Here is a 72,089-nt window from a genome sequence, read left to right as displayed (position 1 = left end):
ACAGTTTTTTTTAAAAACATCATTGTACATTGAAATTTCTGCTTGCGTATGCTTTGGAAGCAAGAATTAAGAGGACTACATTCATTATTTCAGCTGAAAAATGCTTAGTTTATGATTTATAGTCAACATTAATGTAATGTTCCAAACAAGCGTTTTCAGCCCGAGTGGAGCACATTTTGACTGTTTTTTTAAAAACATCATTGTACATTGAAATTTCTGCTTGCGTATGCTTTAGAAGCAAGAATTAAGAGGACTACATTCATTATTTCAGCTGAAAAATGCTTAGTTTATGATTTATAGTCAACATTAATGAAATGTCCCCAACAGCGTTTTCAGCCCGAGTGGAGCACATTTTGACTGTTTTTTTAAAAACATCATTGTACATTGAAATTTCTGCTTGCGTATGCTTTAGAAGCAAGAATTAAGAGGACTACATTCATTATTTCAGCTGAAAAATGCTTAGTTTATGATTTATAGTCAACATTAATGAAATGTCCCCAACAGCGTTTTCAGCCCGAGTGGAGCACATTTTGACTGTTTTTTTAAAAACATCATTGTACATTGAAATTTCTGCTTGCGTATGCTTTAGAAGCAAGAATTAAGAGGACTACATTCATTATTTCAGCTGAAAAATGCTTAGTTTTTGATTTATAGTCAACATTAATGAAATGTCCCCAACAGCGTTTTCAGCCCGAGTGGAGCACATTTTGACTGTTTTTTTTAAAAACATCATTGTACATTGAAATTTCTGCTTGCGTATGCTTTATAAGCAAGAATTAAGAGGACTACATTCATTATTTCAGCTGAAAAATGCTTAGTTTATGAATTATAGTCAACATTAATGAAATGTTCCAAACAAGCGTTTTCAGCCCGAGTGGAGCACATTTTGACCGTTTTTTTAAAAACATCATTGTACATTGAAATTTCTGTTTGCGTATGCTTTAGAAGCAAGAATTAAGAGGACTACATTCATTATTTCAGCTGAAAAATGCTTAGTTTATGATTTATAGTCAACATTAATGTAATGTCCCAAACAAGCGTTTTCAGCCCGAGTGGAGCACATTTTGACTGTTTTTTTAAAAACATCATTGTACATTGAAATTTCTGCTTGCGTATGCTTTAGAAGCAAGAATTAAGAGGACTACATTCATTATTTCAGCTGAAAAATGCTTAGTTTATGATTTATAGTCAACATTAATGAAATGTCCCCAACAGCGTTTTCAGCCCGAGTGGAGCACATTTTGACAGTTTTTTTTAAAAACATCATTGTACATTGAAATTTCTGCTTGCGTATGCTTTAGAAGCAAGAATTAAGAGGACTACATTCATTATTTCAGCTGAAAAATGCTTAGTTTATGATTTATAGTCAACATTAATGAAATGTTCCAAACAAGCGTTTTCAGCCCGAGTGGAGCACATTTTGACCGTTTTTTTAAAAACATCATTGTACATTGAAATTTCTGTTTGCGTATGCTTTAGAAGCAAGAATTAAGAGGACTACATTCATTATTTCAGCTGAAAAATGCTTAGTTTATGATTTATAGTCAACATAATGTAATGTCCCAAACAAGCGTTTTCAGCCCGAGTGGAGCACATTTTGACTGTTTTTTTAAAAACATCATTGTACATTGAAATTTCTGCTTGCGTATGCTTTAGAAGCAAGAATTAAGAGGACTACATTCATTATTTCAGCTGAAAAGTGCTTAGTTTTTGATTTATAGTCAACATTAATGAAATGTCCCCAACAGCGTTTTCAGCCCGAGTGGAGCACATTTTGACTGTTTTTTTAAAAACATCATTGTACATTGAAATTTCTGCTTGCGTATGCTTTAGAAGCAAGAATTAAGAGGACTACATTCATTATTTCAGCTGAAAAATGCTTAGTTTATGATTTATAGTCAACATTAATGAAATGTCCCCAACAGCGTTTTCAGCCCGAGTGGAGCACATTTTGACTGTTTTTTTAAAAACATCATTGTACATTGAAATTTCTGCTTGCGTATGCTTTAGAAGCAAGAATTAAGAGGACTACATTCATTATTTCAGCTGAAAAATGCTTAGTTTTTGATTTATAGTCAACATTAATGAAATGTCCCCAACAGCGTTTTTAGCCCGAGTGGAGCACATTTTGACAGTTTTTTTTAAAAACATCATTGTACATTGAAATTTCTGCTTGCGTATGCTTTAGAAGCAAGAATTAAGAGGACTACATTCATTATTTCAGCTGAAAAATGCTTAGTTTATGAATTATAGTCAACATTAATGAAATGTTCCAAACAAGCGTTTTCAGCCCGAGTGGAGCACATTTTGACCGTTTTTTTAAAAACATCATTGTACATTGAAATTTCTGTTTGCGTATGCTTTAGAAGCAAGAATTAAGAGGACTACATTCATTATTTCAGCTGAAAAATGCTTAGTTTATGATTTATAGTCAACATTAATGTAATGTCCCAAACAAGCGTTTTCAGCCCGAGTGGAGCACATTTTGACTGTTTTTTTAAAAACATCATTGTACATTGAAATTTCTGCTTGCGTATGCTTTAGAAGCAAGAATTAAGAGGACTACATTCATTATTTCAGCTGAAAAATGCTTAGTTTATGATTTATAGTCAACATTAATGAAATGTCCCCAACAGCGTTTTCAGCCCGAGTGGAGCACATTTTGACTGTTTTTTTTAAAAACATCATTGTACATTGAAATTTCTGTTTGCGTATGCTTTAGAAGCAAGAATTAAGAGGACTACATTCATTATTTTTGCTGAAAAATGCTTAGTTTATGATTTATAGTCAACATTAATGTAATGTCCCAAACAAGCGTTTTCAGCCCGAGTGGAGCACATTTTGACTGTTTTTTTAAAAACATCATTGTACATTGAAATTTCTGCTTGCGTATGCTTTAGAAGCAAGAATTAAGAGGACTACATTCATTATTTCAGCTGAAAAATGCTTAGTTTATGAATTATAGTCAACATTAATGAAATGTTCCAAACAAGCGTTTTCAGCCCGAGTGGAGCACATTTTGACCGTTTTTTTAAAAACATCATTGTACATTGAAATTTCTGTTTGCGTATGCTTTAGAAGCAAGAATTAAGAGGACTACATTCATTATTTCAGCTGAAAAATGCTTAGTTTTTTATTTATAGTCAACATTAATGAAATGTCCCCAACAGCGTTTTCAGCCCGAGTGGAGCACATTTTGACTGTTTTTTTAAAAACATCATTGTACATTGAAATTTCTGCTTGCGTATGCTTTAGAAGCAAGAATTAAGAGGACTACATTCATTATTTCAGCTGAAAAATGCTTAGTTTATGATTTATAGTCAACATTAATGAAATGTTCCAAACAAGCGTTTTCAGCCCGAGTGGAGCACATTTTGACTGTTTTTTTAAAAACATCATTGTACATTGAAATTTCTGCTTGCGTATGCTTTAGAAGCAAGAATTAAGAGGACTACATTCATTATTTCAGCTGAAAAATGCTTAGTTTTTTATTTATAGTCAACATTAATGAAATGTCCCCAACAGCGTTTTCAGCCCGAGTGGAGCACATTTTGACTGTTTTTTTAAAAACATCATTGTACATTGAAATTTCTGCTTGCGTATGCTTTAGAAGCAAGAATTAAGAGGACTACATTCATTATTTCAGCTGAAAAATGCTTAGTTTATGATTTATAGTCAACATTAATGAAATGTTCCAAACAAGCGTTTTCAGCCCGAGTGGAGCACATTTTGACCGTTTTTTTAAAAACATCATTGTACATTGAAATTTCTGTTTGCGTATGCTTTAGAAGCAAGAATTAAGAGGACTACATTCATTATTTCAGCTGAAAAATGCTTAGTTTATGATTTATAGTCAACATTAATGTAATGTCCCAAACAAGCGTTTTCAGCCCGAGTGGAGCACATTTTGACTGTTTTTTTAAAAACATCATTGTACATTGAAATTTCTGCTTGCGTATGCTTTAGAAGCAAGAATTAAGAGGACTACATTCATTATTTCAGCTGAAAAATGCTTAGTTTATGATTTATAGTCAACATTAATGAAATGTCCCCAACAGCGTTTTCAGCCCGAGTGGAGCACATTTTGACTGTTTTTTTAAAAACATCATTGTACATTGAAATTTCTGCTTGCGTATGCTTTAGAAGCAAGAATTAAGAGGACTACATTCATTATTTCAGCTGAAAAATGCTTAGTTTTTGATTTATAGTCAACATTAATGAAATGTCCCCAACAGCGTTTTTAGCCCGAGTGGAGCACATTTTGACAGTTTTTTTTAAAAACATCATTGTACATTGAAATTTCTGCTTGCGTATGCTTTAGAAGCAAGAATTAAGAGGACTACATTCATTATTTCAGCTGAAAAATGCTTAGTTTATGAATTATAGTCAACATTAATGAAATGTTCCAAACAAGCGTTTTCAGCCCGAGTGGAGCACATTTTGACCGTTTTTTTAAAAACATCATTGTACATTGAAATTTCTGTTTGCGTATGCTTTAGAAGCAAGAATTAAGAGGACTACATTCATTATTTCAGCTGAAAAATGCTTAGTTTATGATTTATAGTCAACATTAATGTAATGTCCCAAACAAGCGTTTTCAGCCCGAGTGGAGCACATTTTGACTGTTTTTTTAAAAACATCATTGTACATTGAAATTTCTGCTTGCGTATGCTTTAGAAGCAAGAATTAAGAGGACTACATTCATTATTTCAGCTGAAAAATGCTTAGTTTTTGATTTATAGTCAACATTAATGAAATGTCCCCAACAGCGTTTTCAGCCCGAGTGGAGCACATTTTGACTGTTTTTTTAAAAACATCATTGTACATTGAAATTTCTGCTTGCGTATGCTTTAGAAGCAAGAATTAAGAGGACTACATTCATTATTTCAGCTGAAAAATGCTTAGTTTTTGATTTATAGTCAACATTAATGAAATGTCCCCAACAGCGTTTTCAGCCCGAGTGGAGCACATTTTGACAGTTTTTTTTAAAAACATCATTGTACATTGAAATTTCTGCTTGCGTATGCTTTAGAAGCAAGAATTAAGAGGACTACATTCATTATTTCAGCTGAAAAATGCTTAGTTTATGAATTATAGTCAACATTAATGTAATGTCCCAAACAAGCGTTTTCAGCCCGAGTGGAGCACATTTTGACCGTTTTTTTAAAAACATCATTGTACATTGAAATTTCTGCTTGCGTATGCTTTAGAAGCAAGAATTAAGAGGACTACATTCATTATTTCAGCTGAAAAGTGCTTAGTTTTTGATTTATAGTCAACATTAATGAAATGTCCCCAACAGCGTTTTCAGCCCGAGTGGAGCACATTTTGACTGTTTTTTTAAAAACATCATTGTACATTGAAATTTCTGCTTGCGTATGCTTTAGAAGCAAGAATTAAGAGGACTACATTCATTATTTCAGCTGAAAAATGCTTAGTTTATGATTTATAGTCAACATTAATGAAATGTTCCAAACAAGCGTTTTCAGCCCGAGTGGAGCACATTTTGACCGTTTTTTTAAAAACATCATTGTACATTGAAATTTCTGTTTGCGTATGCTTTAGAAGCAAGAATTAAGAGGACTACATTCATTATTTCAGCTGAAAAATGTTTAGTTTATGATTTATAGTCAACATTAATGTAATGTCCCAAACAAGCGTTTTCAGCCCGAGTGGAGCACATTTTGACTGTTTTTTTAAAAACATCATTGTACATTGAAATTTCTGCTTGCGTATGCTTTAGAAGCAAGAATTAAGAGGACTACATTCATTATTTCAGCTGTAAAATGCTTAGTTTATGATTTATAGTCAACATTAATGAAATGTCCCCAACAGCGTTTTCAGCCCGAGTGGAGCACATTTTGACTGTTTTTTTAAAAACATCATTGTACATTGAAATTTCTGCTTGCGTATGCTTTAGAAGCAAGAATTAAGAGGACTACATTCATTATTTCAGCTGAAAAATGCTTAGTTTATGATTTATAGTCAACATTAATGAAATGTTCCAAACAAGCGTTTTCAGCCCGAGTGGAGCACATTTTGACAGTTTTTTTAAAAACATCATTGTACATTGAAATTTCTGTTTGCGTATGCTTTAGAAGCAAGAATTAAGAGGACTACATTCATTATTTCAGCTGAAAAATGCTTAGTTTATGATGTATAGTCAACATTAATGTAATGTTCCAAACAAGCGTTTTCAGCCCAAGTGGAGCACATTTTGACTGTTTTTTTAAAAACATCATTGTACATTGAAATTTCTGCTTGCGTATGCTTTAGAAGCAAGAATTAAGAGGACTACATTCATTATTTCAGCTGAAAAATGCTTAGTTTTTGATTTATAGTCAACATTAATGAAATGTCCCAAACAAGCGTTTTCAGCCCGAGTGGAGCACATTTTGACTGTTTTTTTAAAAACATCATTGTACATTGAAATTTCTGCTTGCGTATGCTTTAGAAGCAAGAATTAAGAGGACTACATTCATTATTTCAGCTGAAAAATGCTTAGTTTATGATTTATAGTCAACATTAATGTAATGTCCCAAACAAGCGTTTTCAGCCCGAGTGGAGCACATTTTGACTGTTTTTTTAAAAACATCATTGTACATTGAAATTTCTGCTTGCGTATGCTTTAGAAGCAAGAATTAAGAGGACTACATTCATTATTTCAGCTGAAAAATGCTTAGTTTATGATTTATAGTCAACATTAATGTAATGTCCCAAACAAGCGTTTTCAGCCCGAGTGGAGCACATTTTGACTGTTTTTTTAAAAACATCATTGTACATTGAAATTTCTGCTTGCGTATGCTTTAGAAGCAAGAATTAAGAGGACTACATTCATTATTTCAGCTGAAAAGTGCTTAGTTTTTGATTTATAGTCAACATTAATGAAATGTCCCCAACAAGCGTTTTCAGCCCGAGTGGAGCACATTTTGACCGTTTTTTTAAAAACATCATTGTACATTGAAATTTCTGTTTGCGTATGCTTTAGAAGCAAGAATTAAGAGGACTACATTCATTATTTCAGCTGAAAAATGCTTAGTTTATGATTTATAGTCAACATTAATGTAATGTCCCAAACAAGCGTTTTCAGCCCGAGTGGAGCACATTTTGACTGTTTTTTTAAAAACATCATTGTACATTGAAATTTCTGCTTGCGTATGCTTTAGAAGCAAGAATTAAGAGGACTACATTCATTATTTCAGCTGAAAAATGCTTAGTTTTTTATTTATAGTCAACATTAATGAAATGTCCCCAACAGCGTTTTCAGCCCGAGTGGAGCACATTTTGACTGTTTTTTTAAAAACATCATTGTACATTGAAATTTCTGCTTGCGTATGCTTTAGAAGCAAGAATTAAGAGGACTACATTCATTATTTCAGCTGAAAAATGCTTAGTTTATGATTTATAGTCAACATTAATGAAATGTTCCAAACAAGCGTTTTCAGCCCGAGTGGAGCACATTTTGACCGTTTTTTTAAAAACATCATTGTACATTGAAATTTCTGTTTGCGTATGCTTTAGAAGCAAGAATTAAGAGGACTACATTCATTATTTCAGCTGAAAAATGCTTAGTTTATGATTTATAGTCAACATTAATGTAATGTCCCAAACAAGCGTTTTCAGCCCGAGTGGAGCACATTTTGACTGTTTTTTTAAAAACATCATTGTACATTGAAATTTCTGCTTGCGTATGCTTTAGAAGCAAGAATTAAGAGGACTACATTCATTATTTCAGCTGAAAAATGCTTAGTTTATGATTTATAGTCAACATTAATGAAATGTCCCCAACAGCGTTTTCAGCCCGAGTGGAGCACATTTTGACTGTTTTTTTAAAAACATCATTGTACATTGAAATTTCTGCTTGCGTATGCTTTAGAAGCAAGAATTAAGAGGACTACATTCATTATTTCAGCTGAAAAATGCTTAGTTTTTGATTTATAGTCAACATTAATGAAATGTCCCCAACAGCGTTTTTAGCCCGAGTGGAGCACATTTTGACAGTTTTTTTTAAAAACATCATTGTACATTGAAATTTCTGCTTGCGTATGCTTTAGAAGCAAGAATTAAGAGGACTACATTCATTATTTCAGCTGAAAAATGCTTAGTTTATGAATTATAGTCAACATTAATGAAATGTTCCAAACAAGCGTTTTCAGCCCGAGTGGAGCACATTTTGACCGTTTTTTTAAAAACATCATTGTACATTGAAATTTCTGTTTGCGTATGCTTTAGAAGCAAGAATTAAGAGGACTACATTCATTATTTCAGCTGAAAAATGCTTAGTTTATGATTTATAGTCAACATTAATGTAATGTCCCAAACAAGCGTTTTCAGCCCGAGTGGAGCACATTTTGACTGTTTTTTTAAAAACATCATTGTACATTGAAATTTCTGCTTGCGTATGCTTTAGAAGCAAGAATTAAGAGGACTACATTCATTATTTCAGCTGAAAAATGCTTAGTTTTTGATTTATAGTCAACATTAATGAAATGTCCCCAACAGCGTTTTCAGCCCGAGTGGAGCACATTTTGACTGTTTTTTTAAAAACATCATTGTACATTGAAATTTCTGCTTGCGTATGCTTTAGAAGCAAGAATTAAGAGGACTACATTCATTATTTCAGCTGAAAAATGCTTAGTTTTTGATTTATAGTCAACATTAATGAAATGTCCCCAACAGCGTTTTCAGCCCGAGTGGAGCACATTTTGACAGTTTTTTTTAAAAACATCATTGTACATTGAAATTTCTGCTTGCGTATGCTTTAGAAGCAAGAATTAAGAGGACTACATTCATTATTTCAGCTGAAAAATGCTTAGTTTATGAATTATAGTCAACATTAATGTAATGTCCCAAACAAGCGTTTTCAGCCCGAGTGGAGCACATTTTGACCGTTTTTTTAAAAACATCATTGTACATTGAAATTTCTGCTTGCGTATGCTTTAGAAGCAAGAATTAAGAGGACTACATTCATTATTTCAGCTGAAAAGTGCTTAGTTTTTGATTTATAGTCAACATTAATGAAATGTCCCCAACAGCGTTTTCAGCCCGAGTGGAGCACATTTTGACTGTTTTTTTAAAAACATCATTGTACATTGAAATTTCTGCTTGCGTATGCTTTAGAAGCAAGAATTAAGAGGACTACATTCATTATTTCAGCTGAAAAATGCTTAGTTTATGATTTATAGTCAACATTAATGAAATGTTCCAAACAAGCGTTTTCAGCCCGAGTGGAGCACATTTTGACCGTTTTTTTAAAAACATCATTGTACATTGAAATTTCTGTTTGCGTATGCTTTAGAAGCAAGAATTAAGAGGACTACATTCATTATTTCAGCTGAAAAATGTTTAGTTTATGATTTATAGTCAACATTAATGTAATGTCCCAAACAAGCGTTTTCAGCCCGAGTGGAGCACATTTTGACTGTTTTTTTAAAAACATCATTGTACATTGAAATTTCTGCTTGCGTATGCTTTAGAAGCAAGAATTAAGAGGACTACATTCATTATTTCAGCTGAAAAGTGCTTAGTTTTTGATTTATAGTCAACATTAATGAAATGTCCCCAACAGCGTTTTCAGCCCGAGTGGAGCACATTTTGACTGTTTTTTTAAAAACATCATTGTACATTGAAATTTCTGCTTGCGTATGCTTTAGAAGCAAGAATTAAGAGGACTACATTCATTATTTCAGCTGAAAAATGCTTAGTTTATGATTTATAGTCAACATTAATGAAATGTTCCAAACAAGCGTTTTCAGCCCGAGTGGAGCACATTTTGACAGTTTTTTTAAAAACATCATTGTACATTGAAATTTCTGTTTGCGTATGCTTTAGAAGCAAGAATTAAGAGGACTACATTCATTATTTCAGCTGAAAAATGCTTAGTTTATGATGTATAGTCAACATTAATGTAATGTTCCAAACAAGCGTTTTCAGCCCAAGTGGAGCACATTTTGACTGTTTTTTTAAAAACATCATTGTACATTGAAATTTCTGCTTGCGTATGCTTTAGAAGCAAGAATTAAGAGGACTACATTCATTATTTCAGCTGAAAAATGCTTAGTTTTTGATTTATAGTCAACATTAATGAAATGTCCCAAACAAGCGTTTTCAGCCCGAGTGGAGCACATTTTGACTGTTTTTTTAAAAACATCATTGTACATTGAAATTTCTGCTTGCGTATGCTTTAGAAGCAAGAATTAAGAGGACTACATTCATTATTTCAGCTGAAAAATGCTTAGTTTATGATTTATAGTCAACATTAATGTAATGTCCCAAACAAGCGTTTTCAGCCCGAGTGGAGCACATTTTGACTGTTTTTTTAAAAACATCATTGTACATTGAAATTTCTGCTTGCGTATGCTTTAGAAGCAAGAATTAAGAGGACTACATTCATTATTTCAGCTGAAAAATGCTTAGTTTATGATTTATAGTCAACATTAATGTAATGTCCCAAACAAGCGTTTTCAGCCCGAGTGGAGCACATTTTGACTGTTTTTTTAAAAACATCATTGTACATTGAAATTTCTGCTTGCGTATGCTTTAGAAGCAAGAATTAAGAGGACTACATTCATTATTTCAGCTGAAAAGTGCTTAGTTTTTGATTTATAGTCAACATTAATGAAATGTCCCCAACAAGCGTTTTCAGCCCGAGTGGAGCACATTTTGACCGTTTTTTTAAAAACATCATTGTACATTGAAATTTCTGTTTGCGTATGCTTTAGAAGCAAGAATTAAGAGGACTACATTCATTATTTCAGCTGAAAAATGCTTAGTTTATGATTTATAGTCAACATTAATGTAATGTCCCAAACAAGCGTTTTCAGCCCGAGTGGAGCACATTTTGACTGTTTTTTTAAAAACATCATTGTACATTGAAATTTCTGCTTGCGTATGCTTTAGAAGCAAGAATTAAGAGGACTACATTCATTATTTCAGCTGAAAAATGCTTAGTTTATGATTTATAGTCAACATTAATGAAATGTTCCAAACAAGCGTTTTCAGCCCGAGTGGAGCACATTTTGACAGTTTTTTTAAAAACATCATTGTACATTGAAATTTCTGTTTGCGTATGCTTTAGAAGCAAGAATTAAGAGGACTACATTCATTATTTCAGCTGAAAAATGCTTAGTTTATGATTTATAGTCAACATTAATGTAATGTTCCAAACAAGCGTTTTCAGCCCGAGTGGAGCACATTTTGACTGTTTTTTTAAAAACATCATTGTACATTGAAATTTCTGCTTGCGTATGCTTTAGAAGCAAGAATTAAGAGGACTACATTCATTATTTCAGCTGAAAAATGCTTAGTTTATGATTTATAGTCAACATTAATGAAATGTCCCCAACAGCGTTTTCAGCCCGAGTGGAGCACATTTTGACTGTTTTTTAAAAAACATCATTGTACATTGAAATTTCTGCTTGCGTATGCTTTAGAAGCAAGAATTAAGAGGACTACATTCATTATTTCAGCTGAAAAATGCTTAGTTTTTGATTTATAGTCAACATTAATGAAATGTCCCCAACAGCGTTTTCAGCCCGAGTGGAGCACATTTTGACTGTTTTTTTTAAAAACATCATTGTACATTGAAATTTCTGCTTGCGTATGCTTTAGAAGCAAGAATTAAGAGGACTACATTCATTATTTCAGCTGAAAAATGCTTAGTTTATGATTTATAGTCAACATTAATGAAATGTCCCCAACAGCGTTTTCAGCCCGAGTGGAGCACATTTTGACAGTTTTTTTTAAAAACATCATTGTACATTGAAATTTCTGCTTGCGTATGCTTTAGAAGCAAGAATTAAGAGGACTACATTCATTATTTCAGCTGAAAAATGCTTAGTTTATGATTTATAGTCAACATTAATGAAATGTTCCAAACAAGCGTTTTCAGCCCGAGTGGAGCACATTTTGACCGTTTTTTTAAAAACATCATTGTACATTGAAATTTCTGTTTGCGTATGCTTTAGAAGCAAGAATTAAGAGGACTACATTCATTATTTCAGCTGAAAAATGCTTAGTTTTTGATTTATAGTCAACATTAATGAAATGTCCCCAACAGCGTTTTCAGCCCGAGTGGAGCACATTTTGACTGTTTTTTTTAAAAACATCATTGTACATTGAAATTTCTGCTTGCGTATGCTTTAGAAGCAAGAATTAAGAGGACTACATTCATTATTTCAGCTGAAAAATGCTTAGTTTATGATTTATAGTCAACATTAATGAAATGTCCCCAACAGCGTTTTCAGCCCGAGTGGAGCACATTTTGACAGTTTTTTTTAAAAACATCATTGTACATTGAAATTTCTGCTTGCGTATGCTTTAGAAGCAAGAATTAAGAGGACTACATTCATTATTTCAGCTGAAAAATGCTTAGTTTATGATTTATAGTCAACATTAATGAAATGTTCCAAACAAGCGTTTTCAGCCCGAGTGGAGCACATTTTGACCGTTTTTTTAAAAACATCATTGTACATTGAAATTTCTGTTTGCGTATGCTTTAGAAGCAAGAATTAAGAGGACTACATTCATTATTTCAGCTGAAAAATGCTTAGTTTATGATTTATAGTCAACATAATGTAATGTCCCAAACAAGCGTTTTCAGCCCGAGTGGAGCACATTTTGACTGTTTTTTTAAAAACATCATTGTACATTGAAATTTCTGCTTGCGTATGCTTTAGAAGCAAGAATTAAGAGGACTACATTCATTATTTCAGCTGAAAAGTGCTTAGTTTTTGATTTATAGTCAACATTAATGAAATGTCCCCAACAGCGTTTTCAGCCCGAGTGGAGCACATTTTGACTGTTTTTTTAAAAACATCATTGTACATTGAAATTTCTGCTTGCGTATGCTTTAGAAGCAAGAATTAAGAGGACTACATTCATTATTTCAGCTGAAAAATGCTTAGTTTCTGATTTATAGTCAACATTAATGAAATGTTCCAAACAAGCGTTTTCAGCCCGAGTGGAGCACATTTTGACCGTTTTTTTAAAAACATCATTGTACATTGAAATTTCTGTTTGCGTATGCTTTAGAAGCAAGAATTAAGAGGACTACATTCATTATTTCAGCTGAAAAATGCTTAGTTTATGATTTATAGTCAACATTAATGTAATGTCCCAAACAAGCGTTTTCAGCCCGAGTGGAGCACATTTTGACTGTTTTTTTAAAAACATCATTGTACATTGAAATTTCTGCTTGCGTATGCTTTAGAAGCAAGAATTAAGAGGACTACATTCATTATTTCAGCTGAAAAATGCTTAGTTTATGATTTATAGTCAACATTAATGAAATGTCCCCAACAGCGTTTTCAGCCCGAGTGGAGCACATTTTGACTGTTTTTTTAAAAACATCATTGTACATTGAAATTTCTGCTTGCGTATGCTTTAGAAGCAAGAATTAAGAGGACTACATTCATTATTTCAGCTGAAAAATGCTTAGTTTTTGATTTATAGTCAACATTAATGAAATGTCCCCAACAGCGTTTTTAGCCCGAGTGGAGCACATTTTGACAGTTTTTTTTAAAAACATCATTGTACATTGAAATTTCTGCTTGCGTATGCTTTAGAAGCAAGAATTAAGAGGACTACATTCATTATTTCAGCTGAAAAATGCTTAGTTTATGAATTATAGTCAACATTAATGAAATGTTCCAAACAAGCGTTTTCAGCCCGAGTGGAGCACATTTTGACCGTTTTTTTAAAAACATCATTGTACATTGAAATTTCTGTTTGCGTATGCTTTAGAAGCAAGAATTAAGAGGACTACATTCATTATTTCAGCTGAAAAATGCTTAGTTTATGATTTATAGTCAACATTAATGTAATGTCCCAAACAAGCGTTTTCAGCCCGAGTGGAGCACATTTTGACTGTTTTTTTAAAAACATCATTGTACATTGAAATTTCTGCTTGCGTATGCTTTAGAAGCAAGAATTAAGAGGACTACATTCATTATTTCAGCTGAAAAATGCTTAGTTTTTGATTTATAGTCAACATTAATGAAATGTCCCCAACAGCGTTTTCAGCCCGAGTGGAGCACATTTTGACTGTTTTTTTAAAAACATCATTGTACATTGAAATTTCTGCTTGCGTATGCTTTAGAAGCAAGAATTAAGAGGACTACATTCATTATTTCAGCTGAAAAATGCTTAGTTTATGATTTATAGTCAACATTAATGTAATGTCCCAAACAAGCGTTTTCAGCCCGAGTGGAGCACATTTTGACCGTTTTTTTAAAAACATCATTGTACATTGAAATTTCTGTTTGCGTATGCTTTAGAAGCAAGAATTAGGAGGACTACATTCATTATTTCAGCTGAAAAATGCTTAGTTTATGATTTATAGTCAACATTAATGAAATGTTCCCAACAGCGTTTTCAGCCCGAAGTGGAGCACATTTTGACTGTCTTTTTAAAAACATCATTGTACATTGAAATTTTTGCTTGCGTATGCTTTAGAAGCAAGAATTAAGAGGACTGCATTCATTATTTCAGCTGAAAAATGCTTAGTTTATGATTTATAGTCAACATTAATGAAATGTCCCAAACAAGCGTTTTCAGCCCGAGTGGAGCACATTTTGACCGTTTTTTTAAAAACATCATTGTACATTGAAATTTCTGCTTGCGTATTCTTTAGAAGCAAGAATTAAGAGGACTACATTCATTATTTCAGCTGAAAAATGCTTAGTTTATGATTTATAGTCAACATTAATGAAATGTCCCAAACAGCGTTTTCAGCCCGAGTGGACCACATTTTGACCGTTTTTTTAAAAACATCATTGTACATTGAAATTTCTGCTTGCGTATGCTTTAGAAGCAAGAATTAAGAGGACTGCATTCATTATTTCAGCTGAAAAATGCTTAATTTACGATTTATAGTCAACATTAATGAAATGTCCCAAACAGCGTTTTCAGCCCGAGTGGAGCACATTTTGACTGTTTTTTTAAAAACATCATTGTACATTGAAATTTCTGCTTGTGTATGCTTTAGAAGCAAGAATTGAGAGGACTGCATTCATTATTTCTGCTTAAAAATGCTTAATTTATGATTTATAGTCAACATTAATGAAATGTCCCAAACAGCGTTTTCAGCCCGAGTGGAGCACATTTTGACCGTTTTTTTAAAAACATCATTGTACATTGAAATTTCTGTTTGCGTATGCTTTAGAAGCAAGAATTAAGAGGACTACATTCATTATTTCAGCTGAAAAATGCTTAGTTTATGATTTATAGTCAACATTAATGAAATGTCCCAAACAGCAATTTCAGCCCGAGTGGAGCACATTTTGACCGTTTTTTTAAAAACATCATTGTACATTGAAATTTCTGCTTGCATATGCTTTAGAAGCAAGAATTAAGAGGACTGCATTCATTATTTCAGCTGAAAAATGCTTAATTTATGATTTATAATGAAATGTCCCAAACAGCAATTTCAGCCCGAGTGGAGCACATTTTGACCGTTTTTTTAAAAACATCATTGAACATTGAAATGTCTGCTTGCGTATGCTTTAGAAGCAAGAATTAAGAGGACTGCATTCATTATTTCAGCTGAAAAATGCTTAATTTATGATTTATAGTCAACATTTAAATGTCCCAAACAGCTTTTTCATTCTGGAGCACATTTTGACTGTTTTTTTAAAAACATCATTGTACATTGAAATTTCTGCTTGCGTATGCTTTAGAAGCAAGAATTAAGAGGATGCATTCATTATTTCTGCTTAAAAATGCTTAATTTATGATTTATAGTCAACATTAATGAAATGTCCCAAACAGCGTTTTCAGCCCGAGTGGAGCACATTTTGACCGTTTTTTTAAAAACATCATTGTACATTGAAATTTCTGCTTGCGTATGCTTTAGAAGCAAGAATTAAGAGGACTACATTCATTATTTCAGCTGAAAAATGCTTAGTTTTTGATTTATAGTCAACATTAATGAAATGTCCCCAACAGCGTTTTCAGCCCGAGTGGAGCACATTTTGACTGTTTTTTTAAAAACATCATTGTACATTGAAATTTCTGCTTGCGTATGCTTTAGAAGCAAGAATTAAGAGGACTACATTCATTATTTCAGCTGAAAAATGCTTAGTTTTTGATTTATAGTCAACATTAATGAAATGTCCCCAACAGCGTTTTCAGCCCGAGTGGAGCACATTTTGACAGTTTTTTTTAAAAACATCATTGTACATTGAAATTTCTGCTTGCGTATGCTTTAGAAGCAAGAATTAAGAGGACTACATTCATTATTTCAGCTGAAAAATGCTTAGTTTATGAATTATAGTCAACATTAATGAAATGTTCCAAACAAGCGTTTTCAGCCCGAGTGGAGCACATTTTGACCGTTTTTTTAAAAACATCATTGTACATTGAAATTTCTGTTTGCGTATGCTTTAGAAGCAAGAATTAAGAGGACTACATTCATTATTTCAGCTGAAAAATGCTTAGTTTATGATTTATAGTCAACATTAATGTAATGTCCCAAACAAGCGTTTTCAGCCCGAGTGGAGCACATTTTGACCGTTTTTTTAAAAACATCATTGTACATTGAAATTTCTGTTTGCGTATGCTTTAGAAGCAAGAATTAAGAGGACTGCATTCATTATTTCAGCTGAAAAATGCTTAATTTATGATTTATAATGAAATGTCCCAAACAGCAATTTCAGCCCGAGTGGAGCACATTTTGACCGTTTTTTTAAAAACATCATTGAACATTGAAATGTCTGCTTGCGTATGCTTTAGAAGCAAGAATTAAGAGGACTGCATTCATTATTTCAGCTGAAAAATGCTTAATTTATGATTTATAGTCAACATTTAAATGTCCCAAACAGCTTTTTCATTCCGAGTGGAGCACATTTTGACTGTTTTTTTAAAAACATCATTGTACATTGAAATTTCTGCTTGCGTATGCTTTAGAAGCAAGAATTAAGAGGACTACATTCATAATTTCAGCTGAAAAATGCTTAGTTTATGATTTATAGTCAACATTAATGTAATGTCCCAAACAAGCGTTTTCAGCCCGAGTGGAGCACATTTTGACTGTTTTTTTAAAAACATCATTGTACATTGAAATTTCTGCTTGCGTATGCTTTAGAAGCAAGAATTAGGAGGACTACATTCATTATTTCAGCTGAAAAATGCTTAGTTTATGATTTATAGTCAACATTAATGTAATGTCCCAAACAAGCGTTTTCAGCCCGAGTGGAGCACATTTTGACCGTTTTTTTAAAAACATCATTGTACATTGAAATTTCTGCTTGCGTATGCTTTAGAAGCAAGAATTAGGAGGACTAAATTCATTATTTCAGCTGAAAAATGCTTAATTCATGATTTATAGTCAACATTAATGAAATGTTCCAAACAGCGTTTTCAGCCCGAAGTGGAGCACATTTTGACTGTTTTTTTAAAAACATCATTGTACATTGAAATTTCTGCTTGCGTATGCTTTAGAAGCAAGAATTAAGAGGACTGCATTCATTATTTCAGCTGAAAAATGCTTAGTTTATGATTTATAGTCAACATTATTGAAATGTCCCAAACAAGCGTTTTCAGCCCGAGTGGAGCACATTTTGACCGTTTTTTTAAAAACATCATTGTACATTGAAATTTCTGTTTGGGTATGCTTTAGAAGCAAGAATTAGGAGGACTACATTCATTATTTCAGCTGAAAAATGCTTAGTTTATGATTTATAGTCAACATTAATGAAATGTCCCAAACAAGCGTTTTCAGCCCGAGTGGAGCACATTTTGACCGTTTTTTTAAAAACATCATTGTACATTGAAATTTCTGCTTGTGTATTCTTTAGAAGCAAGAATTAAGAGGACTACATTCATTATTTCAGCTGAAAAATGCTTAGTTTATGATTTATAGTCAACATTAATGTAATGTCCCAAACAAGCGTTTTCAGCCCGAGTGGAGCACATTTTGACCGTTTTTTTAAAAACATCATTGTACATTGAAATTTCTGTTTGCGTATGCTTTAGAAGCAAGAATTAGGAGGACTACATTCATTATTTCAGCTGAAAAATGCTTAGTTTATGATTTATAGTCAACATTAATGAAATGTTCCCAACAGCGTTTTCAGCCCGAAGTGGAGCACATTTTGACTGTCTTTTTAAAAACATCATTGTACATTGAAATTTCTGCTTGCGTATGCTTTAGAAGCAAGAATTAAGAGGACTGCATTCATTATTTCAGCTGAAAAATGCTTAGTTTATGATTTATAGTCAACATTAATGAAATGTCCCAAACAAGCGTTTTCAGCCCGAGTGGAGCACATTTTGACCGTTTTTTTAAAAACATCATTGTACATTGAAATTTCTGCTTGCGTATTCTTTAGAAGCAAGAATTAAGAGGACTACATTCATTATTTCAGCTGAAAAATGCTTAGTTTATGATTTATAGTCAACATTAATGAAATGTCCCAAACAGCGTTTTCAGCCCGAGTGGACCACATTTTGACCGTTTTTTTAAAAACATCATTGTACATTGAAATTTCTGCTTGCGTATGCTTTAGAAGCAAGAATTAAGAGGACTGCATTCATTATTTCAGCTGAAAAATGCTTAATTTACGATTTATAGTCAACATTAATGAAATGTCCCAAACAGCGTTTTCAGCCCGAGTGGAGCACATTTTGACTGTTTTTTTAAAAACATCATTGTACATTGAAATTTCTGCTTGTGTATGCTTTAGAAGCAAGAATTGAGAGGACTGCATTCATTATTTCTGCTTAAAAATGCTTAATTTATGATTTATAGTCAACATTAATGAAATGTCCCAAACAGCGTTTTCAGCCCGAGTGGAGCACATTTTGACCGTTTTTTTAAAAACATCATTGTACATTGAAATTTCTGTTTGCGTATGCTTTAGAAGCAAGAATTAAGAGGACTACATTCATTATTTCAGCTGAAAAATGCTTAGTTTATGATTTATAGTCAACATTAATGAAATGTCCCAAACAGCAATTTCAGCCCGAGTGGAGCACATTTTGACCGTTTTTTTAAAAACATCATTGTACATTGAAATTTCTGCTTGCATATGCTTTAGAAGCAAGAATTAAGAGGACTGCATTCATTATTTCAGCTGAAAAATGCTTAATTTATGATTTATAATGAAATGTCCCAAACAGCAATTTCAGCCCGAGTGGAGCACATTTTGACCGTTTTTTTAAAAACATCATTGAACATTGAAATGTCTGCTTGCGTATGCTTTAGAAGCAAGAATTAAGAGGACTGCATTCATTATTTCAGCTGAAAAATGCTTCATTTATGATTTATAGTCAACATTTAAATGTCCCAAACAGCTTTTTCATTCTGGAGCACATTTTGACTGTTTTTTTAAAAACATCATTGTACATTGAAATTTCTGCTTGCGTATGCTTTAGAAGCAAGAATTAAGAGGATGCATTCATTATTTCTGCTTAAAAATGCTTAATTTATGATTTATAGTCAACATTAATGAAATGTCCCAAACAGCGTTTTCAGCCCGAGTGGAGCACATTTTGACCGTTTTTTTAAAAACATCATTGTACATTGAAATTTCTGTTTGCGTATGCTTTAGAAGCAAGAATTAAGAGGACTACATTCATTATTTCAGCTGAAAAATGCTTAGTTTATGATTTATAGTCAACATTAATGAAATGTCCCAAACAGCGTTTTCAGCCCGAGTGGAGCACATTTTGGCCGTTTTTTTAAAAACATCATTGTACATTGAAATTTCTGCTTGCGTATGCTTTAGAAGCAAGAATTAAGAGGACTGCATTCATTATTTTTGCTGAAAAATGCTTAATTTATGATTTTTAGTCAACATTAATGAAATGGCCAAAACAGCGTTTTCAGCCTGATTGGAGCACATTTTGACCCTTTTTAAAAACCATCATTGTACGATAAAATTTCTGCTTGAGTATGCTTTAGAAGCAAGATTTAAGAGGACCACATTCATCGTTTTTGTTGAAAAATGCTTAATTTAAGATTTATAGTCAACATTAATGAAATGGCCAAAACAGCGTTTTCAGCCCGAGTGGAGCACATTTTGACCCTTTTTAAAAACCATCATTGTACAATAAAATTTCTGCTTGCGTATGCTTTAGAAGCAAGAATTAGGAGGACTACATTCATCGTTTTTGTTGAAAAATGCTTAATTTAAGATTTATAGTCAACATTAAGAAATGGCCAAAACAGCGTTTTCAGCCCGAGTGGAGCACATTTTGACCCTTTTTAAAAACCATCATTGGACAATAAAATTTCTGCTTGCATATGCTTTAGAAGCAAGAATTAGGAGGACTAGTCATCATTTTTGCTGAAAAAACCTTAATTTAAGATTTATAGTCAACATTAATGAAATGGCCAAAACATCGTTTTCAGCCCGAGTGGAGCACATTTTGACCCTTTTTAAAAAACATCATTGTACAATGAAATTTCTGCTTGCGTATGCTTTAGCAGCAAGAATTAAGAGGACTACATTCATCATTTCTGCTGAAAAATGCTTAATTTAGGATTTTTAGTCAACATTAATGAAATGGCCAAAACAGCGTTTTCAGCCCGAGTGGAGCACATTTTGACCCTTTTTAAAAACCATCATTGTACAATAAAATTTATGCTTGGGTATGCTTTAGAAGCAAGAATTAAGAGGACTACATTCATCATTTCTGCAAGGTGATTTTAGGCGCAGACATTAAATTACTATAGCTGTGGATCCGAAGGAAGAATTGAGCAGACAGCCGGTAAGCCCCGTTTGTTCCTCCGCGTTGCGCATGCGATGGTTGTGCGGTGGCGGAAATAGGCACGGGGGGGGGGGGGGGGGGGGGGGGGCTACATCATTCGGTGTGTGCATTGTATTCAGTGGCTTGCTGAAGTTTATTCTTTGTTGTATTCGCGCGTTAATTAATTTAAAAGTAGGTAGTCTAATTTTAAGGCACTGCTAGTTTATGTCAAACGCGTACTGTGTATTTTGATTATGTAATATTGTGTATCTGGTTTTATAAGGAATGTGAAAAGAGTTAATGTTTTTTGTTTGTTTTTTACCTGTGACCAACATAACAAGGATTGAAGAAAATCAAAATAAAAAAGGAGAAAAAAAAAAAGGAAAAACAAGAATCTGGTCATTGAGTGGAACCCAGTTAGAAGCTCAGCTCTTGTACTACCCCTTCAAGTGTGAGAGAAGCACAGCAAAAAAAAAAACACTTGACAGTAAAAAACTGAGCAGTTGCTGGTTGAAGAAGCATACCAAACCAGCATTGCGTCCAGGCCAGCCCGCTCCTGCTGCTGAGCCCACATCTTGCCCGCTCCTGCCAAGCTCAGTAAGCTAACGTTGTTACCAAAGCCCAGGATGGCCGAGTCGAAGTCTCTGCAACAGTTGAAGAGAGAGAGATTGACCGCCAAACAGCGGTTTACCCGACAAGCAAAGTCACTGCTAAAGTCTTGCAAGAAAATGTCGGCAGAAGAACTAATGGGAGCCTTCAGCAAGGTGACATTCGAGGCTGAGAAGATATTGGAGGCAAATGAGGAAGTGGAAGCTTTCATTGAGGAAGCGGAGCTTGAATCTACTGCTTAAGAGGACATCACTACTGCTAAAGAGGACATCAATGTGGATCTGAGGAAGACGACAGAAGACTGCGAACAGAAGCTTGAGGAAGTGGAAACTATTGTACAGGAGGTGCTGTGGCGAAGTTTTGGCTGCTCCGAACTCTCATTTGCTGTGGAGGCAGCCGAAAAAGACTGTAGGCGCCTGGCAAGGAAATCCGGCCTTAAGCTGGAGGTGTATGAACTAATGCTCAGCAACCTTGAAGGGTTGGTGAAAAAGGCAAAGGAATCCATGCACCAGTGGACTCGATGGGTCCCAGAAGAGGAACGGCCTGACATCAGGATGTGGAGGGCTCGCTACTGGAGTTAACCTCAGAAAAAGCTACCCTACTGCTAGTAAAGCTGGAAAGTAGTTCCTCAGAGGAAGTGCCACACCAGTCACCTGCCATTACACTCAAACCAAAGGCACTACCACAGTTCTACGGCAACAAACGAGACTTCTACCCCTGGAGGAAAGAGTGGGAGGCACTCCAAAGGCAAGGGGAACCGACCGGGTCCAGGGAGGTCAAAAAGATCCAACTGCTGGGTAGCCTGGAGGACAAAGTCGTGAGGGACCTTCGCCTGTCAACATACGGGACGGCGGATGAGATCTTTCGGGTCCTCGAAAACATGTTCGGAAACAAAATGGCAATTGTGCTGGAAATCATGGAGGAGCTACAGGCACTGCCACCAGTTAAAAGTCACCATCCCAGGAAGATTGTGGACTTAATACAAATTGTGGAATAGGCCCTATTCCACCTCAGTATGACCTCAGTGGACTAGGGAACACCGGTGCCCTGAAAAATCCACTCGTCACAAAGTCCCTGGAAAGTAAGCTGCCGAAGGATTTAAAGAAAGAGTGGCTAGTCCATGTGTCAGAAGAGGAAGATCCCTCCCCTGAGGACAGGTTCGACATGCTCATTAAGTTCCTTAAAAATCAAAAGAAGATATATGGGCAAGTAGACTGTGCCGAAGAGGAGTCTGCTGGCAGAGAAAGGCCTTGAAGAGTTCCCTGTCATTATGATGATCCTGGAAGTCACCGCAAATGCTGGCCAGAAGATTGGGACTCTGATAGACTTGGCCTCTGACACAAACTACATAACTCATGAGTAAGCTGAACTTGAGGAGTGAGGATGTGACTCTTGTAGTCCATGGAGTCGGCGGGATGCAAGTGACTGTGGAGACCAAGCGGTACCTGCTAAAGATCCGGGTTTCAACTCCAAGAGGAACCCTGAGATCCCACCAGCTTGTTTGCTACGGGCTGGACAGCATTACCGAGGTGGTTTAGGGGTTGGCCTAAATCATTCGGCGTGTGTATTGTAGTTAATGGCTTGCTGAAATTTATTCTTTGTTGTATTCGCGTAATTTAAAAGTAGGTAGTCTAATTTTAAGGCACTGCTAGTTTAATGTCAAACACGTACTGTGTATTTTGATTATGTAATATTGTGTATCGGGTTTTATAAGGAATGTGAAAAGAGTTAATGTTTTTTGTTTAGGGTTTTTTACCTGTGACCAACATAACAAGGATTGAAGAAAATCAAAATAAAAAAGGAAATAAAAAAGGAAAAACAAGAGTCTGGTCATTGAGTGGAACCCAGTTAGAAGCTCAGTTTTGGTACTAACCCTTCAAGTGTGGGAGAAGCACAGCAAAAAAGTTAAAACACTTGACATTATTCGAAAATGAAATTTCTGCTTGGTTATGCTTTTTAGAAGCAAGAATATTCAGGATAACATTCATCATTTTTGCTGAACTACGTTTAGTTTATGTTTTACAGTCAACGTTAATGAAATGACCAAAACAGCGTTTTCAGCCCGAGTGGAGGACATTTTGACCCTATTTGGCAGACATCATTCTACAATGAAATTTCTGCTTGGTTATGCTTTAGAAGCAAGAATATTTAGGATAACATTAATCTTTTCTGTTGAAATATATTTAGTTTTTATTTTACAGACAACATTAATGAAATGGCCAAAACAGCGTTTTCAGCCCGAGTGAAGCACATTTTGACCTTTCTTGGCAAACATCATTCTACAACTAGATTATGTACAATTCCTCAAAAAATTGCGTGTGAAGGGCAAACAGTTGAAGGGAGAGGTGTTGCATGCTGGAGTTATGTTGAATGTTGAAGTGCTTGAACCTGTGACATCATGTGAAATATACAAAGTTGGCATTGTTTTAAATAGGCCTATCTTTGTAGAAGATAAAAGAAAAAAACAAAACATTAGGAATTGTGGGAACATTTTGAATTGTGGGAAGAGGAAAATGGAATTCATGGAACAGCGGGCTTCGGGGAAATCGATTAAAGTTGGAACATTTTGAATGAGTCAAATAATGTAGAAGATACAAGGAAATACTGAAAATGATGAATAGTTCTTTAACCCTATTTTCTTCATAATATTTTTAGTAAACTCTCAATTTTCTGGTTCGTAGTTACCATTCTCCTAGTAAAATAAAAATTCTGGATGGAGCCCTGTTGTGTGTGCGCATGAGTGTGTGTATTCGTTCGTCACTTACATGGATGAATTGTCCATCCACGGTCACCGTCTCCTCATGCAGTTTTTGTTTCATGACGGATAGCATTGACGGCACAGATGAGGCATAGAGGAGCTCTCTCTGGCTGGGGCCTCCTTTTCCTCTGGTAATTGCAGTTGGGGCCCGACAGCAATTTTGTGGCCCTTCTACTTATTGACAAACACGAAACTGCTGCCCTCTTTTAGACTTTGGATGCAGTTTTTACTTAGAGTCATGTGTTCTGCAACCACCTTAGCGATGAACAATGTTGTATCCATTCTGAAAGAGAAAAGCAAAAACTATTGACGTTGTTTTTTTTTTGTATTCGATATATGTCAAAACTCATTTTGGCTCTGGGGCCGGATCTACACCTTCTGTTCTCAGGTGGATCAGTAAAAAAATGTCAACTCTAGCTTTGTTTCCCAGAACTATGTTTTATCATTAGCCTACATTTGTAGCCTATCCTACATACCTATCGTAATCACGGATGACAAGAGATCTGTTCTAAGCAAAACACATATATTCACAAACGATTGCATTAGAAAAAAATATGTTTTTGTGTTTGGTGGTGAATGTGTTAACAACGGCTTTATTTTAACAGTTGACTGAATGCAATTTTACTCCTGAACCAACTCACCACACTAACAAACCGAAGTGGAAGCTATGATTATTTAGTTTTTTGGCCTTGATTGTCATACTACTTTGAAACAAAAAATAAAACGTTATAGCAGCGCATGGCCAGTAAGATTAAGTTATATCATATTAATATTAATCGTCTTTTGCATGAAACCAGATTAATTTTATTTTTAATACACTGGACGTGAGGGATTTTTTCATATTTACTGCTCTCTAGCGGCGGAAGGGAGCATTTGTTTTGATTTCTTTTAAAAATCAAAACTTTTGATAGAGATGAACTACAGACTCGCTTTTTTCGACGGACTGAAATTTTTGCCGGGTCGAATGAAATCTAGTGTTGTAGAAATCAAAGCTTTTTGATCCACTGAATCCGTCTGAAGCAACTGTGTTGAAATGGGTCAGTATCGCGACGCACTCACATGAATCCATGTTGAGCATCACGACTGCTTCCTGAAACACTGCATCAATGGGACAGTTGTGTCAAAATGGGTCAGAGTTTCAAAGCATTTGACACAATTCAGTATGGTGACATATTTTTGATAAAACCACATTGCATTTCCATTTGACATTTGGGCAATGTATAATAAAAATACAAGAAACTATTGTAACATTCTTAGAAAACAAAAAAAAAAGAAATACTTGTGCAACAAGAAACTGTGATGGTACCTTGTTGCAGTTGGTTGGCAACCAGTTCAGGGCGTGCTTCATCTACTGCCTGAAGTAAGGTGGGATAGGTACCAGCAAGCCTGCGATCCTTGTCCTCACAAGGATCGCTGGCTTGCTGGAAGACAGAAAATGGATGGATCAATGGATGGATAGGTATATAATATATATAGATAGAAAATGGATGGATGAATAGGTATATAAAATGCTTCAAACACTGGAATCGGTATTTATGTGTTTTACATATTTTTTTTTTTCAAAAATAAAATAATTTCTGTCACATTGGTTCCTATTTTTTGGAGTTGCAGGCATATGAAAATATATTTTAGGTACCTATTTTAGGTATGTATGTATGTATGTATGTATGTATGTATAGTATGTACTGTACAGTATGTACATTGTGTATGCATGTATGTACACTGTACGCATGAGTGTGTACAGTACAGTAGGTATGTATAATATGTGGTGCGCATGTATGTGTATTTGTATGTATGTTTGTACAGTATGTATGTAATTTGTGAAAAATATAAATATTGCAGATGAACCAGTGCAAAAAATACATAAATATTTAGAAAAATCTCAAAATAATGAATATTTATTTTCATATATTTGCATATTACTTTGAATAACCTCTTAAATTTCTGATTAGCAGATACCATGCTCCTAGTAAAATAAATATTCTGGATGGAGCCCTGTTGTGAGTGTGTGTGTATACGTTTGTGACTCAACAAACTTACATGGATGAATTGTCCATCCACAGTCACCGTACCCTCAGGCAGCTTTTGTTTTACGTGGGCTGGTGTTGATGGCACAGATGAGGCACAGAGCAGCTCTCTGGTTTGGGCCTCCTTTTCCTCTGGTAATTGTAGTTGGGGCTCGACATGAATTTTTGTGGCCCTTCTGCTCATTGACAAACACAAAATCGATGCTCTTGTGTCTTTGGACGCAAGGTGAGGACACAGGTTTTGCCTTGACACTTATGTGTTCTGCAACCACCTTAACAATGGAGCAATGCTGTTGCCATTCTGAAAGAGAAAGCCAAAAACACGGTTTTTGATTTGATATATTCTAATTGTTTCAAGAGAGTCACTGAAACTGCATAAAGTACAACAGAAGCTCGTATCTACACAACCTCAATGTGAAATTTAGCCATCAGGTGAAGCACAGCCGCAAAGCACCCATTTAAGCAGCAAGGAAGGCTTCCATTTCAAATGTCACTTTTGCACTAAAATAAATAGTATAATAAATAGTTTTGTATTATTATTACATTACATTTCATATTTCATATTTGGACTGCATTTAAGGCATCACATATATTTTAAAATTAGGTAAATAAGAGATACTTATATAGTATAAAAAGAATTTATGTAAATTATTAAATAATCATTTTAAATTAAGAACTACAGTACTATAAATTTATTATAACGTATTCAAAATAACGAATGAGCTCATTGTAAATGAACAAATATTATCGTGCCTAACAAGCATTGCAATATGCAACGAGATAGTTTTAGAACATACAAGAATACTTTTTTGCGAGCAATGCAATGGCATTCGGCGGAAAACGACATGGCTTTCAGTTTACATTAGCATCTTAGCTTCGTCGTTCCTTTAGTCAGTGCAGAATAGAAAAATACTTCGATCGCCCTAGAAGAGATTAACATTGGCCGAGGGTCCCCACCAGGGCTCTCACCAGACATCGCCTTTATTCTGTGACGTATTATGAACGGTCAGTCTCGTAATTCTTTTTAAACATAATTAATTTACATCTGGACAGGTAACGTTGCCACATCAAATCCGCTCTTGCATCTGCAAAATGAAATAAATAAAAAATACAGTATTTACTAGACCGATTTAGTGCTAAATTTCTTCTCCACAACTCCAACGCAAAACTGAAAGTAAAAGTAGGAAGCTATAGTGTGTTGTTGCCACTCACTCATTACAAAATAAAAAACGAGTATAAAAAATGAAACTTATGCCAACAGGCTGGATTATTAAGATTAGAAAGAAAAAAAGAAACGATGTAAAAAAACTATTCTGTATGGAGTCTCATGACTTCCCCCTCTGTGCTGAACAAAAGTGGGAGGCGCAGGCCACCGGCAGGTATAAGTGGGCGTTCATCAAATGTGGCTTCCCACATGGCCAGGGGGATAGTGACTGGGTTCCCCGAGTCCTCCACCACCTCCACTATGTCCACCAAGTAATCAACACGATGGTGATGTTTTTGCTTGACTCGCAGATCTGTTGAGTGGAATGATAAAATGAAGTGTCATAATGGATGAAATTCAAAACAAAATTACTGGTTGTTTACATACACACATTCCAGGCACACGCACGCGCGAGATGGTCATCATTATACTTAACTTTCAGTTTTTAACACAAAACCTTATCATTTTGCGTTTAATGAAAGAGGACTACAGAACTCTTATTGTAATTACCATTAAAAGTCGGAATTCACAGGATTTGTGCAATTTTAAGTTCAACCATAGCTGAGTGTCTAATTTATTCCATTTATTCCAATTAGAATAGATATGAATGACTCATGAACAAAAGTGTGAGGCACAGGCCACCGGCAGGTATAAGTGGGCGCTCATCAAATGTGGCTTCCCACACAGCCAGAGGGATGGTGACTGGGTTGACTCATGTGTTTAATTAATACCATTTATTCCAATTAGAATAGATATGAATGACTCATAGTTATGAAAATGCTTCATATTAACACCTCAATTGGAATTAAGAGGCCAAACCTAAGTTGACTTTCATTTGGATTCACAGGTGTGTTGTATTCATTTTATTAATCCAAACACACGTGTCACGTGTATGGTTCAATCAGAATAGCCAAGCTACGTCAATGGTTCTGTCTTGACTGAAATGTGTTGTGAGATTGTAGTTCACATGCTATAAATGGCAGCAAGAGCGTGACTGAGACAGAAGTACTTTGAGTACTGCATTGTTTTTGTCTTGATGTTGCTTGATAAGTATTAAAATACCTTGAACACAGGCAATTTTTGAGTACCACTGACATAGAAGCAATTAATTACTCACATCTACTTTGGTGTACTGCGTTGTGTGCATGGTGACACCGTAGTCATTGCCTCGTACACTCAAATGGGTGAAGCGATAGTTGATCCCCACAGAAACATTATTGAGGGTGGCCTCCCTCCAGAGGGTGATCTTTACAGATGCTTCATCCTGTAGTAGTTTAAAAATGCTCTGTATGTGTTGTTTGAAGTTCGACAACTGAAAATCACTAACTGTGTACTTACTTTTTGAATTGTGATTATGCACATGGGCGCATCCGTGCCCCTCTGCCTCACCATCCGCATTGACTGCATCTAAAGTGGACCAAGGTAAACATAAAAGTCAAAGGCATAATTATGTGTGCTCGTGCCTAGAATGTGTGTGTATAAACAACCATGAAACTGAAAGGGAAGAAAAAAAGTCATTCGGGTGTCCTTGTAATAATCAGTTCATTGCAATAATTGTGTTAACCTGCACGTAACTGTATTTCAAATGCATTCATGTCCTTCTGGGGCAACCTCTCGACAAACCAAAGTAATGGTGAGTTTTAGTCAATCACATTTTGAACGTAAAACAAGTTGACACTTAATGAAAAACGAAAGGTATTCCAAATACAGTATTGCAAGAGAAAGCAAGTAATCGTGTTAGAACACAAAAAATGGGCGTAATACACATGATGGAAATAGAATAATAGAAAAATAATTAATGAATAAAAGATTTTTTTTTCACACGTTATCTTTGATGAGTGTATGTACAAGAATGTGTGTGACAGTGCTTATAGGTGCATATGTGACCTAATAAACTTACATGAGTTACTTGCCCTTCAAGGGAAACCATGCCCTCAGGCGCCTGATTTTTGATTGCCTGAGGGGTGATGGTGGCGATGGGGGGCACAGAAGGAGCTTGGCTTGGGCCTCCAGGTCAGGGGAGATGGTGAGTTGGGGACCAGAATAAATCTTCATCCCCCTCCTGCTTAGCAGGACATTTGGGGTCCGGCTATCCACACAATTACAAAAGACAAAGTTGTTGCCCTCTGTGACTTTGGCAGCCAAATCTGGAAATAGAACAAGTTTGTACACGCTTTGCCCGTCACAGAGGGCAACAACTTTGTTTTCATGAAATCCGTCCAACTCTAGCGGTCGTTAGGGCAAAAAATCCAGTTTTTGGCCGTGATGCATGTTTCTACTTTTACTACTTTCGCGATGAGCATCTGTGTTGCCACACTATTAGGACCGTGATATTTCATCAAATAAATTCTAAATAGTTGCCAAAACGGTACAGTTGTACCGAACCTAGTATATGCACAACATCATTTAAAGTTTAGTGGTATAATGACGCGCAATTTCCACAAGAGTGAATTGTTGAGGGGATAACCACAAAGCATCAATTTAATTTCAATTAAATAATTTCATGTCAATTAAATAGGAACGTCTGCCTTTTCTAACGTCAGCGTAATATCATGAAAAAGAAATAAATTTTCACACCAGCATTATATTACATTTATTGACTGCATTTAAAGATAGTATTATGTACAACAAAACCAAATAATGCAACAATTCCTGTATTTGTAACGAAATAAAATGTCATGAGTCAGTGGATGAAGTTGAGAGCAATGATTTTAAAGATCCATCAGGTGTCAGTGTTGAGCAACAAAAGCAACAGGTCAAGCTAGCTTAAAGCCGCACGTGGCGAGTCTGTGTGCTAGCAGAAGCGTCCACATATACATTGTGATGGAAAACAAACTACGAAATTTCAGTTGACACTTTCTTTGCACATTAACAAAATAAAAATCCCTAACATATTCCAGCACTCTGGAGGGATTTATTGTGACGAGCGGCGACAAAGCAGTGTATATAATTAAATCGAGTTTTACCCCCCACCCCACCCCACTATTGCGTTGGAGAAAAAAAAAGGGGAAACGTTGACGATGAAATAATGAAATGTACTGTCTATAATAGAAGAGCATAAAATAAAGACATTTCCAATGGTTCATCGACTGTTTGTAGTTTTACACAAAACGTGTTACACAATGCAAGGTAATTTTTCCTCCACCTGCTAGCCAAGAGGTTTTTTTTTTAATATATGTGGCAGAAGGCCGAATTTTTTTTCACACTGGTTTGCACCGATTTCTAACGGCATTTACAGAACATAAAACAACGTTACGGAAAATAAACCTAACATTATACATTTTGAAGTGTATAACCATGCCTTATATATTAAATATTTTCGAGTTTTTTTGTCACTTTCTTACATTTTGAGTCGGGTCAGTCGGCAAAATGTAATTTGCAGTATTTATATATTCCAAATATATATATAAAAAAAAAAAAAACATGTCACAGAAGTACATTCACTCGAAAAAACTGAAACACGCAGAACAATAATTTTGGGAAGGTGTTACATTCGGTTTGAATTTAAGAGGAAATAATAGCCTACCTCTCTCTGTCGTCGTCAATGTGTAGTGGACTTTTTATTCCAAATAGCATAGACCCATCCCACTATCGCGTTGGAGAAATAATGGCCTACCTCTCTCTGTCGTCGTCAATGTCAAGTGAATTTTTATTCCAAGTAGCCCCACCCCTAAGTGGCAGAAAGCGGAAAAAACATTCGATTTTGGTAATGTACGTCATCTTGAAAAAAAAAGAGGGGTGATTTATTAAAGTTGTAGCGGGCTTCAAATCGGCTGTGCATACCGACTATGTGCCTATTTATTACTACTTAATAAGCATAACATCTAGAGGTACACAGGGGCTTGAGAATGCACACCATTCATAACATCACCCTTAATAATTTAATGAAGCAACCCTCAATTTCCAGAGCATTCAAAACCAATAGTTTCTTTTCTTTTACTTTTTATTTTTGCAGCCATTGATTATTAACTAATAAACGTGACTACATAAGAAATAAAGTATTTGCACTCACCAATACGGGCCCGCACAGTACCTCCATTTATAAATGAACTGGTTAAGACCGAAAGACTTTGACCGAGCAAGAACAGTTTTTGAGCACATAAAAATATATTGATTTTCTGTGTTTGCGACCTCTGCGTTTTCGCTGAGCACGTAAGGACACAACTCAAGCGTGAGCGAAGGATTTGGAGCGAGCAAAATGTTTTTCTGTGCTGGACTGACTGCTTCGGCCAAAATTCTTGTGGTAGACAAGTGTGAGCAGTCTGGGTGTTGTCCAGGTTGTCTCATGAGGTTTGAAGAGGGTAATGTGGACAAAGTGTGATTCCTTTTGATACAGCATTTTGTTGGAATAAAGTTACTGAGAAATACAAGCAGCTTGTCTAAAATGCATCAAGTAAAAGCACAAAAGAAAAACCTCTCTGAAATTGAATATCATTATATTATAATGTTTAATTATAAACATTTAATTCTCTGGATATTATAATGATTATAATATGCAGAGAATTAAATGTATTTTGTGGCATTTAACAATCTGGCCAATTTGCATCAAAGGGGTTTCCACTGTATGACACAATTTTACTGTTAAGCACTCAAGTATGCTGGCAGCATAATCGATGCAACACTGAATGGTGTTAAACTGAATGCGAGAAACAAACGCGAAAAGTAATTCCTAAGAAGTTAAGAACAAAATTAGTTGGTAGAGTATGCCTGAACAGTGGAGAGTGTTTTTTTTAATGTCTTATTAAATAAATCAAGATAAGATAGTTGAATAGCTGCACAATAAGAAATGTAAAAAAAAAAAAAAAGGGAATAGAAACAAATCTGTTCCAGCAGCAAAGAATTTCCAATTGACTTTTTTTTCTTATTCAAACTTTAGGGCAGGGATCACCAAACTTTTTGAAACCGAGAGCAATTCTTTGGTACTGAGTAATACGAAGGACTACCAGTGGTGGCGGTTGGCAAAGAAATACCGTGCATTCGCCGGAAGAGGGCAATGTTGTATTGAAACGTAACCTAATTTTGTTCTGTTCGATTTTTATATTTTGTATTTCGGTTGAAATGGCTCCATATTATTTCTAAGTCCACTGGAGCAATAGTGTTAATTTATGGATGATTTTCAATCCGTCAGCTAGCAGAGTTTATTAAGGGTCGCGAAAGGGGCTTCCGGGAAAATCATTCACGCTGCTGTCATCAAGTCAGACGCGACGGCACGCGTATATCCGAAGACGTAAAGTGTTCCAGCTTTGTCTATGTTTAGCGGCCCAAAGTGGTATGTATGAGTTTGGTTTATGTTTAAATGCATATTATGTTGTCCGTAGCTGACATCTCTTTTGTATGTGTCAGTTCTACGGTGTGAACTGTTGCAAACAAGTGCAGTCAGTAAAGCATTAGTACGAAGAACCTTGGTGTCTCTCCCTTTTTTTGGACAAAGCCGGCATAACCAGTTTATGTGAAGACATTGATCATGTGATTGATTTCTCACAAGAATTAAGGATCAGCTGTAGTAAATCAAGTGTAATATGTCATGTATATGTGATTTGCATAATCGTTAGTAAAATTCCTGGAAAATTACAATGGTCTATCACTTGAACTATTATAACTATTATAGCAGACCAGGTCTGCTGGTTATTCATGTGATTTTTGGGGGCGACCCAGTGCCTGCGGCCACTACGTGGATGACCCCTGCTTTAGGTAATTCAATTATGCTGGTAGCATAAACTCTCAAGCAATGTATTATTCAATGACACGGAATTCAAAGTTCAAAGGAAGTTGCATGGTAGAATCGGCTAAAAGACGGTGGAAGAGGTTGAGCAATGTCTTGTTTTCCTGTAGTTTGAACATGTTTCCCATTGGGTGAATAAACATTTAAATATGAACAAATGTTGTTTTAGTCGAGGGGGTATCATACAGTGGAAAGTCCTCATTGTAACTACAATAGTATTTCTTAATGGAGAATTAATGATAAAATAGGAGATGAATAGATGCACAGAGTAGTACAAAAAAAAAAAAAATAATGGGAACAAATCTGGTCCAAATCTGGTCCAATCGCATCAAAGGTGTTTCCACTTTAAGGCACTTTAAGGTAACTATACATTTAAATATGAAGAAGTACAGTGTTTTAGTAAAGGCAGTATCAAACAGTGGAAAGTCCTCATTCTAACTGCTGTAAAATTTCTTAATGAAGAATTAATGATAAAACAGATGAATTGATGCACAAAAAAAATAGCATCAAAGGTGTTTCCACTGTCTGACTCATTCATTTTATTACTGTAACGGACTCAAGTATGCTGGCAGCATTAACCGGTAACTGATGAAACACTGAATGATGCTGAACTGAATGTTGGTTACAACAGCTGAAAAGTAGTTACTAAGACAATTCGGAGGAAATTGGTTGATACAATAGGCTTAAAAACAGCAGAGGGTGTGTGCGTGTGTGTGTATGTACACACACACACACACACACACACACATTATATATATATATATATATATATATATATATATATATATATATATATATATATATATATATATATATATATATATATATATATTTTTTTTTTTTTTTTTTATAACAGGCTTCTCATTTCATGACTGTACATTCGAATGTCACCTTACACCAAAAACAGAAGTGCTGCATCAGTTCATCACACTGTTTTAGCTGAGGGGTTTTCATACAGTGGAAAGACAGAATTTAATCTCATAATAACTGCTTTAAGATTTCTTAATGAAGACGTAATGATAAAATAGTGGATGAAAAGATGCACAAAGACTTATGTAAAAAAAATGGATTAAAGGAATAGAAACAAATCTCTAAGATCAAACAAGCTTGTCAAAAATTTTAAGTGCAAACCATTGAAAAAGGAGACCAACAAATACAAATACAATGGTTTACGAACTCCCTCTTTTACAAACTTTTCATTTTACGAACGTGGACCGCGGCGTTTTTTGTCCCCCTCTTACGCACAAACCTTTCGTTTTACGAACAATCCAACATGCCCCAACATGCCGGTCAATGTGTCCGTACTATTTTTTTCGCTTTGCTGCATCAACAAAATCAACTGTTCTCACATGTCACGGTAACGCTGATATGCTATTGCTCTTACAATGTTACAGTCACTGTGTCAGTCACGGTGTCAGTCACGGAGATGCTGATATGCTATTGGTCGATTAAGGTCACAGTCCTGGTCTCAGTCACGGAGATGCGGATATGCTATTGGCCAGCGTCACGTCAATCAGAGAAATGCCAATGTGCTATTGGCCGAACGCCTTCATCTAGCTTGATGGCACAGCCGGTCGGTGTGTTGTGAAGACTTTGCAAACTTTATCTGTTAGACATGGCTTCTAAAATTGCGAGTGGTGGTAAAGGAAGAAATAAGAGGATGATGACAATAGAAACGAAGCAGGAGATAATAAAAAAATACGGAGGCGCACGCATAGTTAACCTTGCTCGTGAGTATGGCCGAAACCGCTCGGCATTCTTCTAAGGGCAAGACTTTCCTTGCCAGGGGACGGACCTCGGTCAACAACAAAATGGAGAGGCTTCTTCTATTATGGATTAAAGTGAAGGAAATCGCCTGTGATATGTTCTCGTTTGAGAAAAGTTTTCATTTAAGAAAATAAATAAATTCTGCGGGTTGGTCTCTGCTCCCCTCCGCCTCCACCCAGCTCAAGTCACGTCGCCCCAAAGGTAAATGTCATTTTTTCTTTGTATATTTGTTTAATTTAACTGTACAGTAGATTGTTACTATTTTTTAATATGTGTATAAAGTCATGATGTTTTTACCTAAGGTTTTTGCACGCGTTGCACGCATTCACTAATTAACATAGGTTTGGATTTCCCGTCATACGAGCAATTCGAGTTACGAGCATAGCTGCTGAACGGATTAAGTTCGTAACACGGGGGTCCACTGTAGTTGTGTGATGTGAAGCAGTACATTATAGCTTCATGTGTCAAGAGTGAGAGATTGTATTTATGTTATGGAATATTAAGATGTTACATGAAACATTGTCTGTATCAACGGCAGTGGTTAGATTTTGGAGCTGATTTGTTCTCATTCCATAATTTGCTAGGGCTGCGATTGGCTGGCAACCAGTTGAGAGTGTCCCTCACCCACTGCCGAAGACAGCTGGCATAGACACCAGCAAGTGAGCGGTCCGCGTGAGGCTATGCGCCGACAAATAGATGGATGGATATAATTTGCGAGGGTAAAAGTTAACACAGGCAATAACAAATTGAGGTAGATGTGCCTCCCAGAATGCTTGTTTGATCTCAGAGATTTAACGGAATCATGAGTATGGTACATACAAATGTATTTAAACAAATGCATGAGTGAAAAGGTATTTCATAGAGCAACCTTTGCAGAGCACACAGATGATGGCAAAAATGTATCTATGGATACAGATCATGTAGGTTGGATTGGGGGACTAGGACTGTTCTTTTCAATGCAGGGACAACAGCGTAAGAACAGGAAAAGAGATTGCATTCTAAGGATAGGATGGCGTCATGGTCTTTGTAAACTCCTCAGCAAGGTCGCATGATGAAAAGATGAAGGAGGTGGTGAAGACTAAAGCTGTAAAAAGATAACGCTGCATTTAAAACACCACTTAATAGCAATTTGGCTACTCCTATTGGCGATTTACAAATGAATCGGCAGAAGTGGTGCTTGGTTGTCCGTGGTCTTCATGTTGTTGGCACTTGTTTTCTTTTTCTTCTTCATTTTTACTTTTTTTTTTGTCTCTTGGGGAAAAAGGAGAACACACGACAAAACTTCCATGATGCTGACATCATCTTTCATTTTCTACAATACAGTAAATTAGTATATCACACTCATGCCCAATCAAGTATCCAGTGACATGAATACACTCACATATTTGTTACTGTGATTCTGCTATAAACTGCTTGTGCACCCGAACAAAGAGCCTGTTAAAAAAGAAAGGAAATATTTTTACAACATTTAATGGCTTTAGGAAAAAAGATAGGCTTAATGATTAGCAGTTTACCTTGAAGAGAGGAGATGTTCCAGATGACAACAGGTCCTTGAGCAAGCAGTACAATGGCTCATCAAAATCTTCTACTTGGTGGCAAACGTCCAGCTGTTGTTTGGATGAATGAAATGTGGAGCCACAGGAAACAAGTGGACAGCATCAGTCTACAATAACGAAACAAATCCGTTAAGGGGGTGAAAACAAAAGCTGAGAAAGATACCCACATTTTTTTAGCTGTAATTGACATAAATTACGGCAACTCTCTCCTTTCTCCTGAACAAAGGACCTGTTAGAAATACTGTAGATGGGACAAAAATTACTTATGATGAGCTACTTACCTTTTCCTACCAATAGAAAGAAAATGGTCTGTAGAAAGCACAAAACAGACGTGTTTTAATCCAGAGGGGAACTGCCACTGGACAAGCCTGATGATGTGTCATCAAAGCCTTTGACGCGGTGGTGATCTTCCACTCGTTCTTTGGATGAATGCAACATGTGGAGCCACAGGCAACAAGTGGAAAACATCGGTCTCCAAAAAAGAAACAAAATACACTAAGGAGGTGACAACAAAAGCTGATAGATATATGCACATTTTTAGTTTTAACTGAAATAAATCACAGCAATTTACACCAGAATGAGGACAACTCCTGCTTGATTGCTGGCTCTTTCTCCTGAACAAAGAACCCGTTAGAAGTAGATGGGACAAAAGTTACTGTCGTTACAAAAGAAGATGATGAGCTACTTAGCTTTTCCAACCAATTAAAGAAGGAAAAAACAGACTTGTTTTAATCCAGAGGGAAACTGCCAATGGACAAGCCTGATGATGTGTCATCAAACTCTTGCACACGGTGGTGATCTTTTCTTTGGATGAATGCAATGTGTGGAGCCACAGGCAACATGGGGAACACATAGGCCTGCAAACAAGAAACACATTCAGGGGGTGAGGACAAACTGCAAAAGAGAGGCGAACCTATAGTTTGTTTTAACTCTTTTAGTGCCAAGCGTTATCGGAAAAGGAAACCTCGAGAGAGCCAGTGTATTTTGCATTTTCAATCATCTTTCACGGCCAACAGAATATTGGATACTATGTCTATGTAAATATGTAAATGTAAAAAAAAAATGAAAATATGAATATATCACATGAAAGATTGACTACCATTCCTTTGAATGCATGTTCAGTTGACAATAGTTATGTTTTATATGTAAAAACACTGTTATCTAGTGGTCACATTTTATCACAACAGAGCTTACAGAACTTATTTTAGATAAGCATTAGTAGTCAAGAGTGTATTCTCATTATGAGTGTATTCTCCATAAGAACATACTTATAACTTTATTATTTAGTTATTATTGTGATTACTATTATTAAAGGGTAGAATTCTTGTCCATGGCACTGAAAGCATTAACTGACACAGTTCACGGCAACTTACACTGGAATGAAGAGAAGTCCTTGCTTGTCTGCCACCCTGGTTTTCAAGTCAGTGCTCCACGATGTATATTTATGGGCACCGATCATTTTAATCTGGGGGAAAAAAAAAGGAATTCAGAACCATTGAGTACAAATATATAACATATATAAATAATAAATAAATATATATACAAAAGTAAAAGAGACTTGGCTTTGTCTTACAATATATGTGTAAGATAAACTGACTGATTTAATAGTGCAACAGCTTTGCTTTATGTATTCTAATTGCTATTTTTCTGGCTGATTCATTAGTACAACAGCTTTGCTTCATGTATTCTAACTTACTTTTTCAGACACCACAGCGCCTCTTTGTCTCATATGTGTGTGTGTGTGTTAAAAACAATGTCAAGGTCAAGGCCTGAATCGCAAGTTATCTGCAAGTTCTGCCACGGTGCACAATGCTCATGTTGTGTGACGGTTGAATTGTGAGACCCCCACACCTCAGTAACAGTTTTTTAATAAAAAGACTGCAGTCCGAAAGCTCGGAGAGAGAGAGGGAAGAGAGACTTTGCAACGAGGCTGACATGGTCACGCTCTTTTTCGAGCTCTCCCCACTGCAGTGGTAGAACTTAATCTCTGACTCCTGTGTTGTTATTTACACCTCTCCTCGGGTCATTTGTGGGGTATCAAGCCCACTTCAAACCCAACAATATGTAAATATCCTTTCCATTTATATCTCTACAATGGCATGCCGTTTAAATTCATATGTCATGCGTAATGTCCAGTCATATGCACGTGCAATCAGAAAGTGACATGAAAAACGCACACAAGTGGCTTCTGTTCTAGTATTGACGTCTATTTCCTCTGAACAAATATCCTGATAAAATACACGGGCCAAAAATTATTTTACTGGCTTTACAAAGGAAGACAGGTTGAATGATGAGCGACTTACCTTTTCCTACGAATAAAAGAAGACAGTCTGAAGAGAGCAGAAAACAGACTTGGTTTAATCCAGATCTACAAAATATAATCAAAATAGATGGTAGTGAGGACGACTGCTCCAAAAGATAGGCAGACCTACAATTGGTTTTAACTGACATACAGTAGTTCACAGTAACTTACACTGGAATTGTCACGTTTCTTGTCTTTTTAGTTTGTGTTGATTTGCAGACTGTCTCCTTCCTCCGCATTGGGCGGGGCCATCGGACACTCACACCTGTTGCGCATCTCGTCAGAGGGCTTTATAAGCTGGCCGGCACTTACAAACAAGCCTTTGCCGGGTTATCCCCTCGTCAAGCTCGCTTGCCGTCCCGTGAATCCCAGCGCTCTTGACCTCACGTCCCACCTTCTCGAGTCTTCTTGGTTTGTACTTTGTGCGTGTTATGTTTTACAGCTTGTGAACGATTTCTGTTGCTACTCATCCCCCGTGGACTCACGTCCTCCTTGCTGCCCTTCTTCCCCGTGGACTTTAGATCCAGACGTTCTCGTCTCGCTTTGTGTTGGTACTTTGTGACTTTGGTTTGCTACTTTGCCTTCGGACTGTTTTTGTGTTTTTCTCACGCCTTGCGTGCTCCTTTTGTTAATAAACTCAGTAACTTCACCTCTCGTGCCTAGTTGGGGTCCATTCCCATTTGGGATCCGCGGGTTATTCGTGACAGGAATGAAGAGAAGTCCTGCTTGGCTGCCACCTTGGTTTACAAGTCAGTGCTCCTTGATGTATGTATTTGGGCACCCATTCTTCTACCCTGTGAGAAAAAGGGGAATACAATAGTGTCGAGTAGAAATTCGCATGCTGCAAAGGCGAGATGGGCTTGGCTCTTTCCAACATTTAAGTATAACCATTTCATTTTCTACAATGGTAGCACATTAAGATTATGTACACACATATCTATGCTCTCTATTATGAAATGAATCTACCATCTCTTCAGAACAACTAACCTGTTTAAAGTAGATGAGAGTAAAATGACAACACTTACAGTTGACAAAAAAATATTTTATAGAGACTTACTTGGTCTGTTTTCTGCTGTCATTTCACGCTGACGATTATTACATTGTCAAAATTGTGAACAAAAATAATTCCACTAGACCCTCCCTCCCCAAAGATTTTTATACTTTCTCTTTACATTGTCTCTCCTCCTCACCTTCCACTCACCTTACACACACGTTAAACCGTCTTCGCAGCAGATTTCATCCTATCAAATGTCAACATATAATCCCACCACTCCCTCCCATCGACTTGACCCCTCCATTCCTCCATTTTTTTTTTTTTTACTTTTTCCTGAATTTTGACTCTCACCTCCTCACCTCCCACTCACCTTATCGCACACACACTACATCATCTTCACCCCTGATTTAATCCCATCACATCTCAACATTTGGGCTCCTTCACACAACAGGGACAACTCGTAATTTGCGACTTGGATAGGACTCACCTTTCAGTGTGTAAAACACAGAAGACAGGGTTGTGATAGCTATATTATGTTCGCAGTACACCTGAATGAACAGCACACTGAGGTCGGGAGACAAAAATGAGGTCAAGCAGTGTGTTCTTGTCAGTGGTACCTGTATTTATGAGCTGTGTGTAACCCTTAGAGACTAACAGTTCCATAATGGGCTTGTATGAGTCTGAGAGTGCATCTTCATTGAAATCTCCACATACCAAGATCTGATGATGATCCATCACTTCCAGAGCGTACAACAACCTTTCCAACTTTGGCAAAAAAGAGCGCAGACTCTGTCCCGGAGGCCGGTACACAGCTGCAATGAACATATTGATGGGAGCTTCAAGTTTGACCACAACAAATTCAATATCAGTGACACCCTGGATGTAGATTGTTTTGTGTGCCGGAATGTGTTCTTTCACCCAAATACCTACACCGCTGCCACATTTCGTTGCCAACTTGTTCTTTGCCCCTTGGACAGGGGCGGCTTGTCTCGCCATTGTGCCAGTCCTTTGGTCTTTCTTGTAGTTGTCGGCATCGATGGTCACAATTTCCTCATGAAGCAGATTCAGCATATGAGAGTTATGCTCATTTACCTGTTTGTTTGTGGCAAAAACATGAAGAACTTCCTTCGGGCAGCGGTGTAAGTCATAGCCAGCAAAGCTCTGTCCACTTCCGACAGCTCATGGGACTTCTTTTTGACGCGAAGTCGGTTCAGTAGTTTGGCGAACGGAACGTCATCCTTCTGCCTCATGATTTCGGTCAGCGTGATCATTTCAAAGTTGTCGCGCCAGTGGTCCAGTCTGGTGGGATCGTAAACACCTAAAGGTTTGGACTGTCTCACAGGACGTAGCTGATAGAAATCCCCGACAGCGATAACGGACATGCCACCAAATGGTAAATTGATTCCTTTGATTTGCTTCAACCGGGCGTCGACATATGCAAAGAGGTCTTTCGACACCATGGAAGTCTCGTCGATGATGAGAATTTCAGCGAGCGATAGCTCCGCTCTCACTTCGTCCAGTTTGTTGCCCAGGCCATGATACGGGGGTTTGAGGCTTCTTGGCAGTTTCAGTAGGCAGTGTAAAAAGTCATACCTGAAATGTTGAAGGCCGCGGTGCCAGTGAAGGCTGCAAGAATGACCGTTTGTTTGGAAATGTCCGCTTCCTCAGCCAGTCTGCGCAGTATTTTTGTAGCCTCTGCGTGAATACATTTGATTAAATGTGACTTCCCCATTCCGGCGCCACCATTGATGTAATAGAAGAACTGCCGTGGTTTTAAGCCACACACACGTCGTATGCACCAATCTCTGACCAGGTAGAAGGCACACGCTTGCGTTCGGTTAAGGGTCCGATATATGTCGCGCAAAACAGCCGGATCGATGCGGCGGCTTCCGTCGCGATGGACATTTCCGTTACCTCGGACCTGACATTGTACGTTTTCCTCCGCGTCACCAGGATCATCCCTCGCATTAATTTCCTCGATGCACTCGAGTCTTTGCAGTTCGCTTTCAGGCGCTAGCTGACACCACTCGTTGAAGACTATTCCGCTTTCATCCACCTCTCGGATGGCGTTGTCAACATCTCTGCGTCACCGGGATCATCCCTCGCATTGATTTCCTCGATGCATCGAGTCTTTGCAGTTCTCTTTCGGGCGCTAGCTGACACCACTCGTTGAAGACTATTCCGCTTTCCTCCACCTCTCGGATGGCGTTGTCAACATCTTTGCTGTGCTTCTCATCGTTCTTTCTCTTCCGGTCAACAATTTGCACAACGGCCTCTGGATGCTCAGCAGCCGGCAACTGTACAAAGGCATGGTCTTGAAACAACTTGTATGTAGGACTGCATGAACTTTTCAACACCTCTGCAGCGCTCATGTGCAAAACTCAAAAACCTCTTACCTCTTTGGTTCTGGACTTCAACTGGCAGTCGGCACGATGAGGCAGATAGAGCTTGAGAATGGATTTTTTTCCTGTGAAAATTTACAGTATTTGATGACGGCGTGTTTACCTGTTCTTTTTTGGACATACCCCATGTCGTTCAGCAGGGGGAAAACATTTCCGCCTTTAGCTTGCTTGCCGTACACGATTCCGCAGGTTGAGGCAAAATCAGCCAAGCACTTCGCTTCAAATTCCTCTGTTTGAGGTCTGCCCTTATACTTTTCCGGCAAGCCGGTCATCCACACTTCAACGGACTCCTGCGTTTGGCCCTCAAGGTAAGAGAGGGGATAACTCATTTTCAGCGCATTGTCACTGGTTTGTACAAAAACCACACTGCAGGACGCTTGCTTCATATGGAGGCCACATTCGCGTGCGACGCACTCTTGTGCACTCACCTCTTTTTTCTTTGAGTACACTTGCATGATTTGTTTCATTTCATCGCTCTCGTTGACATTTTCGCTGCGGGAGTTCACAATCACCGATTTCAGGTACTGGCTCAGGCCGTGTTCAGCTTTGCTGATGTAGCTGCAGATGTAGGTAATGCAGGAATAAGCGTTCAGAATGTACCGAATGTCCATATTTGCATCCCAAGCAAGAAGCAGGTGTCGATTGTAGTTGTTCACCCAGCAGTCTTTGGGCTCTCGCTTGAGCACGACAGAGGTCTTTGCGGCAATTGAGTACAAACCTTCCATGTACTCATCACTGGTGAGCTCGCACTTAGCCAGTAGCTGCGGCAAAGTCAGAGAGGCCGTTTCCGGTTCGTTCAGCAACTTTTGCAAATCAACAAGCTTGGGGTTTGGCGCCGACCACTTCTACTTCTCTGGATTTTCTCCATCACACTCTTCACGTCTCATGATCATGGTTCTCTCGCACGGCTGCTTGAGGAAACCAAAACGGCACTGCGCGCCGGGTGCTTTGATGCACGTCTTTGAATGAGACTTATTTTGCATCTGAACCTCTGTGACTTTTTGATGCAGTTTGGGTTCCTTTTCCCTGTTGGGCAGCTCAGCGGAAATGTGGCGCGACACAAAATCGCAGATTTCTTGATCTGAGGCCTCCTCAAAGATGGGGGCGCCTTCAACCCAAATGATGCAATGGATGTGCAGACTTCCTCTGTGCTGAGACTCCAATCTGTAAAAGTAGTCGACCACTTTTCCAATGGGTTGCGCCGGAGAACAGAGCTTCCACACGTTTGTCAAACATGCGCATCGTTGTCATCGTATTGCTGCGGAGAATTTCACACTTTGTGGCCCAGTCGTGGTGAGCGAAAATCACCCGTTCACCTTTTTGCGCTTTGATGGCGGTGATGACTTCTTCCCAACGCATTTCAACAGTGGAGAATGTGCAGAAGAACGTGGGTGTGCCTAGCTGCCGAATCATGGCAGTGTCCTTGAGACATTTCTCCCAAAAGGCCGGGGTGCCCCTTAACGGGACCATGAAGCGGACGGCGTCTTTGCTGTGTATCAGTTTTTCAACTTCCCGTTTGTCCTGCAACATAGCATTGTTTATTTGCCGACTGTCTCTGGTAAAAGGTTTACCTTTACGTAGCTGTATTCTTATGCTTGATGTGGCCTGGTGGATTTCAGTCACAAACTGAGCAAAGAACAAGTAGTTAGTGTCTCTGGCAAAACGTTCATCCACACAAGACAGTCGCACTAAATCATCTGTTGGTGTTAGTTATATACAGTTTCATATGTACTGTAATTGTATGCTTTTATTTGATGTTAACCAAGTGATGCATCCTCAAAACACATATGAAGATTTTTTGCACAAAATCATCTGTTGGTGTTAGCTATATACAGTTTCATATGTACTGTAACTGTATGGTTTTATTTGATGTTAAGCAAGTGATGCATTCTTGAACGGACATCACCATCTAATGCAAAGGTGAGCTGTACCTATCAGTTCAAAAATGGTGTGCCATCAGGAACTACAGACATCCAGGTACTTTAGCGAGAGCATTTGCAATTGCACAAATCACATCGCCGTCAACATTAAAGACAAATTTTAGCTTCTAAGCAGACCTTAACGTTTATGCAATACACATCTTTTAACCTTTTTGGTATGAATAAAACATGTTCATTTTCACATTAGTTTATTTAAGGTTTTCTCCAATAGTTTCAAAAAATATATTTTACTAATTTATAAAATTAACAATAATGAAATTCAGGTTATCCATACCAATGCCAAAAAGTCCACTTACCAAAAATCTAACAATTAGCCAACAGAGAAATAATTAAATGTACTTTTTATTTACTGTCTTTTATTTAGCTGTTAATGTATACACTGTAACATGTTTCGCATACCCCTACTAATGCCAAAAACAGCATGCTGATGGATGTGTGAATATGTGTGTGTGCTTATGTGTGTGTGTGTGTGTGTGTGTGTGGGGGGGGATGATGTACAAGACTTCAAGAGCAAAAAACGAGACACTGACTGGAACCTACTTATATCTAATATATCTAATATTTGTCGCAAAGTCAAGCGTTCAACTGCTAAAAAGGAGATGCCTAACTGTTATATGTACTCCAGGATTACATGACGCATTTAAAAAAAATTTAAAAAAAAAAAACGATTTTGAAAGTGGCATGTATGCAAAAAAGTGCTATGAAGAGTATTTTTAAAATATGCATATATTTTTGAGAAACACACCGGAATTACATTTAAAAAAATTATAATCTAATAGCTACTCAACCCCATTATCCCAAAAAGCCTTATTAGAATGATTTGACCAACGTTCTTTTGTCTTCTTCATATATGGCTATTACATTTGAAGTCCGGTGACAAACAAGACAGTTAAGATGAGCCTGACAGATATGTGCTGTTCTCTGTTTCTACTCACAGTTGTCAGAAATACTTCAGACATTGAGTTCAAGGCAGCAAGACTTTTTAAAAAATATCTTTCACAAAATTAAACATGCATATCTAATATCACATGTGTTTAAGACGACAATTGAATTGGCACAATGACAACGATGACAAGTTAGAGTATTGACGATTTTTGTTCAACCGTCACTTCTTCTATAAAATTATGGTTGTGTCATTTAATTTTGCACTGTTTTTTCATTTAGTTATGTGCTGTACATTCCACCGAACGAAATATTTTATAATTAGGTTTAATCGTTTTTACAGCAAATTACTTAAGGATGTGTAAGTAATTAATAATGAATGAGAAAGAACGTCTACATTTTGTCTTGCTGATATTTATTAAAGCCATACAATTACATCTGTAAATAGAAGATTGTAGATAACGATAATGGCAGCAAAATTACGTTAGATAAGCAAGCATGTGAAAATAATAATAACGATAATAACAATAATAACAATAGTGGGGGAAATTCTAGGGGAATTTAGTGATAGCTGAATTTGAATATATTTCACAGCACACGTAGCATTAGTATACTAGCGAACAAACACGTAATGAACAAATTATAATGTAATTAATAATACTCAAAATAGTGAAAACAAAGTGATGGAAGAACATAGAGGCTACTTTTTTTAACACCAACTAAGTACACCACTAATTGGAGAAAGTAAAGTTAATTACAACATTTATTTTTACGACAACTAAGTACACCACTAACTTAGTGTTGTTGTTCATTATTGCGTAACGAAAAATAATGAAATAATGATTAAAATAAATGATAATGAAAACAACGTTTTATTCATAAAAGTAGAAGATGGTGGCGGTCGATGTATTGCATTAAGTAAGCAATCAGGTTACTACATTATATTACCGCAACATAACTAGTCAAATGCGTCATCAAATTAGCACACGTAGCACACGTGTCGGCATACTATAGGACGAAAAAACTTAGCGAACAATGTTGAAGTAATAATGACTAAATATGACAACAATTACAAATATTAATATCGCAACAGTTTAGACGACTTACTTACTTCACGGTACCCACGGGAAGAGCTAAACCGGAAGAGCAAGTGCACGGAGGTCAGCCCTTGGGTTACTTTCGCTGACACTTGGAAACGAAGTTTATTTTGGAAACGTCTTTGGAGTGTTGCTATGCAAAAAAAAAATTTAACAATATATTATTTAGATTTGTTGCCGGTAGTGAGGGGCAAATTGAACTAAGACTTGAACTTGTGAATCAATAGGGCCGTAAATGTTATGAGCGCGGGTCCGAAATTAGAGCTGTGATGTCCCACTCTTCCTAAACAGTCCTCTACCACAAACTGACACAGGGAGTTCGCTTTTTTAATCTACAGTATTTGTTTAATGTTGTGTTGTACTGAATCTGATGGTTTGTAGCCCACAGGATCGTGAAATATTTATTGCCATGTACTGCATTGTATCAGTAATAAAGAATTTAGAAAAAAAAGAAAGAAAAAATAAGCTGTCATTTCAACTATCGCGTGAGCAGCGTCGACATCCATGACTGGGCCGAGTACGGCAACTACAATTCTCTTGTCAAAAAAAATCACCAAGTGGGACGATGTATCGTATGGAGGACCAAAAGTGCCAAAATTCAATAAATAAATGTACCATTCAATCATTAAATATAAGTGTCATTAAATAATTAAAAGTGTCATTAATTAATTAAAAGTGTCATTAATTAAATAAATGTTTAAATAATTTAAACGTTTCATTGAAATAATTAAACATTTATTTCATTAATGACATTTAATTATTTTATGACACATTTATTTAATTAATGACACATTTAATTATGTAATGACACATTTATTTAATTAATGACACATTTAATTATTTATTGACACTTATATTTAATGACACGCTGTTGCTACGTTTCATCCTTTACTTATCTGTCAAGCTCTCGCGTCATAGTTTAATGGGCGGGTCCTACACCTGATTGGTTACCCTGCTTTGTCTTGCAAGGGTAACCAATCAGATGTTAGGACCCGCCCACCCATCAAATTTGACGGGAGAGGTTGACAGTTTAGCAAAGTATGAAACACGGCCAGTTTTCAGCTATTTCTCTATCTGTCATTCGGCAATCTGTCAACCTCCCTCGTCAATTTAGTGGGCGGGCCCAAAGCCCGTTAACTCAAATCATGTCCAATCCATTACTTCGGCCTGAAGAGGTTGGAAACATGGCGGATGCGATGACAGAGGACCTTCGTGATCTTTCACGACAGTTAGGTCGAGATATTTCAGACCTTGCTGAAAATGTGGAGGCAGGGCCTGTAGAAAACGATTTTATTCAACGAAAAGTGAAGGAATTTATTGAAGTTGCTGGACTTATTTCTGCACTTTCCGTTTCCGACATTGACCCAAGAGTGACTGCAATTTTAGAGGAAGTACAGTAGAGGTTCACAGGTCCCCGAGCACGACACACAAATGGATCGGGACGTTTGGCGTTTGATATACCAATTGCAGTTCTGGAAAATTACGTACTTTGTGGATTATCAACAAGTCAAATTGCAGCGACGTTCGGAGTCTCAAAGAGGACAGTCAGGAGACTCATGAAGCAAGCCAGTTTGAGGTAAGTGTACTACATTCACAAGTTGTCAACTTATTCAGCGATCTCATCCACGTTTAGTGCCATATTTCTTTATTATCGGTAATGTATTTTGTGTAGATAGAGAGATCTCTCTTCAACGATGAACGACAAGGAACTGGACCGCATTGTAAGTGAAGTCCACATCCAAATTCCGGCTACAAGTTCATGCGTGGCCATCTGAATGCAAGAGGTGTGCGTGTTCCAAGTGAGTAAAACGATATGAGCAATGTTTTAATTCGTTTTAAAGTATTGCTTCTTTGAAATCAATTAGGGAGCCTAGCTGATTTCATGCATCTGGGATTTTATCTGCAATCTGCTGAAATTTAAGTTAGCAACTTGATTTGTTTCTGTCGTGTGTTGAATAACTTTTATTTTGAAGGCTTTGGCTTTGCTGCACTGAAACTGTTTTACACACATGACTGTATATTTGTTACTTATAACCTGACCATTGCTTCAAAAAAGGATACCTTAAGAAATCCCAGAGGTCAATTTTATTTTCCTTCTGTCAATCTCAAGGCTGCAAGAGTCTTTACGCAGAGTCGATGCAGAGGGAATTCAAATGAGACGGCTCAGGTTGCATGTTTCAAGACGACGACAGTATTCTGTTCCAGGCCCAAATTCTTTATGGCATATAGATGGGAACCATATACTAATCAGGTCAGTGATCGTATTCAGTAATCTGTACATCTTTCTCTAGTTAATATTGAATACGATATGCTTTACCATAAACTTTTTTTTTTGTCTGTTCACAACTGCCTGACAGGTGGAGATTTGTTGTCCTTGGCGGGGTGGATGGATTCAGTCGTTTAGTGGTCTATTTGACTGTGGCTGGCAATAACAGAGCTTGTACAGTCTTACAAAGAAAGTTTCATAGCTGCTGTTAATCAGTATGGGCTGCCTTCAAGAGTCAGATCTGATAAAGGGGGAGAGAATGCAGATGTGGCAGAGTTCATGATCAGGAGCAGGGATACTGACAGGAATTCACACATCACAGGCAGAAGTGTCCATAACCAGCGGTAAATACACATTTGGATCACAATATCACCAGATGAGTGTATTTCTTTATAATGTCACTAAGAAATAATTTGATACATTGCCAATTTTATCCTAAGCACAGAATTGAAAGGATATGGAGAGACGTTTATCAGCATTCCCTGGACCTCTTCTATCAGATCTTCACTTCACTTGAAGCAAAGGGAACACTGAATCCAGACAACGAAGTTCATCTTTTTGGACTGCACCGGATCTTCCTTCCACAAATTCAGCAAAGCCTGAACTCTTTCTAAGATGCTTGGAACTGTCATGGCCTTAGAACTGAAAGGAACCAATCACCACAACAACTCTGGAGACGTTACAGAGAGCAAGGCCCGATGGCAGATCCTACTGAGGTTAAAGAAAGAGTTGTACCTTTTTGATATGGAATTCATTATGAGAGGGGACAAAACCTTTGAGAATGGCCTATCACACACAGAAAGCAGCACCCCAGGTTATGTCATTTTAAGAAGTCTAAATGGCCACTGTTGGCTTAAAGAAAGAGGTTTAAAAATGTCAGCATGATGTACCTAGTGGAAGTAAAATAAAATAAGTAGTTCAAAAACTAAGGCTGGAGCTTCCATTGTCTGTTCAAAACAGGAAGTTTCAAAGCCTATGTTGAACAGAGTACCATTAGAAGGAGTAAAAAAAAATACAACTGGGTCATGAAGCATCTTAAAGCCTTCTTTTCCCATCACTGCTAAATACCTCATGTCACCGGTTATAAATTCAAAATTGATCATATTCCTCGTCCTTTCAGGTTGAAGCTACCTTTTGACAGCTGCAGTACTTCCAGAAATTGAACTTTAAGTATCTTTAATGAAGATACATGAACTCTCGTCACTGGTACACAGAATGGATAACATCAATGCTGTGTTCTTCACACTCAGATGAGTGATACAAAAATGTTTAAAAGATGGATAATAAAACAGATGCCAAAAACTGCATGGTATTTGTGTAGTTTCACTGATACAGAATTTGTGTCACTTAAACCTCCTGATCAGTGCATTCAATAACTTTTATCATTTAAACATTTCTCGTTCCCTGTCCTCATCAGAGTCCCTTGCATCTATCTTCATTCTCAGTGGTTTCCCAAATGCATGTTTCCTTCACAAACTCTCTATGTAAACCTTGGTAGCTTGAGCTGGTTCCTTAATAAGCTCCCATTCTAGAAATAAATAAAAATGAAAATAAAGTAATAGATGTCAGAGAGACGTGTTGTGAGTTTGCAAGTTACATGAAACAGATATCTACTCGTTATCCATAAATATATGATTCATATTAATTAATGAAATGCCAAGTTAAAAAAGGAAGGAATTAGCTTTCAAACCAATAGGTTCAAAATAACTTATGAGCAAGGGGAAAAAAAAAGACTAATTCCAATATTTATTTGATCACATTTTCAGGTTTGGTTAAAACAACCCAGATTTGAGGCTGTCTTGTGTATCATTGAATGACTTAAGTTCTCGAAATTACTTTTGTGCAAAACAACTCAGAAAATTATATCAAATTGGCCTAAATACTGGGTCAGTCCTTTTTTGAGTTATAGTTGGCTTTTTTATTTAACCCAACCATTTGTTGAATGTAACATTCTGAAAAACATTATTTTTAACATACACAATAGTTGTGTTATAGTGGTAGTATAGATTTGTCTACATATGTTATTTTTCAAGGAGACTCTTTTACACACAACTGGAGAGGAATTCTATTGTGATGATATAAACCTTCTGTGTCCGTATGGTTCAGTGCCTCAGTGTTAGTCACTCCTGGTATGACTGCACTCTCCGCTGATGTTTCAGGCCTCTCTGGAACAGTCATTGACTGAGGCTGTCTCTCTGTCATTTTCACTTTGGCCTGCCTCTTGATGTGTTTTTGATTCCTCTGTTGATGTCCTTGAAATGTACAAAATATCTTCCTATTATCTTTATTGTGTGCTCGACACTCGAGACATTTGTTTCGGAACAAAAATAATATATACTAATCTTGCAGAATGGTAAAAAGCACCCACCCATTGCAGCTCAGTCTGTATACCTTCATTCCTGAAAAGGGAACTGCCTTTTCACAACTGAGGCAGGGGACATCTGGTCCAGAGGCCTGTTGTAAGTGCTCCTAACGACAACAAAATAGTTTTAAATAATGATTATAAATGAACAGTAAACATTGCTTTGACTATTGAACGTGAGTCTCTGTAAATATACGTAAGGCTGGAATGGTAGATCCTGCTGAAGTGGACGTATGTAAATTGTAGCCTGTCCGATCATCGTTGATGGCTCTTTCAGGTAGGCAAGTGTGTATCCAGAGCTTGGACACGGAATCAATCCAAGGTTTCTGCTGCGAGTAAATCCCGCTATCTTTAAAAGTTCAAAACCTCCTCAGTTGTGGAGCTTTGGAAATACTTCAAACAGTTCAGATGTGACAACCATACTTTACTCATGCCCACTCACAACTGAGCACATAAAAAACATTATTCATGTTATGGACATTAAGCTGGAGTCAGATATTAATTTATCATGTGATTGACTTTGAATGAAATTCTGAATAAATTTGCAATATTGTTGTTTGTTGATGTTTATTTTTTTTTTCTTGGGTGAGGGGGGATTTGGTATCGTTATGGTAACTACTGACCTGAAAATGTTAATTTTTGCTCCCCAAGTCCGGCAGCAAGAAGGTGAGCTTTCAAGGTCATGTCTGGAACTTTATCTGCCTGCTGGTCAGACTTGTTTGTGTCACGGGGGACCCCGAGCCCGAACAGGACGTGACCGACAACCGAGGGGTTGGGTTCAAAGAGTTTATTATAACAAAAGGCGCACGTCTGGCGTGGAAAAAAGGGTGTCCAAAAAGGGAACGGGAAAGTACAAACAAAAGTCACAAAGTACGAAATAAGGGAGACGAAAACGTCTAGGAGGGATCAGTCCAACAGAGGAGTAAGGCAACGAGGGGGCGGAGGCTACAGGAGAACGACTGGGAACAAAGTAACAACAAAAAAAACATAAAGCGAGCAAAAATACAACTTGAGAAAAGTACCAACCAAAAGAATGACAAGCGAGAGGAACGCGAGACATGGGAGTTCGCTGAGCGCAGGGAGTATGGCGAAGGAATAACCCAGCGTCGCTCTCCTGTAGCGACCAGCCTTAAAAAGACCCTGATGGGTAATGGGGAACAGGTGCGTGGGGCTGGTGACCCCGCCCCCTCGTGGCACAATCGAACACTGCCTAGGCACAGAGCAAAACACACACACATGACAGTACCCCCCCCCCCCCCCCCCCCCAATGGACGCCCCCTGGCGGACCACCGGGCTTGCCCGGGTGAGTCCTGTGGAACTCACCAATCATGTCAGGATCCACCACCCAAGAGCGCGGGACCCAGGAGAGCTCCTCCGGCCCGTACCCCTCCCAGTCAATCAAATACTGGACACCCCGACCCCTGCGCCGGGAATCCAGAATCGATCTCACCGAGTAGACAGGACCCCCCTCGACCAGGCGAGGAGGAGGAGGAGGCACAGCCGGCGGGCACAGGGAGCTGCAGGCAACTGGCTTGAGCAAGGACACATGGAACACGGGATGAACCCTCATGGACGGCGGTAAGGCTAGTCTGACGGTGACGGGGTTTATGATGGAGACGATCTTGAAGGGGCTGACGAACTTGGGATCCAGCTTCTTGGAGGAGCCAGCGAGGTGCAAATCCCGGGTGGAGAGCCAGACCTCCTGGCCTGGCTGGTACTGGGGGGCAGCAGACCTCCGCCGATCCGCCAACCGGCGGTTCCTGTCCGCCGTGCGTGACAGCGCAAGCCTTGTGTCCTTCCACACCTTCCGTGCCCGCAGCAGGTGGCCCTGAAGTGAAGGCATGGCAACTTCCCTCTCCTGGGAGGGGAAGATCGGGAGCTGATAGCCATAGACCACATGGAAAGGTGACTTGCCTGTGGCAGACGAGGGACTGGAGTTGTGTGCATATTCAATCCAGGGAAGGTGAGTGGACCAGGCGGACGGATTCTGCTGACACACACACCTCAACGCGGCCTCCAACGTCTGGTTGGCGCGTTCGGTCTGCCCATTCGACTGTGGGTGGTAGCCCTATGTCAAGCTGAGGGCTGCTCCCATGGCTCTCCTGAATGCTCTCCAGAGCCTGGAAACAAACTGCGGCCCCCTGTCGGAGACAATGTCGGTCGGAATACCATGGAGACGGAACACATGCTGGATTATTATCTGAGCCGTCTCCAGAGCCGTGGGAAGGCCCCGGAGGGCCACAAAATGGACCATCTTAGAGAACCTGTCGACAATGGTCAAGACGACTGACTTGCCCCGGGAGACAGGGAGACCAGTGATAAAGTCCAAGGCCACGTGGGACCACGGGCGGGACGGAATGGGTAGCAGATGGAGCAGTCCAGCTGGAGGTTGGTGGGTCGCTTTTCCCCGGGCGCAAGCGGTGCAGGCAGACACGAATTCCACAACGTCCTTCCTCCAGCCCGGCCAGCAGAACCGCCGGTTGACCAGATGTATTGTCCGGCTTATTCCATGGTGGCAGGCCAGCTTCAAACTGTGTCCCCATTCCAGCACAGCGGCACGGAGTTCAGGAGTCACGAATAGCCTGCCGGCGGGGCAGTCCATGTGTTCAGATCCAGCTGCCTGCTGGACCTGTTCTTCCAGCTCCCAACGGAGAGCGCCAATGACCCGTTCGCCTGGGATGATGGTTTCTGGGGGTGTCTTGCAAGAGTCTTCTTCATGCACGCGGGATAAAGCGTCTGGTTTGCCGTTATTTGAGCCAGGCCTGAAGGTGAGCATATAGTTAAACTGGGTTAGGAACAGGGCCCACCTGGCTTGTCGGGGGTTCAAACGTCGTGCCGTGCGGAGGTAAGCAAGGTTTTTGTGATCAGAGTAAATGGTGAATGGACGCTGTGTGCCCTCCAACCAGTGCCTCCACTCCTCCAACGCCAAGACGACTGCCAAGAGCTCACGGTTGCCCACATCGTAGTTTCTCTCTGCGGGTGTCAGACGGCGAGAAAATTCCCATCATTCGGTGATGGCTGCGACAGTACGGCGCCTACTCCCGAGTCGGACGCGTCTACCTCCACGGTAAAGGGGAGCCTGGGATCGTGGTGCACGTGTACCGGTGAGCTAGTGAACCTCTTTTTGAGGTGGTCGAAAGCCCCCTGGGCCTCAGGCCCCCAAGTGAACGGAATTTTACTGGACGTGAGTTTTGTCAGGTGTTCGGCCAGCATGCTATAGTTGCGTATGAAACGCCTATAGAAATTGGCAAACCCCAGGAAACGTTGCAATTGCTTTCTTGTTGTGGGAGAAGGCCATTCGACCACAGCCTGAATCTTGGCAGGATCGGCTCGTAATTGGCCTTTCTCCACGATAAAGCCGAGGAACGGGATGGAGGAGAGATGGAATTCACATTTCTCAGCCTTGACAAAAAGGCGGTTCTCGAGCAGGCGCTGCAGAACTAGGCAGACATGCTGCCGGTGTTCCTGTGGATTTTTAGAAAATATTAGGATGTCATCGAGGTAGACAAAGCAGAATGAATTAGTCATGTCGCGCATGATGTCGTTGACCATATTCTGAAAGACAGCAGGGGCGTTGGTGAGGCCGAAAGGCATGACCAGATACTCGAAGTGCCCCATAGGCGTGTTAAACGCGGTTTTCCATTCATCTCCTTCGCGTATACGTACGAGATGGTAAGCGCTCCGAAGATCAAGTTTAGAAAAAATGCGCGCTTGATGGAGGGCTGCGAATGCGTCATCTAGTAGCGGGAGCGGGTATTTATTTTTCACAGTAATGTCAATGAGGCCACGATAATCAATTAAGGGGCGAAGGGTTTTGTCTTTCTTTTCCGTAAAAAAGAATCCAGCTCCCAGAGGAGAGGTGGATGGTCGGATGTGCCCGGCGGCCAAGGAGGACGATATGTATTCACGGAGCGCCTGCTGTTCAGGGGGGGAGATCTTATACAATTTGGCTGACGGGTAATTTGATCCCGGAATGATGTCGATAGCGCAGTCGTAGGGACGGTGTGGCGGGAGAGTGAGCGTCTGATCCGTACTAAAGACCTCGCGGAGATCATGGTAGTCGGCGGGTACCCGTTCTAAATTGATTTCCTCGAGCTTGGGTATGACGCGTGGGATACTCGCACAGATCGCGGCCCGAAGACAGTGAGCGTGGCAAAAGGGACTCCAGCCGGTGAGGACCAGCTTGGTCCAGTTTATGTTAGGGTTATGAAGCCCGAGCGAAGGCAGCCCTAGCACTACTGGCGCGCAACGAGTGGGCATAACGAATAGTTGGATCCGCTCATGGTGATTCCCTGACAAACTGAGCGATACTGGACAAGTTTGGTGAGTAACCACTGCCAAAGGGCGCCCGTCCAGGTCATTGACCTGTTTGGGGGTGTCAAGTTTCACAAGAGGGCACCCCAACGCTGCAGCTAACGAGAAATCAATGAAATTGTCGTCCGCCCCGGAGTCCACCAAGGCGGCAATGGACTTGCGCTTGTCAGCATAAGCCGCCTCTTCGGAGAGTTGCAGCCGCCGGCGTGTGGCCTTGTTCACGTCGCGACACACCGACCCGGCGTCACAGTGGTGCTTACAGTTTTCAGGACCCGCCGGTTGTCGCGCAGGCCGGCGTGGGTTGCCGCGGTCCGGGCGCTCCAGACAGTCGGCGATCAAGTGCCCCGGAAGCCCACAGTACAAGCACAGGCGGGCGCGCATCCGGCGCTCTCTCTCTCCGAGGGAGAGGCGTCTTCCCCCGAGTTGCATAGGCTCGACCCCGGCCGTGGTCCCGGCAGCTGCCGGTGCTGCGGCGTCGGAGAGCCTTTCGTGTTCGTTAGCCCACGGCGGCGGTGCGTAGCGGGACTCACGTTCGGTCTCCCGCTCTCTTCGCCGTTCGCGCAGCCGGTTGTCCAGTCGGATGGCCAGCGTTATCAGCTCTTCTAGTACGGTGGTCTCGTCTCTGGCAGCAAGTTCATCCTTCAACCTTGGGTTGAGGCTCCGACGAAAAATCCCCCGAAGTCCTGCGTCGTCAAATCCGCTCTCCGCCGCCAGAATACGGAAGTGAACAGAGTATTCTGCCACGCTTCGGTTACCTTGTCGAGCGTCCAGCAACCGATCGCCGGCCTCTCTGCCCCGCACAGGGTGGTCGAACACGTTGCGGAATTCTTGTGTGAAAGCGGCGAGAGAGTCACGGAGGGAAGATTTGGCAGCACTCGCGACGATGGCCCATGCCGCCGCGTTGCCGGTCAGCAGGCTCATAATGAATGCCGTCTTAGAGCGTTCGTAGCGGTAGGTTAGCGGCTGTTGGTCAAATACTAAGGAGCATTGGTGGAGGAATTGGCCGCACGATCCGAGCTCTCCGTCGTAGCGGGGAGGATGAGGGATGACGGGTTCTCTAACTGCCACCTGAGGCGTACTGTTGGCGCCCGTGTCGGGAGCTTCCGGGGCGGTGGCTGGGAGGCGCGCGTTTAGGTTTTCCATATTCAATGCCAGGGCAGCCACTGCCCCTTGAAGCTCCGTGAGCGCCTCTTGCTGCTGCCCCATCCTTTGCCCCTGGCTTGCCAGGGCCTTGCGGACTTGCTCGGGGTCGATGGGATCCATGTTGGCTGGGTTATTCTGTCACGGGGGACCCCGAGCCCGAACAGGACGTGACCGACAACCGAGGGGTTGGGTTCAAAGAGTTTATTATAACAAAAGGCGCACGTCTGGCGTGGAAAAAAGGGTGTCCAAAAAGGGAACGGGAAAGTACAAACAAAAGTCACAAAGTACGAAATAAGGGAGACGAAAACGTCTAGGAGGGATCAGTCCAACAGAGGAGTAAGGCAACGAGGGGCGGAGGCTACAGGAGAACGACTGGGAACAAAGTAACAACAAAAAAAAACATAAAGCGAGCAAAAATACAACTAGAGAAAAGTACCAACCAAAAGAATGACAAGCGAGAAGAACGCGAGGCATGGGAGTTCGCTGAGCGCAGGGAGTATGGCGAGGGAATAACCCAGCGTCGCTCTCCTGTAGCGACCAGCCTTAAAAAGACCCTGATGGGTAATGGGGAACAGGTGCGTGGGGCTGGTGATCCTGCCCCCTCGTGGCACAATCGAACACTGCCTAGGCACAGAGCAAAACACACACACATGACAGTTTGGCCGATTTGAAATGCTGGTCTTCTCGGCCTTTTAACTATATTCGCTCCAGCGGAATTATATGGCGCAAAGAGTCTTGCTACCTCGGCTGCAACAGAGAAATATGTCGCACCTTTATTTTCAAACTGGTGTGGTTCTGCCAGCAAACGAACAGCATTCGGCAAAATTACAGAGCGTTATGCTCGCCTAATTGATAGTCGTAATGAAACAACCAAATACATATATATTTTTAAAACAAATTCAAACGTGAAATAATAATGGATATTTGGCTTACCTTGGACGGGTGTTCTTGAGGGAGTAGCAGGTGTCTGCTGCTGCAACTGAGCCGCCATGGGAGGCTGAGTTTTGTTAAGAGCTTCTTCGATTCAATTTGATGCCTCTCTAAGTAACTCTGTGCAACGTTTTGCCATTTTGCACTTCTCAAAACAATGGGACAAGCATTTTTCAAGAACTTTTTCTTGTTCGCCGTCGACTAATTATAATTAGGGATGACTACCAATGACTACCAATGACTAGCATTTTCCGCCTCCTACCGAGCGTAAGATGACGATGATATTGATGTAGAAAATAAACCTGGCAAAGAATCGGTATAACAAGCGCTCAGCTGAACAAATGTTGTTGTTTTTATTATTATTATTATTATTATTATTATCAATAGGATTTTTCTTGATATTCCTTGAGACAGACAACCATGGGTTTAGTCGTTTGGTTTGGCCATTCAAATAAATGTAAACGTTATCGTGCCGTCCAACGTATTGGAGTACGTTCACCCTCTAAGTCAATCTTCTCTGAAATTGATTTGTTTTGGCTTGAAGAGCGGGTAACCAATCAGGTGTTAAGACCCGCCCATTAAACTTTGACGAGCGAGCTTGACAGATAAGCAAAGGATGAAACGTAGCAACAGCGTATCATTAAATATAAGTGTCATTAAATAATTAAATGTGTCATTAATTAAATAAATGTGTCATTAAATAATTAAATGTGTCATTGATTAAATAAGTGTCATTGATTAAATAAATATGTCAATAATTAAATAGTTGTGTCATTAAAGAATTAAATGTGTCATTAATGAAATAAATGTTTAATTAATTCAATGAAACGTTTAAATTAATTATTTAAACATTTATTTAATTAATGTCACTTTTAATTAATAATGACACATTAAATTATTTAATGACACTTATATTTAATGTTTGAATGGTACATTTATTTATTGAATTTTGGCACTTTTGGTCCTCCATAGTATCGTTTTATCGTTATTTCTTTTGTCACCACACCCGCCTGACATGCAACTGCATTATGCTCCTAACAGTTTCCATGTCGTCTTCATGCTCTCTTTTGGTTGTGCCATCATAAAAGCAACACAAAAATGCACGCAAATAAAAACGAGTCATATGAGGAAGCAGGATGACTCACTGCTTTGTTTCAGCAATAAATAATTGAAACATAAAAAAGGAGATTTCATGTCAACTGTCGCTTGACAGTTTCGACATCCATGACATATGTGTGTGTGACATATGTTAATGAGCTTGAGTGACAGCTGATAGTCATTACTTTATTGACAAGGCAAAAGAGGCAAAAGAACAAAAGCTCCTAACGGAGTAATTTGGTCAGCAAACATTGATACAATATATGTGGTATGACACGAATAAATTGTGAATGTCTATTTAATTAATGTTGATTGAAAGCATACATTATGGCAACTGACGAACGTTATTTCTGATAATGATGTAAAGACAATGTATTTGGGAAAAGAGATGATTTCTTACGTGATAATGAGAAGAAATAATAGCAACCACGCCCTGTCATCTACATGTATCGTCGTCGTTTGTTTATTTAAAAAAAAAGTCTCACCTATATGAAACCACATAGTGTGGTTTCAAATACATGTACAAGCAATGCCAAGTTGTTAGGCGGCAGAAATGTCACAAATTCTGTCCAGTTCGAAAGAACTTTCCCTCTGAGGTCACCAGTATCCGAAGGCTTCCGCGGGAAAAAGAATAGCGAGATGACGCAAATCCCCGTTGAAGCTGAGCACGCGTGTCCACGAAACCGGAAGCTTGGGCAAATCTCCATTTAGGCTGGAGGTTTTGAAACATTAGATTTTAATTAAAAAAAACAACAACAAACAAAAATCAAAAAGCCCGGCCACATATAGCAAATAGGACAAAACGGAAACATTTAATGCCCGTTTGCAAGAACACCTGTGTGGAGGCAAGGCCCGAGTTGTGTCCTTATCCCCCCATCATCTTTGTTTTCAGGGATGCTAATTGTTACCCAGGTTCCCCTGGCAAGTGAAACCTGTTACAAATACAGTGGGCCCCCGTTTTACGAACTTAATCCGTTCAGCGGCTACGCTCGTAACTTGAACTGCTCGTATGACGGGCAATCCAAACCTATGTTAATTAGTGAATGGTGCAAAAACCTTAGGTAAAAACATCACGACTTTATACACATATTAAAAATGAGTAACATAATCTACAGTACAGTTAAATTAAATATCATAAACAAAGGAAAAATGACATTTACCTTTGGGGCGACGTGACTTGAGCTGGGTGGAGGCGGAGGGGAGCAGAGACCAACCCGCAGAATTTATTTATTTATTTTCTTAAACAGGAACTTTTCTCAAACTAGAACATATCACCGGCGATTTCCTTCTCTTTAATCCATAATAGAAGAAGCCTCTCAATTTTGTTGTCGATCGAGGTCCGTCCCCCGGCAAGGTAAGTCTTGCCCTTAGAAGATTGCCGAGCGGTTACGGCCATACTCACGAGGAAGGTTAACCATGCGTGCGCCTCCTTCGTATTTTTCTTATTATCTCCTGCTTCGTTTCTACTGTCATCATCCTCTTACTTCTTCCTTTACCGCCACTAGCAATTTTAGAAGCATGTCTAACAGATAGAGTTTGCAAAGTCTTAACAATATTCCTTCCTTCCGTTTTTGACTGATTTTCTCTCTTTCCTTCCGTCCCGACCAGCTGTGCCATCAAGCTAGATGAAGGCGTTCGACCAATAGCATATCGGCATCTCCGTGACTGACACCGTGACTGAAACAGTGACTGTGACATTGTAAGAGCAATAGCATATCAGCGTTACCGTGTCATGCGTGAGCAGAAGATTTCATTGATGTAGCAAAGCGAGGTCAATTGTACGTACACATTGACTGGCAACGTGTGATGAAATTATAGTTAAAACCATCACGAATTTACATACATATTTAAAATTAGTACGATAATCTACTGTACAGTTAATTTAAATAACATGGATATACAACGGATAAATGACATTTTCCTTTGGGGCGACGTGACTTGAGCCGAGTGGAGACGGAGGTGAGCAGAAACCAACCCGCAGAATTTATTTATTTATTTTCTTAAACAAGAACTTTTCTCAAACTAAAACATATCACCGGCGATTTCCTTCTCTTTAATCCATAATAGAAGAAGCCTCTCCATTTTGTTGTCGAGCGAGGTCCGTCCCCCGGCAAGGAAAGTCTTGCCCTTAGAAGATTGCTGAGCGGTTCCGTCCATACTCACGAGCAAGGTTAACTATGCATGCGCCTCCTTCGTATTTTTAATATCTTCTGCTTGGTTTCTATTGTCATCATCCTCTTACTTCTTCCTTTACCGCCACTTGGAATTTTAGAAGCCATGTCTAACAGATAAAGTTTGCAAAGTCTTCACAACATTCCTTCCTTCCGTTTTTCACTCATTTTCTCTCCTTCCTTCCTTCCCGACCAGCTGTGCCATCAAGCTAGATAAAGGCGTTCGGCTAATAGCATATCGGCATTTCTGTGATTGACATGACGTCGGCCAATAGCATCTCCGTGACTGACTCCGTGACTGACACCGTGACTGAGAGTGACTGTGACATTGTAAGAGCAATAGCGTTCAACGTTGCCGTGATGAGCGTCAGCTTCTGATTTAAATGACGGAGCAAAGCGAAAATAAATGTACGAACATAGTGGCCGGCATGCCATATTGTTCGTAAGATGGAAGGTTTGTGCGTAAGTGGGGGACAAAAAACTCCGCAGTTCACGCTCGTAATTCGAAATGTTCGTAAAAGAGGGTGTTCGTAAACCGGGGGCCGACTGTACTTCTAACTGCAGAATCCGGGACATTAAAAAAAAAAAAAAAACGTTAATACTACACATAAAATGTACAAACTGACACTTTGGCACACACTAAACATATTTTTTAGAAATAAAATAAACTACAATGAGCGCACACATCTTGGCATGACAATAATATCTCTTTGAAGCATAAAAACGCTACAAAACACGATAGAATTTCCCACACAGCTTCAATATATGTTGTGAAATACAATAAAACATATCAATGTTTTAACCCTCCATATTTATTTAAAAGTTTTTTGTTGATGTCTCTAGGAAATTACTTTCATTCAACGTGTGAAGTCGTGACAAGATGAGATCATCTGGGTCAAACTACATCAGCATTTACTGTAACAATAAATTGCCGTAATGAGCACTGCTGTACGGCCATGATCATATCTTAACATTTGGTGGAGGAAATTAGGCGTGTTGAAGGCCTGTCTGAAAAAAATTAAGTTATATTACTTTGACAAGCTCAACAAGGTACGTACATATAAATGAAAATGTAATTTTTTGCTGCCACCAGGTGACGCCCACACGACGAGGAAAAAACTGTGTTTAGTACTCCCATGCAATGAAATTTCGAAAAGATCATCTTCGTCCAATTACATTAAGTTTTACCGGTCTGGCCAGACATTGGGTTTTGAGGCCACGCCCAAATTTGGAGTCATAAAACGTGAGATTCATGTTCCCTGTCGCAATATTCTCCTGACTAATTTTGAGGGAATTTGCTGAAACCGGCATAGCACAGAACATGAATGTGTAAAAATTAACTTTTTGTCTGCCACCAGGTGTCGCTATTGGTAATTTGGAAATGTGTCATGTTGAAGAATTAGACCATGAGTCTAAATGATACTGTCAATTTAAAGAGATTTTAAATAGGCATGTCCCGATACCACTTTTTTGCCTACCAAGTACGAGTACAAGTACTGACATTTAAGTACTTGCCGATACCAAGTACTGATACGAGTACTTAATAATACCATAACAACGGTTTTGAAATTGCATTTTTCTCAGCAATCTTCAACATGTTACTTACAACTACAAGAACTGAAATAATAATAGAGCTGTTTGTAAGGCTAAGCTTTTCTTCCTACAAGTCAGAGGTAGGTTCTTCTCTTTTTGTTCAAAAAATTTAAAAAAATAAAATCAGAACGCAAGTTATTTTAAATAACTTTTTCAGCAGCAACACAAATGTGGAGGTTATTTCCCAACTCCATTGCTATCGCAATCTCTCAGTGACCTCTCACTATGCTGCTTATGCAGCGCTCTCAAAGCGGACCCGTAGGGAGTCTCACTCAGACACATATACAGCCCTCTCTAAGCGGTCACCGAACCCTTCATGTATAATATGCTAATTCACCGAAAGGCCCTAAATGCATCAAAATTGCAAATTAAAAAATCTGTAACTCTTTTTCTCTACATCCTAGCGTATGGCTGTCTTTGATTGTTATTTAGGTATTAGGGTCCTGCATATGCCTACAAATTTTGATAGCTGTAAGGCGAATCAACTGGGTTTGGCTGCAATCCTTTGATGATACAGTGATTCCCCCTACTTCGCAGTTAATGGGGGCTGTCAACCCCCCGCGAAGTCTGAAACCCGCGAAGTAGGGTATCAGTTCCTGGATTTCTATGTACGCCCCAATATAGCCGCAGTAACCATAAACAATCCTTTTTTTTAAATTATTTTTTGGCCTATTTTATTTCCTTTCTCCTATTATTTAACATTACATTATCCTTATTAACATTATTAACATTATTGTATATTCATTAAATAACTAATATTACTTAGTTTGTTGAGAATGTGTTCTCAGGACTGGTTATCTGCACCAAGACTCCGGTGAAAGGGGACGCAAGTCATCACTTTGAAGTTCACATTTATTTTGGCTCATGTATGGTGTATCATGTAGTATCTGTTGAATAATAAATCAACAACAATCTTAAAGTCAGTCAACTAACATATAAACAATCTATGAATTTACTGTATTTTAGCCAACATGTGACATGTTTCGGCATTATCAATCGCCTTCTTCAGGACACTGAAGAAGGCGAGAGATAACACCGAAACTTCTCAGGTAAACTTTTGCAAAATTTTGAGATTTAAAAATTTTGTTTTTGAATTATTGAGTTTTTAAGGTGTCACAAATGCCTATTTGGAGAATTGTATGTGGCTCCATAGCATCTCATTCAGACCACCAGGAGACACTACCAGTATCACAAAAAAATTCCCTAATTGGCAACAGTCCTCTTGACCGTGCAATCCATGGGATTTCTTTGGTTTTTGAAAAACAATAAAAACATGGGATGTATCTTTTATCGACCCATCGACCCTTGGATAAAGACATGTATTTATTGTTCTTTAAATTGTAAACCATTTTAGATAAAATGGAAAGAACAAGAAAATGTATGTAGGGTTAGGGTTAGGTTTGGGTTTGATGGCTCGTTTTCAGCTAAAAAGCTTCTTCTCTTTGTACAATTGTCCTACAGAACCAATACACAGTGATCCCTCATTTTTCACATTTGATGGGGACCAGAGCCTTCCCGTGATAAGTGAAAAACCACGAAGTACCCCCCCCTCCGCACACACGCGCAAATTTTGGGAGGGCAAAGAGGCTTCACCAGACCTTTGGAAATCTCATACTTGTATTTATTTTGTTATAAATTGAAGTTTCAAATGTTTCAAATTTAAATTGTGATTGTTATCATGTTTGCCACAGCCATGGCTAATTAGACTTCCGGGCGCAGCTCTCTGTGAGACTACAGCCACTCAAAGGGCGCAAAGTTGCAAGGGGTCACTGTGCACAGCTCGATGAGCAAGATGTTGATCAATCAATCCCCCCAAAAAAGAACAAAACTAAATAGGATTCTTCAAAGAAGTGTTTTTTTTTTTTTTTTTTTAAGAAATGCAGGTTAGGGTCAAGGTGTAACTCAATACAGTAAAAGTCAACATGCTCATAATACACACTTTTACAAAAACAATGGTGAGACCACATAATGGGAACAAGCTTCCCGTGACTGTACAAGGATAAACTATAAAGATTGTACATGAATGGAAAAGGGCAGAACCTATTTTGATATACTTCATTTGTAAATGTGCATTACATGTTCAATTCACTGATGGTATGTGAGGCCATCTCTCTGGACCTCTATTTTGGTGGTGTGAAGAGGATCTTTTTTTTTTTTTTACCAATTCTTCCATCATTTCAACTGTAGCAGCACCTGTAAAATAAAAATAAAAAATCAATAAAAAGTTCTCAACTGTCAAGCCTTACTTAGGCTGGATTCACATTGCATTATTCCGTATACAAGTTTGCATAAATTTTAAATTGATAAACCTCATTCATTACCTGTGCCCCTTCTCTATCCATTTCTTGGCTATAGTTAGGGAACACCAAGGTAGTGGGAGTTGCCCTCGGGGTGGGGCCTGTAGCTGACCAAACATGATAACAAGAATCGTTAGCTTGCAACCATCGACCATTTAGGGCAGGAGTGGATTACAACCCCTGTCGAGAAGGAAGCCAATCACATGTGTTGCAGATTGCCTGCCCAGTCAGTTGAGGACAGTACTTGGATGCAAGCGCGGCTGAAGGAAAGCAGTGAGGATGAAAGAAAGCTTTGGAATCCTGTTAGCTTTTGTAATGAATTGAAATATCATGTGCAAATTCTGCTTGTTATCATGTTTGTTCAGGTAGAGGCTCCACTCAAGCTTGAAGTGTGATGGCCGTTAATCCGAGAGCGACTTTGGCCGTGACAACAGACAAAGAACGGAATTGGGAAGGATATTTAATTACTGTAGGTTTAATAACTTAAGATTTAAGTAAATATGTGTACTGCAATAATCTTTGTATCAAAAATCTAAAGTATAATACTTTTCACTTTTAAAAAACTCTGTTACCCGCATACACAGGCATGAAAATTCTTGGGGGGTGGGAGAGGAGTCCTACTTTGCGGATTTCAGTTTTCTCGGGGGTGTTTAGTGTTGCAGTGGTTAGCACATCCTCCTCAGTTCAGGGAATTGAGTTAGAATCCACTTCCGCCTTTGTCTTTTTTTTTCCTTTTTACATTTACTAAGTTTGGATTTTTAGGGAACATGCCTTTTTTATTTTTTACAAAAAATAACGTGGATAACTGCTACGCTTTCAAGCTTGCTATAATTTCTATAGCTTTTATAGTATAAAATAAGATGAAGCAAAAAAAAAGGTAAAGCAAGATACATTATTATTTCAAAGGAAAATGCAGTACCAAAATATATAATATGTATAAAAAATGTTGCCCAAATGAAAAATGAGTATTTTCAGTACATTTATGACAAAAAAGTGAGCAAATGAGCAGGTAAATGGTATGTGCCAGTTTGTTCATCTCTGAGCATATCTGAAGAATAATCATCCGCACTTGTAACATTATTTAGTATAGAAATCACTTTAATTCATTTACTGTATTGTTAGAAATGTGTGTGAATTCATTTAGAGTTTGCATTAATTGTATTTTATTTTGTTTGCTCTATTTTATCTTGGACATGCTTTTTTTTATTATTATTATTTTTAGTCGTGTTGATTACAGACTCCTTGCTTTATGTTTTGTACACATATTTGTTCCTGGTCTCTTGGACTAACACAGTCCCTCCATGTAGAGCATGAGGACCATTACAGTCAATCCCATAGTCTTGGTAAACCTGAAAGGACGAGGAATATGATCAATTTTGAATTTATAACCGGTGACATGAGGTATTTAGCAGTGATGGGAAAAGAAGGCTTTAAGATGCTTCATGACCCAGTTGTATTTTTTTTTTTTTACTCCTCCTGAAGGAATCTAGAAAAAGCTTCTTGCCTTAACCTAGTTCCTAGCGTGTTCGTTTTTGTTGAAAGATCGCCCATACCACAACATAGTGAAACAATTGATTTAATTCAGACAGAGTGGGAAAGTACACGAGGCCTCGGGCCAGTCCTGCCACAGGCCGGAGCAGAAAATGGCAACGTTTCACCTTCAACATTCAGCTCTTTTACCCTTTTGGGGCATCTAGTCCCACTGTGGAATGCAAGTGTGTGTGTGTGTGTGTGTGTGTGTGTGTGTGTGTGTGTGTGTGCGTGCACGTGCGTGTCAGTGTGTGCGTGCGTGGGGGTCTGTTTGTGTGGGGATAGTGTCTTCAAAAGTCTTTGTTCTGCCGGCCATTCTTTGAAGCGGGAGGAAGTCTGAGCACCATAAACTCTGACTGATATCTTCTCTTGAAGGCCACACCTAGCCTTTTGCTCCTGGTGGAATGTTGTGTCGGGGGATGCCATCTGTTCCTTTTGGAGGTGCCGACTTGTCTTTATTTCTCCTGGGCCAAGACTATATCTGCTTTATACTGACATCACGTTGTCTCAATCTTTATTAGAATAACACAGTTCCATGTACACCAATTGACCTCTAATTATTAGAGGTCACACATCAAAAGGATATATCCACATGGCAACAGTGCCATAGCCAGGAGGATAGCCGCCTCCACATGAATTGGGTCAGGATCCAGCGACACAAGATGTAATTGCCCAATCGGGTCTTTGTCCCCGAAAGCCACGTGCATGATCCTGAGAACAAACGGCTGAAGCAAGAGACAATACAAAAACCACCCTGCGAGTGCTCACCCAAAACCCATCAAAACGGTGGTTCCCAAAATGACAACAAAGCCCCTCCATCTGCCCAAAACGATGACATGATAGAATGGAAGAGGTCGTTGTCCACCCTGGACATAGTTTTCAACTTAATAGACATTGCTTACACAAGAGGCTAAATTTGGTCATGATGAAGATTGATCAACTTTGGTCAACATTAATGAAATGGCCAAAACAGCGTTTTGAGCCTGAGTGAAGCACATTTTGAACCTTTTTAAAAAATATCATTGTACAATGAAATTTCTGCTTGGGTATGATTTAGAAGCAAGAATTAAGAGGACAACATTCATCATTTCTGCTGAAAAATGCTTAATTTAAGGATAATATTCAACATTAATGAAATGGCCAAAACAGCTTTTTGAGCCCGAGTGGAGCACATTTTGAACTTTTTTAAAAAACATCATTGTACAATGAAATTTCTGCTTGGGTATGCTTTAGAAGCAAGAATTAAGAGGACAACATTCATCATTTCTGCTGAAAAATGCTTAATTTAAGGATAATAGTCAACATTAATGAAATGGCCAAAACAGCATTTTGAGCCCGGGTGGAGCACATTTTGAACCTTTTTAAAAAACATCATTGTACAATGAAATTTCTGCTTGGGTATGCTTTAGAAGCAAGAAATGAGAGGACAACATTCATCATTTCTGCTGAAAAATGCTTAATATAAGATATATAGTCAACATTAATGAAATGGCCAAAACAGCGATTTCAGCCCGAGTGTAGCACATTTTAACCCTTTTTAAAAAAACATTGTACAATGAATTTTTTGCTTGGGTATGCTTTAGAAGCAAGAATTAAGAGGACAACATTCATCATTTATGCTGAAAAATGCTTAATTTAAGATTTACAGTCAACATTAATGAAATGGCCAAAACAGCGTTTTGAGCCTAAGTGGAGCACATTTTAACCCTTTTTAGAAAAAACGTAATTGTACAATGAATTTTCTGCTTGGGTATGCTTTAGAAGCAAGAATTAAGATGACAACAGTCATCATTTCTGCTGAAAAATGCTTAATATAAGATTTATAGTCAACATTAACGAAATTTCCAAAACAGTGTTTTGAGCCCGAGTGGAGCACATTTGGAACTTTTTTAAGAAACATCATTGTACAATGAAATTTCTGCTTGCTAATAATTTAGAAGCAAGAATTAAGAGGACAACATTCATCATTTCTGCTGAAAAATGCTTAATTTAAGATTTTTAGTCAACATTAATGAAATGGCCAAAACAGCGATTTCAGCCCGAGTTGAGCACATTTGAACCCTTTTTAAAAAGACATCATTGTACAATGAAATTTCTGCTTGGGTATGCTTTAGAATTAAGAATTAAGATTACAACAGTCATCATTTCTGCTTAAAAATGCCTAATTTACAATTTACAGTCAACATTAATGAAATGGCCAAAACAGCGTTTTGAGCCGGAGTGGAGCACACTTTAACCCTTTTTAAAAAAACATCATTGCACATTGAATATTCTGCTTGGGTAAGGTTTAGAAACATGAATTAAGAGGACAACATTAATCATTTCTGCGGAAAAATGCTTAATTTAAGGATAATAGTCAACATTAATGAAATGGCCAAAACAGCCCGAATGGAGCACATTTTAACCTTTTTTAGAAAAAACGTCATTGTACAATGAATTTTCTGCTTGGGTATGCTTTAGAAGCAAGAATTAAGAGGACAAAATTCATCATTTCTGCTGAAAAATGCTTAATTTAAGATTTTTAGTCAACATTAATGAAATGGCCAAAACAGTGTTTCGAGCCCGAGTGGAGCACATTTTGAACCTTTTTAAAAAAAAAATCATTGTACAATGAAATTTTTGCTTGGGTATGCTTTAGAAGCAAGAATTAAGAGGACAACAATCATTTCTGCTGAAAAATGCTTAATTTAAGATTTATAGTCAACATTAATGAAATGGCCAAAACAGCGTTTTGAGCCCGAGTGGAGCACATTTTGAACCTTTTTAAAAAAACATCATTGTACAATGAAATTTCTGCTTGTGTATGCTTTAGAAGCAAGAATTAAAAGGACAACAGTCATCATTTCTGCTGAAAAATGCTTAATTGAAGATTTATAGTCAACATTAATGAAATGGCCAAAACAGCGTTTTGAGCCCGAGTGGAGCACATTCTGTACCTTTTTAAAAAACATCATTGTACAATGAAATTTCTGCTTGTGTATGCTTTAGAAGCAAGAATTAAGAGGACAACAGTCATCATTTCTGATGAAAAATGCTTAATTTAAGATTTATAGTCAAAATTAATGAAATGGCCAAAACAGCGATTTCAGCCCGAGTGGAGCACATTTTGAACCTTTTTAAAAAAAACATCATTGTACAATGAAATTTCTGCTTGTGTAATCTTTAGAAGCAAGAATTAAGAGGACAACATTCATCATTTCTGCTGAAAATGCTTAATCTGAGGTTTATAGTCAACATTAATGAAATGGCCAAAACAGCGTTTCGAGCCCGAGTTGAGCACATTTTGAACCTTTTTAAAAAACTTCATTGTACAATGAAACTTCTGCTTGGGTATGCTTTAGAAGCAGAAATTAAGAGGACAACATTCATCATTTCTGCTGAAAAATGCTTGATTTTAGATTTATAGTCAACATTAATGAAATGGCCAAAACAGCGTTTTCAGCACGAGTGGAGAACATTTTGAACCTTTTTAAAAAATATCATTGTACAATGAAATTCCTGCTTGTGTATGCTTTAGAAGCAAGAATTAAGAGGACAACAGTCATCATTTCTGCTGAAAAATGCTTAATTTAAGGTTTATAGTCAACATTAATGAAATGGCCAAAACAGCGTTTTGAGCCCCAAGTGGAGCACATTTTGACCGTTTTTGGCAAACATCATTCTAAAAATACATTTCAGCTTTACTATGCTTTAGAAGCAAGAACTATTTGGATAACAGTCATCAGTTCTGCTGAAATATGTTTAGTTCATGTTTTACAGTCATCTTTAATGAAACGGCCAAAACAGCCTGAGTGGAACACATGTTAACCATATTTGGCAGACATCATTTACAGTGAAATTTCTGCTTGGTTGTGCTTTAGAAGCAAAGAATATCTATGATAACATTCATCATTTCTGCTGAAATTTGTTTAGTTTATGTTTTACAGTCAACGTTAATGAAATGGCCAAAACAGCATTTTGAGCCCGGGTGGAGCACATTTTGAACCTTTTTAAAAAACATCATTGTACAATGAAATTTCTGCTTGGGTATGCTTTAGAAGCAAGAAATGAGAGGACAACATTCATCATTTCTGCTGAAAAATGCTTAATATAAGATATATAGTCAACATTAATGAAATGGCCAAAACAGCGATTTCAGCCCGAGTGTAGCACATTTTAACCCTTTTTAAAAAAACATTGTACAATGAATTTTTTGCTTGGGTATGCTTTAGAAGCAAGAATTAAGAGGACAACATTCATCATTTATGCTGAAAAATGCTTAATTTAAGATTTACAGTCAACATTAATGAAATGGCCAAAACAGCGTTTTGAGCCTAAGTGGAGCACATTTTAACCCTTTTTAGAAAAAACGTAATTGTACAATGAATTTTCTGCTTGGGTATGCTTTAGAAGCAAGAATTAAGATGACAACAGTCATCATTTCTGCTGAAAAATGCTTAATATAAGATTTATAGTCAACATTAACGAAATTTCCAAAACAGTGTTTTGAGCCCGAGTGGAGCACATTTGGAACTTTTTTAAGAAACATCATTGTACAATGAAATTTCTGCTTGCTAATAATTTAGAAGCAAGAATTAAGAGGACAACATTCATCATTTCTGCTGAAAAATGCTTAATTTAAGATTTTTAGTCAACATTAATGAAATGGCCAAAACAGCGATTTCAGCCCGAGTTGAGCACATTTGAACCCTTTTTAAAAAGACATCATTGTACAATGAAATTTCTGCTTGGGTATGCTTTAGAATTAAGAATTAAGATTACAACAGTCATCATTTCTGCTTAAAAATGCCTAATTTACAATTTACAGTCAACATTAATGAAATGGCCAAAACAGCGTTTTGAGCCGGAGTGGAGCACACTTTAACCCTTTTTAAAAAAACATCATTGCACATTGAATATTCTGCTTGGGTAAGGTTTAGAAACATGAATTAAGAGGACAACATTAATCATTTCTGCGGAAAAATGCTTAATTTAAGGATAATAGTCAACATTAATGAAATGGCCAAAACAGCCCGAATGGAGCACATTTTAACCTTTTTTAGAAAAAACGTCATTGTACAATGAATTTTCTGCTTGGGTATGCTTTAGAAGCAAGAATTAAGAGGACAAAATTCATCATTTCTGCTGAAAAATGCTTAATTTAAGATTTTTAGTCAACATTAATGAAATGGCCAAAACAGTGTTTCGAGCCCGAGTGGAGCACATTTTGAACCTTTTTAAAAAAAAAATCATTGTACAATGAAATTTTTGCTTGGGTATGCTTTAGAAGCAAGAATTAAGAGGACAACAATCATTTCTGCTGAAAAATGCTTAATTTAAGATTTATAGTCAACATTAATGAAATGGCCAAAACAGCGTTTTGAGCCCGAGTGGAGCACATTTTGAACCTTTTTAAAAAAACATCATTGTACAATGAAATTTCTGCTTGTGTATGCTTTAGAAGCAAGAATTAAAAGGACAACAGTCATCATTTCTGCTGAAAAATGCTTAATTGAAGATTTATAGTCAACATTAATGAAATGGCCAAAACAGCGTTTTGAGCCCGAGTGGAGCACATTCTGTACCTTTTTAAAAAACATCATTGTACAATGAAATTTCTGCTTGTGTATGCTTTAGAAGCAAGAATTAAGAGGACAACAGTCATCATTTCTGATGAAAAATGCTTAATTTAAGATTTATAGTCAAAATTAATGAAATGGCCAAAACAGCGATTTCAGCCCGAGTGGAGCACATTTTGAACCTTTTTAAAAAAAACATCATTGTACAATGAAATTTCTGCTTGTGTAATCTTTAGAAGCAAGAATTAAGAGGACAACATTCATCATTTCTGCTGAAAATGCTTAATCTGAGGTTTATAGTCAACATTAATGAAATGGCCAAAACAGCGTTTCGAGCCCGAGTTGAGCACATTTTGAACCTTTTTAAAAAACTTCATTGTACAATGAAACTTCTGCTTGGGTATGCTTTAGAAGCAGAAATTAAGAGGACAACATTCATCATTTCTGCTGAAAAATGCTTGATTTTAGATTTATAGTCAACATTAATGAAATGGCCAAAACAGCGTTTTCAGCACGAGTGGAGAACATTTTGAACCTTTTTAAAAAATATCATTGTACAATGAAATTCCTGCTTGTGTATGCTTTAGAAGCAAGAATTAAGAGGACAACAGTCATCATTTCTGCTGAAAAATGCTTAATTTAAGGTTTATAGTCAACATTAATGAAATGGCCAAAACAGCGTTTTGAGCCCCAAGTGGAGCACATTTTGACCGTTTTTGGCAAACATCATTCTAAAAATACATTTCAGCTTTACTATGCTTTAGAAGCAAGAACTATTTGGATAACAGTCATCAGTTCTGCTGAAATATGTTTAGTTCATGTTTTACAGTCATCTTTAATGAAACGGCCAAAACAGCCTGAGTGGAACACATGTTA

At 38.2% G+C, this 72,089-nt stretch overlaps 3 protein-coding genes and 1 pseudogene across 41 annotated transcripts; 1 reads left to right on the top strand and 3 right to left on the bottom strand.

The window, feature by feature from the left end:
- Positions 1-23,311: 23,311 nt before the first annotated feature.
- On the bottom strand, positions 23,312-33,759 carry LOC148415302 (uncharacterized). 10 transcript variants are annotated; one of them, XR_015867479.1, is made up of 11 exons: positions 30,816-33,759; positions 29,190-29,436; positions 28,628-28,696; positions 28,407-28,553; positions 26,494-27,602; positions 26,358-26,386; positions 26,099-26,261; positions 25,365-25,479; positions 25,118-25,156; positions 24,066-24,341; positions 23,312-23,688 (listed from the first exon to the last, which is right to left on the bottom strand). XR_015867479.1 is itself a non-coding variant. In XM_088429977.1 (11 exons), coding segments are annotated over exons 6-11 (369 nt in total). In that variant the 5' UTR covers positions 26,515-26,586; positions 27,055-27,602; positions 28,407-28,553; positions 28,628-28,696; positions 29,190-29,436; positions 30,816-33,759; the 3' UTR covers positions 23,312-24,339. The 10 variants fall into 10 exon arrangements, 7 of the variants coding, with proteins under 7 accessions (XP_088286103.1, XP_088286100.1, XP_088286106.1 ...); XM_088429977.1 differs by having other exon boundaries at positions 23,312-24,341; positions 26,494-26,586; positions 27,055-27,602; XR_015867481.1 differs by having other exon boundaries at positions 23,312-24,341; positions 27,055-27,602.
- A 2,400-nt stretch (positions 33,760-36,159) lies between these two features.
- LOC148415299 (uncharacterized) lies at positions 36,160-57,103 on the bottom strand. Of its 30 annotated transcripts, none has more exons than XM_088429301.1 (11): positions 42,461-44,396; positions 42,156-42,334; positions 42,027-42,097; positions 41,224-41,927; positions 38,808-40,929; positions 38,638-38,702; positions 37,708-37,799; positions 37,058-37,191; positions 36,906-36,948; positions 36,293-36,806; positions 36,160-36,212 (listed from the first exon to the last, which is right to left on the bottom strand). In XM_088429301.1, the coding sequence occupies exons 1-4, from the start codon at positions 42,755-42,757 to the stop codon at positions 41,914-41,916; spliced, it is 561 nt and encodes a 186-aa protein (XP_088285427.1). In that variant the 5' UTR covers positions 42,758-44,396; the 3' UTR covers positions 36,160-36,212; positions 36,293-36,806; positions 36,906-36,948; positions 37,058-37,191; positions 37,708-37,799; positions 38,638-38,702; positions 38,808-40,929; positions 41,224-41,913. The 30 variants fall into 30 exon arrangements, with proteins under 30 accessions (XP_088285427.1, XP_088285430.1, XP_088285435.1 ...); XM_088429304.1 differs by having other exon boundaries at positions 36,293-37,191; positions 38,808-39,430; positions 40,001-40,117; positions 40,248-40,929; XM_088429309.1 differs by having other exon boundaries at positions 36,293-37,191; positions 38,808-39,430; positions 40,118-40,194; positions 40,345-40,929.
- Positions 47,136-49,791, top strand: LOC148415301 (uncharacterized; annotated as a pseudogene).
- LOC148415300 (uncharacterized) lies at positions 51,195-52,569 on the bottom strand. Its single transcript, XM_088429621.1, has 2 exons — positions 51,853-52,569; positions 51,195-51,389 (listed from the first exon to the last, which is right to left on the bottom strand). The coding sequence occupies exons 1-2, from the start codon at positions 52,420-52,422 to the stop codon at positions 51,195-51,197; spliced, it is 765 nt and encodes a 254-aa protein (XP_088285747.1). The 5' UTR covers positions 52,423-52,569.
- Positions 57,104-72,089: the final 14,986 nt, after the last annotated feature.

The sequence above is a fragment of the Hippichthys cyanospilos genome, chromosome 12 (genome assembly GCF_059441005.1).
Source record: "Hippichthys cyanospilos isolate Australia breed blue-spotted pipefish chromosome 12, RoL_Hcya_1.0, whole genome shotgun sequence".
Lineage (NCBI taxonomy): Eukaryota > Metazoa > Chordata > Actinopteri > Syngnathiformes > Syngnathidae > Hippichthys > Hippichthys cyanospilos.
Note: the sequence above shows the minus strand (reverse complement) of the source record. Positions and strands in the feature narration are given on the sequence as shown.

Excerpts from the sequence above, each read along its gene's own strand:
- LOC148415302 (XM_088429974.1), bottom strand. The coding sequence starts at position 26,514 with ATGGCTAAATTTCACATTGAG. Across the intron at positions 26,387-26,493 it reads TGGCTAAATTTCACATTGAG|AATGGCAACAGCATTGCTCC; the intron begins GTTGTGTAGATA and ends TTTCTCTTTCAG. Across the intron at positions 25,157-25,364 it reads TGCCAACCAACTGCAACAAG|TGTTTCAGGAAGCAGTCGTG; the intron begins GTACCATCACAG and ends CCATTGATGCAG.
- LOC148415299 (XM_088429287.1), bottom strand. The coding sequence starts at position 42,757 with ATGGAAGGTTTGTACTCAATTGCCGCAAAGACCTCTGTCGTGCTCAAG. Across the intron at positions 42,335-42,460 it reads TGTACTCAAAGAAAAAAGAG|GGCCAAACGCAGGAGTCCGT; the intron begins GTGAGTGCACAA and ends TCTTACCTTGAG. Across the intron at positions 42,098-42,155 it reads CCCCTGCTGAACGACATGGG|GAAAAAAATCCATTCTCAAG; the intron begins GTATGTCCAAAA and ends AAATTTTCACAG.
- LOC148415300 (XM_088429621.1), bottom strand. The coding sequence starts at position 52,422 with ATGCCTTCACTTCAGGGCCACCTGCTGCGGGCACGGAAGGTGTGGAAG. Across the intron at positions 51,390-51,852 it reads CCGGTGGTCCGCCAGGGGGC|ACGTGCGCCTTTTGTTATAA; the intron begins GTCCATTGGGGG and ends TTTCCACGCCAG.